The sequence below is a fragment of the Anopheles coluzzii genome, chromosome 3 (genome assembly GCF_943734685.1).
Source record: "Anopheles coluzzii chromosome 3, AcolN3, whole genome shotgun sequence".
Taxonomy (NCBI): Eukaryota; Metazoa; Arthropoda; class Insecta; order Diptera; family Culicidae; genus Anopheles; species Anopheles coluzzii.
Genome location: NC_064671.1, coordinates 57,728,894 through 57,800,982, shown reverse-complemented (window position 1 = coordinate 57,800,982; position 72,089 = coordinate 57,728,894). Strand labels below are relative to the sequence as shown.

Genomic DNA, 72,089 nt, shown 5'->3' with positions numbered 1-72,089 from the left:
TGCGGGAGGGGAGACATTCTCAAAATTGGACCTTTCGCAAGCTTACTTTCAACTCGAAGTTCGACCCGAGGATAGAGACTTATTTACATTGAGCACTCATAGAGGGTTGTTTTGTCCCACTCGACTCATGTATGGAGTTGCTTACGCACCTGCAATGTTTCAACGTCTAATGGAGGAAATTTTGCAGGGTATACCTGGCGTTACTGTCTTCATAGATGACATTCGCGTTATTGGTCCTGATACAATAATGAATTTACTTAGACTTGAGGAAGTACTTAACAGATTAGATAAATATGGATTACGTGTCAATAGAGAAAAGTGTGACTTTTTCTCTGATCGAATTGAGTACTGCGGGTACATGGTGGACAAGCAAGGAACAACAAACACAAACTTCGCGAAAAGATTGACGCAATACAAAACATCCCTTTTCCTAAAAATAAGGATCAAGTACGGTCTTTCGTTGGACTCATTAACTACTATGGTAGATTTTTCCCTAACCTCAGTACTATTTTGTACCCACTGAATAACTTACTTAAAGATGACGTTCCATTTGTGTGGAGTGCTGATTGTGATAAATCGTTTACATTGGTAAAAAGGGAGATGCAATCCGATAGGTTTTTAGTACATTGTGACCTGTCACTTCCGGTAATTTTAGCTACTGACGCGTCCCCATACGGGGTTGGGGCAGTTCTTAGTCATCAGTATCCTAACGGAACGGCGCATCTCAGACCCTTACTCGAACGCAACAAAAATATTCTCAGATCGATAAGGAAGCCTACTCGATCATTTTTGATGTTCACAAGTTTCATCAATACCTTTACGGTCACAAATTTGTTCTGGTAACAGACAATAAACCTACCAGCCAGATCTTTTCGGAATCTAAAAGACTTCCTACTATGTCCGTATTGCGCATGCAGCATTACGCGGCATTCCTACAGGCGTTCGATTATAAGATTCGACTTCGCCGTTCGTCGGAACATTTCAATACCAATGCTATGTCTCGCCTACCGGTTTCAACTACTGACCCTGAATCGGAAATTGAAGAACCGGAGGTAGTCGAGGTAAATGCAATACAAACACTCCCACTGACTGTAGATGAATTAAGTGCAGCTACGCTAGCGGATGTGAATGTTCGCGAATTGCTACGTGCTACGTGAGAACTGGAAACTCAGTTGAAGGGAAACATAGATTTGGTGTGAATCAGGAAGAATTCAACTTACATAAAGATTGCTTGATGCGTGGTAGCCGAGTATACATACCACCTGCATTGCGAAGAAAGGTGCTTGAAGAACTCCATTCAACACATTTCGGTATAACACGAATCAAATCACTTGCTCGGAGTTATTGTTGGTGGGAAGGCATAGACAGAGACATCGAAAACCTGGTCAACGATTGTGCTTCCTGTCAGTTTTGGTAGTCCTGCAGGTTGCATATCTGCAGGCGGATATTTGTTACAAATCCAAGCCCGATTCATACTTCACAAGGCCCGAATAGAAATGACAGTGCCCAAAGAAACTCTAAGCGATTACCTGATGCATTTGGAGAAGCTCGCCCAAACATGCAATTTTGAAGTACTTAACAGATTAGATAAATATGGATTACGTGTCAATAGAGAAAAGTGTGACTTTTTCTCTGATCGAATTGAGTACTGCGGGTACATGGTGGACAAGCAAGGAACAACAAACACAAACTTCGCGAAAAGATTGACGCAATACAAAACATCCCTTTTCCTAAAAATAAGGATCAAGTACGGTCTTTCGTTGGACTCATTACCTACTATGGTAGATTTTTCCCTAACCTCAGTACTATTTTGTACCCACTGAATAACTTACTTAAAGATGACGTTCCATTTGTGTGGAGTGCTGATTGTGATAAATCGTTTACATTGGTAAAAAGGGAGATGCAATCCGATAGGTTTTTAGTACATTGTGACCTGTCACTTCCGGTAATTTTAGCTACTGACGCGTCCCCATACGGGGTTGGGGCAGTTCTTAGTCATCAGTATCCTAACGGAACGGCGCATCTCAGACCCTTACTCGAACGCAACAAAAATATTCTCAGATCGATAAGGAAGCCTACTCGATCATTTTTGATGTTCGCAAGTTTCATCAATACCTTTACGGTCACAAATTTGTTCTGGTAACAGACAATAAACCTACCAGCCAGATCTTTTCGGAATCTAAAAGACTTCCTACTATGTCCGCATTGCGCATGCAGCATTACGCGGCATTCCTACAGGCATTCGATTATAAGATTCGACTTCGCCGTTCGTCGGAACATTTCAATACCAATGCTATGTCTCGCCTACCGGTTTCAACTACTGACCCTGAATCGGAAATTGAAGAACCGGAGGTAGTCGAGGTAAATGCAATACAAACACTCCCACTGACTGTAGATGAATTAAGTGCAGCTACGCTAGCGGATGTGAATGTTCGCGAATTGCTACGTGCTACGTGAGAACTGGAAACTCAGTTGAAGGGAAACATAGATTTGGTGTGAATCAGGAAGAATTCAACTTACATAAAGATTGCTTGATGCGTGGTAGCCGAGTATACATACCACCTGCATTGCGAAGAAAGGTGCTTGAAGGACTCCATTCAACACATTTCGGTATAACACGAATCAAATCACTTGCTCGGAGTTATTGTTGGTGGGAAGGCATAGACAGAGACATCGAAAACCTGGTCAACGATTGTGCTTCCTGTTAGTTTATTGTAGCTAAAAAATCAGTCGCTTGGTTTGGGGATCGGTGAAAGAATGGGTAAAGATCGTAACCTTTGCCACGTTCGGGAATTTTCGTGCTATCGGGCCTGCTCGGCCCGATCGTTATCAGCACGACTCCACTTTGATAGTGTCCTCTATCGGGATTGACGGAAAACACCACTGTACCATCGAATTGACCGTTAATATTTATTTTAATATTTAACAGTGGTAATCTGCCATGATGTTGATTTTCGCATCGATTGGTAGTCCTGCAGGTTGCATATCTGCAGGCGGATATTTGTTACAAATCCAAGCCCGATTCATACTTCACAAGGCCCGAATAGAAATGACAGTGCCCAAAGAAACTCTAAGCGATTACCTGATGCATTTGGAGAAGCTCGCCCAAACATGCAATTTTGGGGACTACATGGACAAGGCCCTCCGGAACCAGTTCGTTTTTGGCATCCAGAACCGTGTGATACAGTCTCGATTGCTGGAAGTGCGCGACTTAACCTTGACAAAAGCAAAGGAGATCGCATTCGGAATGGAAATGTCTCATCGTGGAACCGATGAAATGCACAACTCACGTCAAAAAAGTGAAGTTCAGTACATCGAGCATGGAGCAAACAAAACTAAAAAAAGTTTCCAGTCATCGAGCCAAGCCAGTTCCAGTCAAAGTTCCGGTCGCCTGTCGAACAAGCAGAATGGTGGAAATTAACGATGTCATCGTTGCGGGGATCCTGACCACTACGCAGACAAATGCAAACATAAAGCTACGATCTGCAAATACTGCAAAAAAGCGGGGCACCTTGAGAGGATGTTTCTCACCAAGACCAACGAGAAGGGGACGGATGACGCACATTACCTGGAGGAGCAGCCGTGTGTTATGAAGGATGTGTTACACCTGAACGCGATCCAAGGTATTGCTGGTAAGTTTTTGTTGAGTCTAAGGATAAATCAAAAACAGCTAACGTTTGAGGTCGACACTGGTTCACCCGTATCCTTAATCAACCTACAAGACAAACGAAAATACTTTAACAATTTTGACATTTCCCCTACTAACATTCGACTCGTGAGTTACTGCGATAATGACATTGGTGTGCTTGGGAAAATAACGGTAAAAGTAGTTGCAAATGGTGAGGAATTCACATTGCCTCTACATGTCGCAGAATCTAGTAGACATCCGTTGCTAGGGCGTGATTGGCTACTTGCTTTGAATTTAGATTTCAATCGTGTATTCCAACCAGGTACACATTCAGTTTCCTACTGTAGTGGCAAAAATCAGTCTACCACTAATGCATTGAATAACTTACTTACAAAATTTTCGCGTGCCTGTGATGAACGTGCAGGTAAAATTGAAGGAATACAAGCTACACTTACTGTTAGGAAAAATACAAAACCGGTATACATAAAAGCTAGGCCAGTGGCATTTGCATTGCGCAGCACGGTTGATAAGGAAATTGATCATTTCGTGAAAGAAGGCATATGGGAAAAAGTGGACCACTTAGAGTGGGCTACACCTGTTGTTGCTGTTAGGAAAGCTGAAAAGGCAAAGTGCGGTTGTGCGGCGATTACAAAATTACTCTTAACCCAAACTTACTGGTGGATGAACATCCTCTTCCGACGGTCGAAGAACTTTTTACTACTGTTGCGGGAGGGGAGACATTCTCAAAATTGGACCTTTCGCAAGCTTACTTTCAACTCGAAGTTCGACCCGAGGATAGAGACTTATTTACATTGAGCACTCATAGAGGGTTGTTTTGTCCCACTCGACTCATGTATGGAGTTGCTTACGCACCTGCAATGTTTCAACGTCTAATGGAGGAAATTTTGCAGGGTATACCTGGCGTTACTGTCTTCATAGATGACATTCGCGTTATTGGTCCTGATACAATAATGAATTTACTTAGACTTGAGGAAGTACTTAACAGATTAGATAAATATGGATTACGTGTCAATAGAGAAAAGTGTGACTTTTTCTCTGATCGAATTGAGTACTGCGGGTACATGGTGGACAAGCAAGGAACAACAAACACAAACTTCGCGAAAAGATTGACGCAATACAAAACATCCCTTTTCCTAAAAATAAGGATCAAGTACGGTCTTTCGTTGGACTCATTAACTACTATGGTAGATTTTTCCCTAACCTCAGTACTATTTTGTACCCACTGAATAACTTACTTAAAGATGACGTTCCATTTGTGTGGAGTGCTGATTGTGATAAATCGTTTACATTGGTAAAAAGGGAGATGCAATCCGATAGGTTTTTAGTACATTGTGACCTGTCACTTCCGGTAATTTTAGCTACTGACGCGTCCCCATACGGGGTTGGGGCAGTTCTTAGTCATCAGTATCCTAACGGAACGGCGCATCTCAGACCCTTACTCGAACGCAACAAAAATATTCTCAGATCGATAAGGAAGCCTACTCGATCATTTTTGATGTTCGCAAGTTTCATCAATACCTTTACGGTCACAAATTTGTTCTGGTAACAGACAATAAACCTACCAGCCAGATCTTTTCGGAATCTAAAAGACTTCCTACTATGTCCGCATTGCGCATGCAGCATTACGCGGCATTCCTACAGGCGTTCGATTATAAGATTCGACTTCGCCGTTCGTCGGAACATTTCAATACCAATGCTATGTCTCGCCTACCGGTTTCAACTACTGACCCTGAATCGGAAATTGAAGAACCGGAGGTAGTCGAGGTAAATGCAATACAAACACTCCCACTGACTGTAGATGAATTAAGTGCAGCTACGCTAGCGGATGTGAATGTTCGCGAATTGCTACGTGCTACGTGAGAACTGGAAACTCAGTTGAAGGGAAACATAGATTTGGTGTGAATCAGGAAGAATTCAACTTACATAAAGATTGCTTGATGCGTGGTAGCCGAGTATACATACCACCTGCATTGCGAAGAAAGGTGCTTGAAGAACTCCATTCAACACATTTCGGTATAACACGAATCAAATCACTTGCTCGGAGTTATTGTTGGTGGGAAGGCATAGACAGAGACATCGAAAACCTGGTCAACGATTGTGCTTCCTGTTAGTTTATTGTAGCTAAAAAATCAGTCGCTTGGTTTGGGGATCGGTGAAAGAATGGGTAAAGATCGTAACCTTTGCCACGTTCGGGAATTTTCGTGCTATCGGGCCTGCTCGGCCCGATCGTTATCAGCACGACTCCACTTTGATAGTGTCCTCTATCGGGATTGACGGAAAACACCACTGTACCATCGAATTGACCGTTAATATTTATTTTAATATTTAACAGTGGTAATCTGCCATGATGTTGATTTTCGCATCGATTGGTAGTCCTGCAGGTTGCATATCTGCAGGCGGATATTTGTTACAAATCCAAGCCCGATTCATACTTCACAAGGCCCGAATAGAAATGACAGTGCCCAAAGAAACTCTAAGCGATTACCTGATGCATTTGGAGAAGCTCGCCCAAACATGCAATTTTGGGGACTACATGGACAAGGCCCTCCGGAACCAGTTCGTTTTTGGCATCCAGAACCGTGTGATACAGTCTCGATTGCTGGAAGTGCGCGACTTAACCTTGACAAAAGCAAAGGAGATCGCATTCGGAATGGAAATGTCTCATCGTGGAACCGATGAAATGCACAACTCACGTCAAAAAAGTGAAGTTCAGTACATCGAGCATGGAGCAAACAAAACTAAAAAAAGTTTCCAGTCATCGAGCCAAGCCAGTTCCAGTCAAAGTTCCGGTCGCCTGTCGAACAAGCAGAATGGTGGAAATTAACGATGTCATCGTTGCGGGGATCCTGACCACTACGCAGACAAATGCAAACATAAAGCTACGATCTGCAAATACTGCAAAAAAGCGGGGCACCTTGAGAGGATGTTTCTCACCAAGACCAACGAGAAGGGGACGGATGACGCACATTACCTGGAGGAGCAGCCGTGTGTTATGAAGGATGTGTTACACCTGAACGCGATCCAAGGTATTGCTGGTAAGTTTTTGTTGAGTCTAAGGATAAATCAAAAACAGCTAACGTTTGAGGTCGACACTGGTTCACCCGTATCCTTAATCAACCTACAAGACAAACGAAAATACTTTAACAATTTTGACATTTCCCCTACTAACATTCGACTCGTGAGTTACTGCGATAATGACATTGGTGTGCTTGGGAAAATAACGGTAAAAGTAGTTGCAAATGGTGAGGAATTCACATTGCCTCTACATGTCGCAGAATCTAGTAGACATCCGTTGCTAGGGCGTGATTGGCTACTTGCTTTGAATTTAGATTTCAATCGTGTATTCCAACCAGGTACACATTCAGTTTCCTACAGTAGTGGCAAAAATCAGTCTACCACTAATGCATTGAATAACTTACTTACAAAATTTTCGCGTGCCTGTGATGAACGTGCAGGTAAAATTGAAGGAATACAAGCTACACTTACTGTTAGGAAAAATACAAAACCGGTATACATAAAAGCTAGGCCAGTGGCATTTGCATTGCGCAGCACGGTTGATAAGGAAATTGATCATTTCGTGAAAGAAGGCATATGGGAAAAAGTGGACCACTTAGAGTGGGCTACACCTGTTGTTGCTGTTAGGAAAGCTGAAAAGGCAAAGTGCGGTTGTGCGGCGATTACAAAATTACTCTTAACCCAAACTTACTGGTGGATGAACATCCTCTTCCGACGGTCGAAGAACTTTTTACTACTGTTGCGGGAGGGGAGACTTTCTCAAAATTGGACCTTTCGCAAGCTTACTTTCAACTCGAAGTTCGACCCGAGGATAGAGACTTATTTACATTGAGCACTCATAGAGGGTTGTTTTGTCCCACTCGACTCATGTATGGAGTTGCTTACGCACCTGCAATGTTTCAACGTCTAATGGAGGAAATTTTGCAGGGTATACCTGGCGTTACTGTCTTCATAGATGACATTCGCGTTATTGGTCCTGATACAATAATGAATTTACTTAGACTTGAGGAAGTACTTAACAGATTAGATAAATATGGATTACGTGTCAATAGAGAAAAGTGTGACTTTTTCTCTGATCGAATTGAGTACTGCGGGTACATGGTGGACAAGCAAGGAACAACAAACACAAACTTCGCGAAAAGATTGACGCAATACAAAACATCCCTTTTCCTAAAAATAAGGATCAAGTACGGTCTTTCGTTGGACTCATTAACTACTATGGTAGATTTTTCCCTAACCTCAGTACTATTTTGTACCCACTGAATAACTTACTTAAAGATGACGTTCCATTTGTGTGGAGTGCTGATTGTGATAAATCGTTTACATTGGTAAAAAGGGAGATGCAATCCGATAGGTTTTTAGTACATTGTGACCTGTCACTTCCGGTAATTTTAGCTACTGACGCGTCCCCATACGGGGTTGGGGCAGTTCTTAGTCATCAGTATCCTAACGGAACGGCGCATCTCAGACCCTTACTCGAACGCAACAAAAATATTCTCAGATCGATAAGGAAGCCTACTCGATCATTTTTGATGTTCGCAAGTTTCATCAATACCTTTACGGTCACAAATTTGTTCTGGTAACAGACAATAAACCTACCAGCCAGATCTTTTCGGAATCTAAAAGGCTTCCTACTATGTCCGCATTGCGCATGCAGCATTACGCGGCATTCCTACAGGCGTTCGATTATAAGATTCGACTTCGCCGTTCGTCGGAACATTTCAATACCAATGCTATGTCTCGCCTACCGGTTTCAACTACTGACCCTGAATCGGAAATTGAAGAACCGGAGGTAGTCGAGGTAAATGCAATACAAACACTCCCACTGACTGTAGATGAATTAAGTGCAGCTACGCTAGCGGATGTGAATGTTCGCGAATTGCTACGTGCTACGTGAGAACTGGAAACTCAGTTGAAGGGAAACATAGATTTGGTGTGAATCAGGAAGAATTCAACTTACATAAAGATTGCTTGATGCGTGGTAGCCGAGTATACATACCACCTGCATTGCGAAGAAAGGTGCTTGAAGAACTCCATTCAACACATTTCGGTATAACACGAATCAAATCACTTGCTCGGAGTTATTGTTGGTGGGAAGGCATAGACAGAGACATCGAAAACCTGGTCAACGATTGTGCTTCCTGTCAGGCTGCAAAGGCTAATCCTCCCAAAGTCACTTTTCATTGTTGGGAAACACCTACGGAACCGTTTCAGCGTGTTCATGCTGGCCCATTCATGGGACTTTACTACCTCATATTGATTGACGCATACTCGAAGTGGCCTATGGTCTACGTTGTGAAAAACATGACTACGGAAACGACAATTCGTTTGTGCCGGGAGTTTTTCAGTACTTATGGATTACCTTCTGTTTTTGTGAGTGACAACGGTCCTCAATTTACCTCTACTGAATTTTCAAGGTTTCTTAAACTAAACGGAATTACTCATAAACTTAGTGCTCCGTACCACCCAGCCACTAATGGACAGGCTGAAAGATTTATACAAACAATGAAATCTAAACTAAAGTCGCTACAATGTGATCGAGGGGAAGTTCACAGTGAAATTTGCAATATACTGCTCTCATACCGTAAAATGATTCACCCAGCCACCGGATTTTCACCTTCAAAATTAGTGTTCGGTCGTCAGATCCGTTCAAGGCTGGATCTCATGATACCATCAAACGATCCAAACTCAAATGAAGTTCAGTCTAAAATACATGCATTGACTACTGGATCAAAAGTTGCAGCTCGAGAATACGTTCACGGAAACAAGTGGGAGTTTGGGACAATTAAGAAACGTCTAAGTAAACTTCACTATTTAGTGAAACTTAATGACGGGCGGACCTGGAAAAGGCATATCGATCAAGTACGTAGTGTTGGTGCAGGGCTATCGGAATCTACTAAGGAAGACATTTCTTTGCACCGTGAAGAGATTGGTGGTGAAAATTTCTACGACAACACTATCGCAGTCACTCCAGACATTACTACAAATACATACAACTACAATATCACTTATACATCCACTGACATGTCCCTCCCTGATATCTCGACTACTCCTAATCCTGAAACGGGTATCCAACTACCGATTTCTAACGAAACAGCTGCAATTGATCAACAAACAGGGTCAGCGGACTTGCCGGTGGACCAAAGGTTGCGTCGTTCTCTGCGGACCATCAAGCCTCCGCAAAGGCTCAACCTGTAACAACGAATTCTATTTTGCGCGAAAGAGCTGTTATATCTGAGCTACACTTCTGGCAGCACTGAAGCTGTCATACGCTATTGGTATCTCAACAGTATGAACAACTATCTTCTAAACACACCGTGGTATGAATAGCTAGATTCTATATACACTGCGATCGCTTCCGCTACCGGACTACGACACTTCCCAAGTGACATTTGCTCGAAATTGTTTTCCCATATCTGCTCGATTAGTACTCGATACGCCTGAAATTGTGGATTTGTGTGTGATCAAGTGTGTTGAAAGCGCGAAGATTTGGTGTGATCGTAAATTAGACGTTCCTCTATCGATGGACGATGCCGTTGAGCTCATTTTTCATTCATGACTATGGTTTTTTGATGAAAAACAAAAGCTAATTTTATGTGACGTTATTCTATAAAAATGGGTATTGTTTAAGTATAAAATGGGTGCATGACCAACTATAACGATAGGAAACATCGTTTCCGAGCGAATTTAGAAGTAAGTAACGAAAAAGCCGCATCACATTTGATTTTAAAGGACTTTTTCTAAATTCCCTTAAACTGGTGCAATTTAAGGGAAGTTTAAGGCTCCAGTTTAAGGGAATTTGCTCGAATTCCCGATTATTCGTGCTATAAAATGTCAGTTGGGTTGAAGAAGAGAAGCCGAACTACAAGCACTACAGGACTACAAATATATTTAGATAGAGATAAAACAGTTCCGTTGTACAATTTACTTAATTACGGTTCCGCCCCATCTACAACACCCAGCACCAGTTTGGTTCATGGAATGCTCCGGTGATTTGGTATAAGTATCCCATCGATCGTTTATTGTCCATTACAACTGAAATTAAAAAAGTGTTTGTTTCAGCCGTATGTACCACCACACCACTGTTGTTGTCCCATGAAACCGCCGCCGGAAAAGTATAACACCAAGAACCATCACGAAAGGGATAATCCCTTTGGATTGCGTGGGAACACGTCGAACGTGGGACACAGTTCGATCCTCCGCCCGAAGTTGTCTCCTCTTTCAAACGTCGCTTCCATAATCGCAGCTACTCATGACGCGATTTCAAGCTTAGCCGTTGTATGACTTTATCGAGCGAGATTGCTATGCAGGGTTCAGAGTGGACACCTGACTCCGATGGTTCTTCAGCTTCAGGTTTCACGATCAGATTTTGCGTTTCAATAGCGATCCCAACGCCAATTGGAACATCTTTCAAACCATCAGGACGCAGCCAGAGTCGGTGATGAGCTTCGATAAACGTATCCTCCAAAGCAGTGTTCGTGTGCGTTATCGCGTTGTTGGTGTAAGTGAACGATTCAGATTTGTGTATGTTGTGTATTGTCGCGCTATAATGACGTTTCTCGGAGATTGTGTGTGTAGTTGTGATGTCATCGCTGTGCTTCCATTTTGCGTCATCATCGCGGTCGAGGTCAATACACGGTGGGATTGCGGGTTGCCCCAAGAAGTGTCTCCGGGCCTTGCATCATCATATCTCTCAACGAACTGCGAACTGTGCATATGCTCGTATTCCGGTTGATTAAAACTTGGTGCGCCCGAACGATCTGTTGCCCTGCACAGTTCTTCATCCTTTTGGAGCTCAAGCCTCTCACAATCGTTGAGATAACACCATTCACGCTCTAGTTCTTTGATTCGTTGTCGTCTTTTTTGTTGCATTTCGCGGATCTTGCGCTTTTTCTCAGCTTCTTGCAAACGCAGCGTTTCCGCTTGCGAAAATTGAAGCATAAATTCCCGATAGTAGCAATTTAGTATGTCTCGTTGCCAAAAGGTCTCACCTTCGTTGCCAGTAGTTACTATTGCAGCCCTGGATCTGTAGTTCGAATCAGTCGCGAAATGGTCCTGCACCTGCATTATTGGTGTTGCATCACGGCCTGTGATCCACCTGCTCGTGCCCGCCATAAGCGAAGATCCCTCTACAACTCCACGCGTTATAAACGAGCCGTAAACGAGCCGTAACTCCTGTTCAAATCCGTGGAAATGCTGCACCAAATTCATAATCTGCTTCACTACACAACCTCGTGATTCCTTTTCTTCTTAGCAACTTTCCTCTATTTAACACTATCGGTAGTTAATGATTCACGGTATATTTACGATTCGCGATTTTGTCGTGATTAGCGTCGATATGTTCAAACTAATTTTTTGGAATGTTAGAAACTGGCGCTCTAACCAAAAAATAAGAGAACAAACTGAATTTGTTAGGTAAGCACTGAGGATGCACCAAAAAATTAGTTTTTTTCTTTATTCTTTGTTATCTTTGCTCATGGGTGTTATTGCAATTACTCGTTTCCGCGGTTTTTCTGCCTTTTTAACTGCTTGCGCACACACAACCCGCTGCGCAAATTCGAGCAGTTTCCAGCGCAGGAAATGTACCAAATTCTGCGCTGGCCAGCGCAGATTTTGGCCCGTTCCCCGCGCTGCCCAACTGACATTTTATAGCACGAATAATCGGGAATTCGAGCAAATTCCCTTAAACTGGAGCCTTAAACTTCCCTTAAACTGCACCAGTTTAAGGGAATTTAGAAAAAGTCCTTTAAAATCAAATGTAATGCGGCTTTTTCGTTACTTTCTTCTAGATTCGCCCGGAAACGATGTTTGCTATCGTTATAGTTGGTCATGTAGCCATTTTATACTTAAATAATACCCATTTTTATAGAATAACGTCACATAAAATTAGCTTTTGTTTTTCAACAAAAAACCATAGTCATGAATGAAAAATGAGCTCGACGGCATCGTCCATCGATAGAGGAACGTGTAATTTACGATCACACCAAATCTTGGCGCTTTCAACACACTTGATCACACACAAATCCACAATTTCAGGCGTATCGAGTACTAATCGAGCAGATATGGGAAAACAATTTCGAGCAAATGTCACTTGGGTGGACTTCAGCGATTCCTGCGCTGGGTCGAGCAAGTTTAGCGCCATCTGTTGGCGAAATGGACGAACTATTTATGGCGGCGGAGCAAAAAAACGGTAAAAAATTTAAAAATACTGGTGCCCATTTTTTCGTCCGCTTCTTCTCCCTCCCTCACCCTGCCCTGCCTTACTTGCGCTTCTGCCCGTGCCTTCAGCCGCCAGCTGATTGGCTGTTGCGGTGTATGCGTTGATTCATATATGTGCATTGCGGTTGTGTATTGTTATTGGTGGGTGTTAGCATTTATTAATTTGTGTGTGACCTTGAGACGCTGTGGGAGAAGCTGGATTGGGATTCAAAGTGTTATCGGCGTTTTGATGGTTTATTTTATTTCGTGCCGCTGCTGATGAGACCATTCGATGCCCCTGCCAATCGAGGGTGAAGAAGCCTATTTAAAACAAGCGTAGGAGAACGTCTATTACTAACCTAATATTTTTTTGATTTGAACATGTTTGATGCTTCAACAACCTTGTAAGCATCATGTAGCACAATGTATAGTGGCTATAAAATTTTTTTTTTTAATGTGCCGAAATCTGTCTCGAATTTTCTGGTCTCGTCACACACACACACAGCGCGGGGTAAGTGGCCGTTCACTCTATCATGTCGCGATTCCCCACCCCGCCCGGCGCTAGGGATGAGGATGCTACAAGAAAGCTGAACCAACCGTTCTGCCGGAAAGGTAGCCGTAATCGATCATGCGTGGTGGGGGGGGGGTGGTCTAGTGGGGGGGGGGAGTGCGTGCTTGCGCGACTTCGGGGGTGCGTGCTTTTGCGACTTCGGGGCTCGCGAGCACGCTTTCGTGGGTGCGTGCTGGCGTGCTGGCGTGCGCGCTTTCATGCTCGCGCGCGCGTACGTGCGTGTGTGTGTGCGTGCGTGCGTGCTGGCGTGCGCGCGTTCATGCATGTGTGTGTGCGCACGCGCGCGCTTGTATCTGTGTGTGTGTGTGTGTGTGTGAGTTTGCGCGCGTGTTTGTATGTGTGCGTGCGTTTGGAAACCCCAAAACTATTTTATTCTGATGCGTACATTTTCATCCGCTGCGGCTACAAAGTCCATGCATTTTCGATCTCGCTACCTGACAGACAACACGACCATTGGCATTGGCATCTTTGCGATCGGCTCTGCTGCACATTTATTTCTAATTCAGCTAGCGGGCGCAAGTGGAAACAACATTTTGAAGTGAATCCATACAAAAGAGGATTCTGGATTTGTTTATTACGGTGCGCGTATGGTGCTGCACCAGTCCGTCCAGACTCAGGTGGCTTGTTGGTTTGGAGTAGTTATTATGGCGCCGATTGACCGGCAATGCCTTGGAGTGGATTCGGATCGGTAGGTTTATGTTGTGGTCGAGTACATTCCGTGCATTTGTCGCGCCACAGCGGTAGCCCAGCAGCAACAAAGTCTAGACAAACTCTTACCCGGGTGTGGACTGCTATGCTAAGTTCTTTGTATTCTTATTATTATTATTATTATTATTATTATTGGCGTAATAGCCAACGCGGTCATGCCGGCCTTTTCAGAACTTGAGTACCACGTAGCCGGATAGTCAATTCTTGCTACGGCGGAGATGTGCGGAATGATGGCGGTGTCGCGGACCCGCTCCTATCCAGCGTACAACTTGCATACTGCCACACTGTCTCCTGCTCGATGCATACGCCGTAGGCAGGGGGAAGGATGCACCTCCACAATAAAAAAAAACACCGTCATGAACCAGCGGCGGATCTAACGGTAGACGGACTAGGCGGTCGCCGAAGATCGTTAGTCTGTAGTATGCCGTATGTCTACAAGTGAACAGAGTTTTAGCGACAAGGGCCCCCGGAAAGATGGTCTTTAGGGCTCCGTGGCTGGAGAACCATTTGCCCTCCCCCCCCCCCCCCCCCCCCCCCTCTTATACCCCCAACAGAAGCTTAGGGTAACAAATTTATGCTTAATGCTTAACATGTTTAGTTCGATGGCAGGCCCCAGGGACTGCCAGTGAACTTTCCAGGATGCCGCTATCATAATCAGCTTGCGTTCTTGATGCCGGCGAAAAGAAAAGTTGATGAAAATCAGCGCCGGGATGAACGTGTTAGAGTGAATTAGGATTCTGCGCGTTGCACAGCAAACCCTCCAGCGTTAGCTAGCGATTCCTTAGTGATTTTTACATTGCAGCAATTGAATTCATTGCGATTTTTTGGTTTGATTTGTTAAAATGCAACTTCATCGCCGCAATGTTTGTTAACGGCAGTTTTACCCGGCGCTCTAGCACCAATCGAACACGACATCGAACATGAAAAATGTATGGGATTTGACATGTTTGTCTTGTTTGTTGGTTTGTGTCTGACAGTGCACCTCCATATGATTATATGGGTTTGTTCGTGTCGGATGTCGTGTTCGATTGCTGCTAGAGCGCCGCCTTAGGCGCCACAACAGCTCGCGAGCATTGACCACACGCGAGAAAGAGATGGCGCTATGGAGGGAAAAAGCACGGACGACGGCTGACAGCGATTGGCCGTCTGACCGTATTAATACACGATGCGCAATCTCAGATTGCGCATATATTCGTTTTATCAAAACATAAGTCATTTCGCGTAGCCAACCCTGAGCTATAAACGTCATTTCCATACATTTTCAGATTGCGCCAAGATTGCGCATAAATTTTCAAGATTATATGTCCGAGATATATAAATTTTTTTTGACAGATAAATATATCAAACCGACCCGTTTGACAGATAAATATATGCGCAATCTGAGATTGCGCATCGTCTATTGCTACGGTGACGCACCAACACATCCAAACCAAGGTGTCTTTATTAAGGAGGTGAATTGTTAGCGCGTTTTCCGGGCGCCATCATTGAGTATTGTTATGTCAAATCGCATACAATTTTCTATACCCCCCTACAGCCCTCCCCGATTTTAATACCGGAGCCCCCAGTATTGTTGTGTCAAGTCGTGAAATGTCAATTTGCTCTGAAGCACTTCACCTCCTATTATCCATACACCTTGATCCAACCCTTCGACCAAGGTGTGTTTATTAAGAAGGTGAATTATTAGCGCGTTTTCCGGGCGCCATCATTGAGTATTGTTATGTCAAATCGCATACAATTTTCTATACCCCCCTCCAGCCCTCCCCAATTTTAATACCGGAGCCCCCAGTATTGTTATGTCAAGTCGTGAAATGTCAATTTGCTCTGAAGCACTTCACCTCCTAATATCCATACACCTTGCTAGAGTCCATCACCTGATATTTATAAATCCACCTTGATGTTGAGTGCAACAAGATTAGACCGGTGCCTAAGGCGGCGCTCTGGGACCAATCGAACGAGACAAACAAACACGACTCTGTTCGATAGGTGCTCTGTCAGCTGTTCGATGTCTTATAGACCTGTCATGATGCACTGCAATACGCCTTTCTTTTCGTCTCGAAAATGAAGCATTTTCATAGTTTAAATGAATATTCACCTACAGGGGGAAGATTAAACTCATAATTTACTAGTTATTCACATCTATAATAACATAGAAATCATTCAAATTTAATGTTGAAAAATGTAAACAAACGTCCATGCCAAAACACATACAGTGCATACACATGGATTATGTACACACTGTCGTAATCGTCACACATTTTAATTATTTATTCGGCTTTTTTATTCAATTTCTTTTTTTTTTATTGTATCACGCTCAACCGATCTCTTTACGATCAACCACAAGACTGACCCGAGGCTCCTTTATTTCTCCCTGTCGCCTGACTTGTCTTCTCTCCCTGATCTCACGATCTGTCCCTCTCTCACACTCTCTCTCTCGATTCACTCTCGGAGTTCACTCTCTCTTGATCCCAGCTACCGCTAGCTACCGGTAGACGTCCGTCTCCTTTTCCGCGCGCCTTCTCCATCTCTATCTCTGCTTTCGTCCAATCTCTTCTCTCTCAACCTCATTTTTGCATGTTTGAATTTTTCGCTCTCTCTGATTTCACTAAACTTCTCTCTCTCTCTCTCTCACTCTTGATCCCTACACACACAATAGATTAATACGTTTCAATCCTTTTTATTTGATGTTATAATTGATTGAAAAGTTTAACAATGTAGAAATTAGAAATTCGAATTTGTATATACCTCACACATACACCTTGACATCCTTACACATACACCTTTTCTATATGTACATCTTGTTTGTGCGATCACACCTAGGTTTAAGTATCTCAGGCAATACTGTCAAATAGAGATGTCATTCGTGATTGAGCGCTAAAACAGAAAACACGCAATTCTTCAGCCTTCAGTTAATTCTTCCGAAATTAAGAAAGATTACAATTCAGAAGTGGGATACACCGTTTGTGCCGAAAAATGCTTACAAAAGAGGAACTTCTTTGTGCTTTGGAAGTTGCTAACATCGAAGTGCCTCCGAAAGCAACTTTACCACAACTACGCATGTTGTACGAGCAAAGTGTACCGAAAAACAAAATGGAGGAACAATCAACCCAGAATTTCATTCCTCAAAGAGTGTGTGCAGATGAAGACGAAGTGACGAACAATGGAAACCACGTTGCAGCAGCCGCCATCTTGATGAAAGACAAAGCTGCTCCGACATCTTCGACGCAAGGTGCTTCATTCGACGCAACTTCTCATCAATTGGAATTAATGGCGCTACGAGCAAAAATTATGGAAATGGAACAGCGGCAGACGTTTACGGATGGTCGATTGGTTCATCCCGAGGAGTTGAAACATTTGATACCGGAATTTTCTGACGGCCTCGGTATCAATAAGTGGATCAATACGATTCGCTACAATAGCGAATTATATGGATGGCAGGATCGCACGATGCTTTTATATGCAGGCAGTCGGTTGACTGGAGCAGCAAGCGAATGGTACAATGGCTTCCGTAACACTTTGAAGACATTCGACGAATTCGCTGACACAATTAAAAAGGCTTTTCCTGATCGCTGTAACGAAGCCGTTATTCATAGCCAATTAGCATCGGTCTACAAGAAAATTTCTGAGTCGTACACAAGCTATGTATACCGAGTAAATGCGCTGGGAATGTCAGGCCACGTGAGTGAGGAGGCTATCATAACTTATGTCATCAGAGGACTTTCTCGTGACCCTCTCTATGATAGCCTTGTGACCAAGGATTACCGCGATATTTACGACCTGATTGACAACATTAAGCGATATGAATCCCATCTTCTGTTGCGCAAAAACCCAGAACGCCGCAGCCCATCTCACATCAACACCATTTCCCCGAGACCGATTCCACCAAGACAAACGACGACAGAACCTCTTCGATGTTATAACTGCTCGAATCATGGACATCATTCATCGCAATGCACACAACCTCGCCGAGCTCCGGGTTCCTGTTTCCGATGTGGTAGCACATCACATGTCATTCGCAACTGTCCTGTCCCAGATAGACGTCAACTAACGGTTGCTGCGGTACAGGGCAACGACAATGAAACAGCGCATCTAGATTCTGGGGAAAATGGAAACTTCGTTCAACTTGAGGCCTATCAGGAGGTAAGTGTAGCTTTTAAGAGAAACAATGTTTGGAGCCCAGGGTTAATTATAACATCTCTTTTTGATTCCGGTAGCTCTAAAAGCTTCATAAATGAAGCCATTGTTCCGGTTACAAAACTAAGCGCTCCCCAACCAAGTGGATTTCGAGGAATAGGAAATGTGAATTTACAAACTCTTGGAACAGTACAGCTAAAACTTAGTTTTCGTAATCAAACATTCATTCACAATTTCTATATTTTACCAAAAAGCTACATGTCCCTATCCATGATAGTAGGGAGAGATTTGTTATCAGAATTTAACATCACACTCGCTCAATTCCGTAAACATTACAGCAAACTTATGCTGATGAATTTAAATAAAGATAAAATTCTGAACTTAAAAAAACCGGGTTTTTACCATAAGCTCCAAACGTTGGGTCTTTTACGTAGTTCGATCCAGGCTCCCTTACCAGAGGTATGCAAAGATTCGAAATTGTCCGATCCCAATATTTCTTCAAAATTCATTTCGATATCAGACAAATCTGAACATAAACAACAATATGACACAACTTTTTCTGAAATGTGTTCTATAAATATTAGCGATGAGGCTAGCACTATAAATGTTGGAGAACATCTTTCTAAAGAACAAGGCATTGCTTTAAGATCAATAGTGTCCAATAATTACATTAATTTTCCGGATAAACATATAATACCATCTGCTCATAAAATGCGAATTAGCTTAACTCATGATACTCCTATTTTCACAAAGCCTAGACGACTTTCTTTCGATGAAAGGAATAAAGTAAAAGTCATTGTGAAGGATTTATTAGAGAAAAATATAATAAGACCCAGTAACTCTCCTTATGCTTCCGCACTGGTACTCGTTAGGAAGAAAAATGGCGAAATTCGTAAGTGTGTCGACTACCGACCTCTTAATAAAGTAACAATCCGCGACAACTACCCGCTTCCACTCATAGAGACGTGCCTAGAACACTTGGGCAATAAAAAATTCTTTACGTTACTAGACCTAAAGAGTGGTTTTCATCAAGTGGCAATGGACGAGGATTCAATTAAATTCACAGCGTTTGTTACTCCAGACGGCCAGTACGAGTACACGCGTATGCCCTTCGGATTAAAAAACGCGCCAGCTGAATTTCAGCGTTTCATTAATACAATTTTGCGGAAATTCATCGAGAATGAAAAGCTGGTTGTATACATTGACGACATTCTCATAGCTTCTCAAGACTTTAAAGAACATCTTGAAATAGTTAGTGAAGTTTTGCATACTCTACGAAATAATGGGTTGGAGCTACGGCTTGATAAATGTAAGTTTGCTTACGATGAATTGGATTACTTAGGATACAAGGCCAATCATTCAGGTATATGTCCTAGCGATAATCATGTAAAAATTATCAAAAACTATCCTGTTCCTCAGAACACAAAACAGGTACAACAATGTTTAGGTCTTTTTTCGTTTTTCCGGAGGTTTGTTCCACATTTCTCTAGTATTGCAAAACCACTTACTAATCTTTTGAAAAACAATGTTCCATTTATTTTTGATGATGAGTGTAAAAAAGCATTTGAAACACTCCGAGATAAATTGATAGTAGCTCCGGTGCTTGCCATATACGACCCTAAACGCGAAACTGAACTTCACTGTGACGCAAGTTCGATAGCTTTTGGTTCTGTGCTTTTGCAAAAACAGGATGATGGTAGATATCACCCTATTTCGTATTTTTCCAAAACCACTTCGGCTGATGAAGCTAAATTGCACAGCTACGAGCTTGAAACATTGGCCGTTATATATGCGCTCAAACGTTTCAATACCTATGTACACGGCATTCCAATAAAGATAGTGACTGATTGTAATTCTCTGGTAGAAACGCTTAAAAATAGAAATTCGTCCGCAAAGATAGCACGTTGGTCACTGTTCCTGGAGAATTATAATTACATTATTCAACATCGCCCTGGACTAGCAATGAGTCATGTAGACGCATTAAGCCGACTGGAACATTTGGCTGCCTTCGATGATGTTGATATTGACTTCCAAATACGTGTAGCTCAGGCTAGGGATCCGCTTATCCAAACTCTGAAAAAAGAGTTAGAGACGACGGATGTCGAAGGTTACCAATTACAAGACGGTATTGTATTCAAACGATCACCTTCTAATAGGCTAAAATTATACGTGCCAACAGAAATGGTTAATAATCTGATACGATCAATACACGAACAAATAGGTCATTTGGGAGCCGAAAAATGTTGCAACCAAATAGATCAGAATTATTGGTTTCCTAACAGAAAAACACGGATAATAAACTTTATAAATAACTGCTTGAAGTGCATTATTCACTCTGCTCCATCTAGAGTAAATAATCGGAACCTTCATAGCATCCAAAAAGAACCTTACCCATTTGATACCTTGCACATTGACCATTTTGGACCGCTACCTACATCATCTTTAAAGAAAAAATACTTATTGGTAGTAATAGACGCATTTACGAAATTCGTTAAATTGTATCCAACAACTTCCACTAGTACAAAAGAGGTGTGCAATGCTCTAAAACAATATTTCTCTTACTACAGTCGACCTAAAAGAATAATTAGCGATCGAGGTACATGCTTTACTTCAGCCGCATTTTCCAATTTCCTTTCTTCTCGCGGAATTAGCCATGTGTTGAATGCCACAGGATCACCACAAGCTAATGGTCAAGTGGAAAGGGTCAATCGCATTATTCGTCCCATATTGAGCAAATTATCAAATCAGACCGACCATGTAGATTGGGTGACCCATTTGCTATCTACAGAATACGCTCTTAATAATACCATTCATTCGTCCACTCGTTTTTCCCCTTCTATGCTATTGTTTGGTGTTAACCAACGAGGCCCTTCAGTAGATATATTGACCGAATATTTAGAAGACAAAAACAAAGCATTTTCAGATTTAGAAACTATACGTGCAGAAGCATCATTCAATATTTTAAAATCACAACAAAATAATGAGAAACAACATGCTAAACACCATCGCCCTGCTCCCGTATTCAATGAAGGAGAGTTTGTTGTAATTAAAAATGTAGATAACACACCAAATTCAAACAAAAAACTCATTGCCAGATATAAAGGTCCATACGTTATCCACAAACGTTTACCTAATGACAGATATGTTATACGTGATATCGATGGAATACAAATGACGCAAATACCATATGATGGAGTGTTGGAGTCGGACAAGTTGAGAAGATGGATAGTGCCTCTGGGGGGAGCTTGATCGGAATATGTTCATAAAGCTACACTTAAGATTAAGGGTAGGGCTATACATATGCAGGAAAAATTGAGGTCAATTTCTCGTCAGGATGGCCGAGCTGTAGAAATTAGAAATTCGAATTTGTATATACCTCACACATACACCTTGACATCCTTACACATACACCTTTTCTATATGTACATCTTGTTTGTGCGATCACACCTAGGTTTAAGTATCTCAGGCAATACTGTCAAATAGAGATGTCATTCGTGATTGAGCGCTAAAACAGAAAACACGCAATTCTTCAGCCTTCAGTTAATTCTTCCGAAATTAAGAAAGATTACAACAATAATTATTGATAGCTATTTTAAATATTTTGCACGCAATTTTAAGAAGAAAAAGAGACAAACTACGTAAACAAACTTAAAAATGTCCCGAATTGAATTCTATCTACTGTAGCTGTGAAGCGTTTGACAGCCAAGGTACTCACAGCACAGGTGGGTATCGAACATCACAGACAGAATCAACTGACATGTTCGACTCGACGTTTGTCTTGTTTGTTTGTTTGTGTCTGACAGTGCACCTCCATATGATTATATGGGTTTGTTCGTGTCGGATGTCGTGTTCGATTGCTGCTAGAGCGCCGCCTAAGGCAGCGGTCTAATCTTGTTGCGCGCAACATTGTTGCTCGGCAACATATCGCTGAGGTGGTCTATGAATGTTGCTGGCAACATTTCGCTTTGACATTGTTTAGCGTAAAAAAATTGCCAATCAACAGCTCAGAGTTTATTTTTTATCATTCACTTTGCAATCTTTCTTAATTTCGGAAGAATTAACTGAAGGCTGAAGAATTGCGTGTTTTCTGTTTTAGCGCTCAATCACGAATGACATCTCTATTTGACAGTATTGCCTGAGATACTTAAACCTAGGTGTGATCGCACAAACAAGATGTACATATAGAAAAGGTGTATGTGTAAGGATGTCAAGGTGTATGTGTGAGGTATATACAAATTCGAATTTCTAATTTCTACAACTTATTGAATGAAGTGTTGAAAAAACAAAATATACACCTAAAAATGTATTATAAATGCTTAAAATCCAAATTTAGCGGATGTCAACAAAACGCACACTGCTGTTGTGTCATTTCATACACCCGATTACCAGGGCCAAGGTAAATAGAAAATGTTGCCATACAAAAATCAAATTGGTTTGATTTTGGCCGGCAACAAAGTTGCGCTAGCTGTCAAAATCCATACATTTTGCCAGCAACAATGTTGCGCGCAACAACCCAAGCGAAATTTTTCGGGGATAATGAACATAAACTCATGCCATCTCTTTCTATTCATCAGCTCTACTCTCTCACACGCATCGATGAACTTTTACACATCTCTTTGTTCATTGTGCTATATTTGAAGGGTTTAAAACTAATAGATAACGATTCATGTTCATGAACTAGTAGTGGTCAAATGGTAATGGTGTAATGTTTGCACCATGGTCGACATGAGTTCAATTCCATTTTTATTGTTTTCATCGATGATTTAAAGTTTTGATTTCTTTTTAAAACATGCAGCTCCAGTAACTTCAGACCCCTTTACTCATTGTTAGAAATGTATAGGGTTATGTGTGTCAACTACTATCTACTTCGGATGTACGGAATGATTTCTACTCACGTCTGGTTCGCTTAGCGGTCAAAATGAAAGAGAGCGTTTATATTTTATTTCCGATGCACGGTAGTGCAGTTATCCGGTTCGGTACGATTACCGAATTAAGCCGATTGCTTGCATGCGGTGTAACGCAAGTGTGGTGTAACGCAGGTGTGGTGTATTAGCGCAACTATAGTGTGGTGCAGCTTGCGTGCGAGGTACGCCACATCACTTCCCCCTTTATTTAAAATTTATCTGGAAGATAAATTTTCCTACCATATCTCGTCTGATGGACGGCAGTTCGAGTCGCAAGTGGGTCGGTCGTTTTGGCGAGCAGATTGTTTTCCTCATCAACGGGGGTGGTGCTTTGGATCGGAGACTCATCATTCATCATGAATGCGGCCTTCAAACGATCGATGGAAATTTCACTTTTCCTGCCTCTGATATCTAAAACGAAAGATTTCTTGTTACGTTTTAATATTTCAAATGGACCATCATAAGGAGGGGTTAAAGCGGGTTTCACGGCGTCGATGCGGACAAAAACATGGGAACAGGAATTTAGTTGTTTTTGTACATATACTTTTTCTTTCGTGTTGTGGTTCGATGTGGGGGACGGCTTCAACGATGACATTATATTTTTTAGATTTGCTATGTAGTCAGGCGTGATGTTAGGTGAATTCGATGGTTCGTCAAAAAATTCACCAGGTAATCGAAGTGTTGTACCTTAGATTAGTTCTGCACTAGTTGCACCGATGTCTTCTTTTATGGTGGAGCGCATACCAAGCAACACTATTGGGAGTGCTTCCGTCCAACGAGCGTTTTTGTGGCAAAGGATAGCGGTTTTTAGCTGTCGATGCATCCTTTCGATCTGGCCGTTTGATTGGGGGTGGTAAGGTGTTGTTCGAAGGTGGTCGATTCCGAGTGTTGCGGACAATGAACGAAACATTTCCGATTCAAACTGCCTTCCGAGATCGGTGGTTATTTTAGAGGGAACACCATATCTCGAAATCCATCCTGTAATAAAGGAACGTGCAACAGTTTCGGCGGTGATGTTGGGGATCGGTATTACTTCAGGCCATCGCGTAAATTTGTCGATCATCGTCAAGCAGTACGCGTTTCCTTCTGATGGTGGTAGTGGTCCGATTAAATCTATGTGTACGTGTGTGAAGCGTGCGTTCGGTGTGGCTATAGCGGCTGTAGGTGTCTTGTTATGCCGTATTATTTTGTTTTTTTGGCACTCGATACACGTCTCTACGAACGCTTTGCATTCCTTTCTAACTGATGGCCATACAAAGCGTTGCGATACCAGGTGTGTTGTTCCTCTAATACCAGGATGCGATAAGCTGTGCAGTTTGGAGATGATCAGTTTTCTGTGCGCTTTAGAAACGAAAGGTCGGATGTATCGAGTGGAAATATCGCAGAAAATAGATTTGGTAGAGTTCGGTATAGCCAGTGATTTTAATATCAGTGATGATGTTTTCGGTGGGTTGTTTAAAAAATGCTGTAGTTCGCTATCGGTTTGTTGTGCATCTGCTAATTGGTTATAATCGATGAGCGTGTTTATGCTATCTATACGACTTAACATATCTGCTACTAGGTTGTGTTTGCCGGCCACGTGTCGTATATCGGTGGTGTACTCGCTGATGAAAAGCAGCCTTCTTTGTTGCGTGGGATTGGCTCTTTCGAGTTTTTGATCAAATGCAGTGGTTAACGGTTTGTGATCCGTGTACACGATAAATTCACGTGCTTCCAAAAGGTCTTTAAAATGCTTTATCGATTCGTATATAGCATAAAGTTCGCGATCATAAGTGCTGGCCTTCTTAAGTGCAGATGACAATTTCTTAGAAAAGAAAGCGAGAGGTTCGATACCCTTGTCAGTCAACTGATTTAATGCAGCTCCTATAGCATGACTTGAAGCGTCAACATCTAAGGCGAGCTTTGCATTTGGTGAAGGGTGAGCTAATAAAGCTGCGTTTGCCAGATCGTGTTTGCATTGTTCAAATGCTTGCGTGCTGTTTTCATCCCAGGTAAGTATAGTGGAGTCATTTTTTATGTTGCCATTCATCATACCGTGCAAAATTTGTTGGCGCTCTGCTGCATGCGGTATAAAACGCCGGTAAAAATTAATCGTGCCAAGGAAGCGTTTCATTTGTCTGGCTATGGTTGGTTTTGGAAAGTCAAAAATAGCTTGAACCTTGCTGGGTTTTGGTTTAATACCATCTGCGGTTACAAGATGACCGAGAAATTCTACTTTTGTTTGCGCGATTTGACTCTTTGTTGGATTAATTGTTAGTCCGTTCTGCCTCAAACGTTCGAACAATATGCGCAAATGTTGGTGGTGTTGTTCTTCGTTCTGGGAGGCGACGCATAAATCGTCAACATACGGAAAAACAAAATCTAAATCGCCAAGGATGGAATGCAAGTGCCGTTGTATCGTTTGTCCTGCGTTTCGAAGGCCAAATGTCATGAAATTAAATTCGAATAACCCGAATGGTGTTGAAATTGCTGTTTTGGGTATGTCTTCAGGAGCCACAGGTATTTGATGATATGCACGTTGCAAGTCGATGCATGAAAATATTTTTTTATTATATAAAATATTTGAAAAATCTTGAATGTGGGGGACGGGATACCGGTCAGGAACGGTAATAGCATTCAAGCTCCTATAATCCCCACAGGGTCGCCATTTTCCATCTGGTTTCTTTACGAGGTGTAAAGGGCTTGCCCAACAGCTTTTCGATGGTTTACAAATGCCGTTTTTTATGAGAAAGTCAAATTCAGCTTTTGCTTCACGTAACCTTTCTGGGTCCAAACGGCGTGGACGGCAAAAGACGGGTGGACCGGTGGTAATGATTTGATGTGTTACGTTTGTATTGACTGCTTTGCGTGTGTTATCGAGTATCGTGATATCTTTGTATTCGTTTAAGAGATGTGAGAAGCTATCGTTTGAACTACATGCGAATACTTGTGCTGGTAGTGTATTAGTGATGTGTGTTTTGTTTTTAATTAGCTTGTTGCGTTTGATATCTACGAGTAGATCGAAGTGTTTTAAAAAATCAGCTCCGATAATATGCGAATCTACATCAGCTATTGTAAATGGCCATGTGAATGATTGGTTAAGACCGATGTCTAGGGTTAGGTTTTTTGTGCCGTACGTACCGATTGAGCTGCCGTTTGCAGCGAAGAGTTTTCTGGCTGGCATCGGGTTCATTCTGTCCTTGGCGGATGGTGGTATGACGGAAATCTCGGCGCCGGTGTCGATCAGGAATCTGTTGTTGGTTCTGCTGTCGTTCACATAGATGCGCTCGATTACTTCGGCCTTACCGGGGTTCAGCTTGATGCTGGTGCTGGTGGTATTTAGCGTGGGGCTTGCTTGTAGTGGTAAGCTGTTGCTGCTGCGCTGCTGCGATGAGGATGCGTTGTAGCTGGTGCTCACGGTCTCGGCTGGGTTGATGAGAGTGTCTCGGTCAGGATAAGTGTGAGAGTGTAGAGAGAAACGCACTACTTTTTTCGGGAGTAAACTGGCAGATGCTCGTCGAAAAAAATACACTTAGTGTTTGTATCGTTAGAGTGCTCCTTCTCACACTTCTCTGCCTTGTTTCCATGGCGATAGTGGAACCAACAGATCCAGCGGCGCGGTGCGCGTGATGGTGTGCGTGATCGCATGGCGCTAGAAGTTCGTTGCCCCCATGGCTGGCTAGACGGATGACGCTGTCTGGATCGAGAATTTCTGTGTGTGTTGCTATCTGCATACGAATATCGATCAGCTGTTAGGACTTCATCTAGGCGGCGAGAGAGTGCATCGATGCGGGCTTCTAAACTGCAGGCTGCGGCAGGAGTATCGATCTCATTCACGGTGCAAATGGCATTGCTAGGCGCTTCGAGGATTTTATCCGCTACGCTGGCTTGATCATCAAGTGATGCGGATGGCATTGCAGCAATAATGGAGCGAACTGTGGTTGGCAAGGCGCGTAACCAAATGTTAGATAGGATGCTATCGGAACATCCTTCTCCTCCCATTCTGCGCATCTCGGAAAGCAGCATACTCGGTTTCCGGTCGCCTAGCGAAACGCCCGAGAGTAAGCTTGTAAGCCTTTGGTTTTCCGACGGCAGAAAAAAATCGATGACCGATTTTTTTATGGTAGAGTATCTATCAGCCAAGGTCGACTTGTTGCATTTTGCAATGGCGGCGTGAAAGAACTTTGCGCGGGTACCGAGTGCAACGATCACTGCGTTAAACTTGTGCTTATCGGAAGCAACGTTGTTAACATAAAATGCCGCTTCTAAGCAAACGAACCATGTTTCCACATCTTCGGAGTCGAATTCGGGAAAGCGTATTTTGGCGTATGAGCTCGCGATCTCTGCCTCTTCTAGTTTCGGCTGTCGGATAATAGGCGCTGGCTGTAGCGGTGCAGGCGAATGCTGGGCTGCCATCGCTGGCGCAACCATCACCGGTGCTGGTGCGGGGTCGGTCATTGTCCTTACACTCGCGATTCTTATATAGCGAAACACTGAACTTGTTAACGCGACGCGCGGAATATTTTCGATCCGTATAAAATCGATGGCACTTCGCGGAAGTAGAGTACGCGGTCGAACACTCGCGGCGATAAATTACACGATTGTAATTTTTGCGATCAAAACTAAACTTTTTCGGTTTTCGCGTTCGGGGTCACCAGTTATAGGGTTATGTGTGTCAACTACTATCTACTTCGGATGTACGGAATGATTTCTACTCACGTCTGGTTCGCTTAGCGGTCAAAATGAAAGAGAGCGTTTATATTTTATTTCCGATGCACGGTAGTGCAGTTATCCGGTTCGGTACGATTACCGAATTAAGCCGATTGCTTGCATGCGGTGTAACGCAAGTGTGGTGTAACGCAGGTGTGGTGTATTAGCGCAACTATAGTGTGGTGCAGCTTGCGTGCGAGGTACGCCACAAATGCGTGTTTAATGGTCAATCTATTATTTTTATTGTTTTATTTATTTCTTTTAATTCATTTAGTATCAGTACCCCTTCATACAACAAAACAAGCAAATAGCACGATCATGAAGAATAATATGGTGGCGCAACTGGCAAAGTGATTCGAAGTAGAATTAGCGATGTTGTTGGTAACATCAAGGATGAAGCATGAGCATGAATTGGAATATGGGGGAAGGGAATGAATCCGAATGTTCATTTCTATTTTTAGCTCTTTTTTGCATGGGTTCATCCTTCACGTGTGTTCACTATCCCCGAAAATGATCTGAATTTCGCTGATCTTTTCGGGGAAAGTTCGTTAACGAATTATCCCCGAAAAGACCAGCGAAAACCAGCGTGGTCGGGAGCTTAGGAAGATTAGACCAGTGCCTAACCGTTCAAATAGACATAGAGCGACAACGTCGCGCGCGTCGAAAAATAGCTCAAAATTTCACTCGGTGTAGATCAAAGTAGCTCATTTGACTCAGTCAACCAAATTGTTTTTTATTTGAAAACACACAAAAATAGGTTAAAATGTGTTCAAATCTATTTTTTTGCGTTTGGCATTGTTGTGTCTCTAGCGGTGGACTGTAACTTGAGGGGTTGGGGTAGTAGTTTTCTTTCACCATAAATCTGGAGCCCTCACGGACAAGACGATCTTTCTTCGTTGATGTCGCATGCAAGACTAAAGTTCATTTATTATCACTTCAATGTGTGCGTGTCGCATTCCGAATTCTACTGTCACAAAAAAATGCAAACCCAAGCAACAAACCCAATCCCTGTGACATATGTCAGTTTTCCCAAGCAGCAAACGCAATGCGCAACTCGCACAACAGGCATTAATCTGGCTTGTAAACAACGTAGATAATTCGATTGCAGTAGAACGTCGATTATCCGGGGGCGGATTAACCGGCGGGCGGCTTAACCGTGCGCATAAATGTGACAGCTGTTTAAACGTACAGCGAACATTTACAGCGATAGTCAAGTGGGCAACCCGATTTTTGTGCAGCTCTGCAGTGTCTAGTGGTGTTTTAGAAATAAATTTTTGCTCATGAACAGGTGTTAAACCTATAGTTATTGATTAAAATAATATTCAACTAACGATTTATCGATTGATTCAAGGTGAATTAATCATAAAACTAATCAAAAACTAGTAATATAATAATTTTTACATGAAAATGACATTTCTTGGACCATTATCCGTGCAAATCGATTAACCGGCAACCGTCCGGTCCCGAGCTACCCGGATAATCGACGTTCTACTGTATTTCGGATGAAGCAAAACTGTCGCGCGAGACTAAAGGAACCCTGTTCTTTTAAATACCTTGGAAGTTCTTTAATTAACAATTTTCTCTTTTATGCGACCGTTCTCGTCAATGGTTGATTGGCGACTAACTAAATGAATCGATCGTTCCTACATATACAGGTTTCCCCCGAAATACGACTGTATTTGGGTCCGAAAAAATGTCGCAAAGCAAGGCGTAAGTCGAAAAAGTCGTATGTCGAATATCTATGAATATAAAGTTTATAATCGAAGTTGAAGAGTTGGAATCTATGATATCGTGTATTTTATTTAAAATAATGTTCGATAATGAAATAATTATATATGAAAAGACGTACACAATATAGATATTCAAGATAGAGTAGTTGTGGAATCTTTGGAAATGTGTGTATAACGGTTATCAGCCTAGAAATTCAAAAAAAAAACATCAATTTCTTGTCAATGACAACTTTTAACTGTCAAAATCAAAATCGTCGTATCTGCGAATTGTCGTAACTCGAGGGGGTCGTAACTCGGGGGACGCCTGTATTAAAGTCTACTTCGATTACACGGCTACTTCGTTTACACCCCCTCTCGATCGTTCACTCCAAGTTTCTTCCTGAGGACTTCGAATCGACCAGCTTCTAAAGCTTTAGTAAAAATATCTGCTAGTTGATTCAAAGTTGAAATAGGTTCAACGATTATGTTTTCTTTTGCAATATGATCCCGCACAAAATGGTATTTGATATCTATGTGCTTGACCCGTTTACATTCTAAATTTTTCGACGTACCGATACATCCTCTGTTATCTTCAAATATTGGGACAGGTTTTGTAAATCTTAGTCCAAGATCCTCCAAAAGTCCCTTCAACCATATAGCTTCAGCCGTAGCTGCACTTAAAGCGACGTATTCAGCTTCACTGGATAATATGGCTACAGTTGATTGTTTTTTGCTTGACCATGAAACTGTATTTCCATAAACCTTGAACATGTACCCAAGCTCCCGACCACGCTGGTTTTCGCTGGTCTTTTCGGGGATAATTCGTTAACGATCAGATCATTTTCGGGGATAGTGAACACACGTGAAGGATGAACCCATGCAAAAAAGAGCTAAAAATAGAAATGAACATTCGGATTCATTCCCTTCCCCCATATTCCAATTCATGCTCATGCTACATCCCTGATGCTACCAACCACATCGCTAATTCTACTTCGAATCACTTTGCCAGTTGCGCCACCATATTATTATTCATGATCGTGCCATTTGCTTGTTTTGCTGTATGAAGGGGTACTGATACTAAATGAATTAAAAGAAATAAATAAAACAATAAAAATAATAGATTGACTATTAAACACGCATTTTTAACAATGAGTAAAGGGGTCTGAAGTTACTGGAGCTGCATGTTTTAAAAAGAAATCAAAACTTTAAATCATCGATGAAAACAATAAAAATGGAATTGAACTCATGTCGACCATGGTGCAAACATTACACCATTACCATTTGACCACTACTAGTTCATGAACATGAATCGTTATCTATTAGTTTTAAACCCTTCAAATATAGCACAATGAACAAAGAGATGTGTAAAAGTTCATCGATGCGTGTGAGAGAGTAGAGCTGATGAATAGAAAGAGATGGCATGAGTTTATGTTCATTATCTCCGAAAAATTTCGCTTTGGTAGCCACTAACTGATTTTCGATCAACAGTATCGGCTGCCCCGTCTGCATCTGCAAATCCAACGAGTTGTTCGATTTGTTCGTTCCTTTTCAAAGTCAGTACCAAATTCTTTGTTCCTTGGAGATACCGTACAATTCGCTTCAGCGCGATCCAGTGTTGGTGTCCAGAATTCTGTTGAAGACGACCCATATATCCAACAGGATAACAGATATCTGGGTAAAAGTAAGGCTCAGCCCTCCACGTTACATTGGAGAAGCATTACATCCCTTAAAATATTCCCAAGCCGCATTTTTACTACAGTTTTGTCATCCAGGCGACCGACCAGTGTACATTATTTGAATTAAGAATATTTTAAATTGAGATGAAAAAAAAGTTAATTACTGTAAGATGAACCGATTTCAAGGAGATTTAATTTTTAAATAACAATTAAATAACAGGTTTAATATTTTTCATTGTTACATTATGTTTAATGAAAAAAAGTCTGAAAGAAGGAAGCTCATGAACACCTCAAAAGCTTTCAATTGGAGTAACATTTTCTATGATTAGAAAATATAAAATATTAAAATATTTTTAATTAAATTAATATTTAATTATATATGAATTATAACCACCGACAAACCGACGTGACACTTCGAACAAAATGAGCTTCAAAAGTTGTCGCCTTATTTCAAATGAAAATACGTTAAACACTAGCGCCATCTCTATAATGATTCGCTTACTTCACTGACACAGAGAAGAAACTGCTAAATCCCCTTTTTGTTTTTCTTCGCAAATTCCAACGCGTATTGTTTTATGTACTTCTCACATCTTTTGCATTGATTTGGAAACTTATAAAATGATTTTCCTGGGTGTTTTGTCCAATAATTCTCACAAAATCTTGCCTCACACTTCCTTCGCAATTTGTATTTAGAAAAGTTGTTTACATCGAAGCAGCAGTGAACAGAGCTTACTTTGACAGAAGTGATCGCCTCACTGGTAAATGACAGTACTTTCGTGTGGGACACTTTTGTAACGCCAGTTTCACGTCGGTTTGTCGGTGATATAACTATTACCTTTTCAATCTATGTTTCTGGCCATTTTGAATAAAAATTACTTTAGATGCAAGGGCTCTTTTTAAAATGAGGTTAATGAAGTTAATAAATACAGGCGGTCCCCGAGATACACGGTTAATGGGGACTGAAAACAGCCGAAAAATACCGCGTATCTCGAATTTCCGCGTAAGTCGAATCTTCTTTGACATATCGTTTATACGTCAGAGTTCAGGAGTTTGACAGATAAATGTAAACAAAATAATGTTGACATGGCGCAAAAGACTTTGATAACAAGTGTGTTTTCTTGTTTTCTAATTCTCATTAACTTTATGTACCTTTGTGGACAATTTTGTTTCAATGTTGCAGGGTATAGTTCTATTGTTGCAATTAATCAATTTTTGCAGTGATATTGTTGTTGTGTGCTTATTATAGAGTGCTTTCCGTGTTGATATTATTGCTATTGCGGTTGGAGAAGTGGTTTCATATGCGATCTTATTGTTCTTTGTGATTAGGTCTGGACGGGAATACAAACAAACAAAAAAACATATTTGTGTCTTCCAAATTGATACACTAGATATGTGAATCCAGTGCGATATGATTCAACATGAGCCCGGACATCGCCCAATAGGAAATATAGAGAAAAGAACTCGGACATACTATGCTATCGAGATAGAAAATGTTGTTATAGAAAACGTAGAAACTTAAAATGGACGGACAGCTAAAAAGAGGCGAAGGCACTTCCGCAATCGTACAAAAACATTCTTATTGCTAGCAAAGCCACAACTAGAAGGGGGTATAACATTGATATCCTTACCGCCATATTAAGCATTGTGCCGTGTAACTAATTTGTTTTATTTCATATTTTTAGGTTATCTGTAACGAATGGTTCTGTAGGCAGTTGCTGGCCGATCTGAGGTTTATGCCCCACAACTTTCGGATCTTCCGAAAGCGCATCATTTACCTTGTCAGGTGTCTTACGTTATTTTATCTGAAGCGTTATGCCCTTAAATGTATTTGACTGTTTCTAAGTAACTGACATCTATTAATCAAAAGTGTTCACACAGTTCGTTACATGACCTGTTTTGTTTTATTTTGGTACCTTTTGCAGAACCATAGAAGAGTTAGGTTTGTGGATGGTTAATTTGTGGAGTTTCTCGAACCACCTCGAACCAAATTGTATTGCTGTGCGGGTTACTAAAGGAAGCGATCGAATGTCATACAAAAATGACCATGGGATGTTGCAAAGCAATACACATGAGCCATTAGTTACACATTGGTTAATGACATTGTGATTTTTTTCATTCTTTCCTCCTCACATTTTTTTACCGTTTTCAGTTGCATACAATAAAAGTCTTGCCGGATGTGTAACTGCGGATTGGAGTTGTGCACTATAGTCGCACGATTATAAGATCGCTATGCTAATGGAAGTTGCTGGCCACTTTTTTCAATGTCTTTGACAGCGAATGTAACTCTGTTGCTTGTCAAATAGAAAATCGTATAAAATCGATCTTATTGGTTAGAAAATTTGTAACATTTTTTCATATCGTTTTAAAGTAATTACAATATGATCATATGTTTGGTGATAGTGCATACGTACCTGTTTATCGGTGTAGAAGTCTTCCTTACACGGTACGATAAGGAGATTATCAAGAAGTAGCTTTTGAAAGATTCACCCTGTGATGAATTCGTGCTGATGGACAGCTTCTTCCTTATGTAGTTTACAACGGTTGCAATCAAAAATCGATGGATTAAAGAAATGTTTAAGTGAGTTTTACTAATTAGGGACCCAGGGATTTTAAACAGTAATATTTTTAAAAGACTCTTAAGACACAGATAGCAGCTATGCTGTTCAAATTTAATTCAATGTATTTATTTTTTTTTTCAAATTTCAATAATTCATTGGTTGTACCATACTTATTTTGTTTTACTTAATGAATATTTTTCTTAATGAAACTGTCCATAGTAAGTTGTTTTGTCGAGCTTATTTTGTCTTTATAAATTTGTTTATAAACAGCCATCTCATTGCGTATATTACGACTTACTTTTGAGAACCTCTCTTCGTTTTCGTCCATTTTTTCGATTTCAGCTAGGGCTTTCTCCATATAGCTGAAAGCTTCTGCCAGCTTATTAGTCTTAAAGGATTTTTTATCTGTCTCCTCATCACTACTTTCTTCGTCATTCTCTAAATACTCTTCTAGAACTTCTAAAGTTTCTAATTTAATTAGCTCATCGTTTGACAACGGCTCAGCCGCTTCTATGATAAGCTGCTTCATTTCATCTAAATTAACTTCTATTTCTAATTGGTTGGCCAACTCAACACATTCCTCGACCATATCATTACTTTGTGTTTCGAATGTGTCATCAAAATAAACAGGGATAATTTTTTTCCAGCAAGAACTCATTGTCTCTGTTTTTACTTCCTGCCACGCCTCTGCTATATGCTCTACAGCATTTAATATGTTAAATTGTTTCCAAAATTCAATTAAAGACAAGTTTGTCTGATCTTCCATGCTTTGTATTGCATGCTTAAACACGAGACGCAGGTAATATGATTTGAACGTATAAATGATTCCTTGGTCCATTGGTTGTATTAAGGCTGTTGTTCTTGGTGGTAGAAAAATTACCTCTACGTTTGGGTCCATGTCATCTAGTTCAACTGGATGCCCAGGGGCGTTATCCAGTAATAGCACCACTTTGAATGGAATGTCTTTTTCTGTACAATATGCTTTTACTTCCGGTATAAAATATTCACTAAACCATTCGGTAAAAATTGAACGCGTCACCCATGCTTTGGAATTCCACTTCCAAACTACTGGAAGGCTATCCAAATTTATGTTTTTGAATGCTCGTGGTTTGCGACAACGATAGACTACGAGAGGCTTTAATTTCATGTCTCCAGCTAAATTTCCTCCTAACATAATAGTAAGTCTATCTTTGGCCACTTTGAATCCCGGCATTACTTCCGTCTGCTTACTAATGTAGCTGCGCACTGGCATTTTCTTCCAAAACAATGAAGTTTCATCTACATTAAATATTTGTTCCGGCAGATACCCTTTTTGAGATATAAGATTTGTAAAATTATCTGGGAAGCGGTATGCGGCTTCTTCATCTGCACTCGAAACTTCACCATAAATTTTAACATTGTGTAAATTTGCACGCTTCTTAAACCTTGCAAACCAGCCTTTACTAGCCTTAAATTCCTCGCGATCATTTGATTCTTCTCCTTTTATATCATTATACAAAGATAATGCTTTTTCTTGAATGTTTTTAAGGCTTAAGGGTATGCGTTTTTGTGATAAATCATTTATCCATATCAACAATAGATTCTCAACTTCAACTATGCTATCCTCCCGAGCTCTTGTCATTATAGTAGATTCTAATGTTGCATTTTTAATTGTATCTTGCAACCGATCCTTTGATCTAATTATCGTTCTAATGGTTGATTCCGGTCGATTGGTGTCTCTGGCGATGTGGGCGTAACATTTTCCCCCTTCGTGCATTTTGATAATTTTAAGTTTTTCACTGAAGCTGATGGAACTTTTCTTGCGTTTGAATGCTTGTGACTTGTCTTGATTTTTAGATGCCATTTTGAAGAGAAAACTAAAAAAGTGAATAATGTTATTGAACAGACGACCATCATCAATACATTAATTTAAAACAATATTACCTAAAACACAGACTTAATAAAGCAAAGGTATTCAGATCAAAATTTATCACACCGTGTGTTGTTTTTGCCGCGTATGTTTGTTTAGCGCGTTTTTTTATTTTGACAGATAATGGCAGCAGAAATAAACTGTGCACCATAAACGCACCATGCTGTCAAATTTCGTAAAACCGCGTATCTGCGAATCCGCGTATAAGAGGTACCGTGTATCTCGGGGACCGCCTGTACTTGTAAGTATTTCATTATACTACTTTATCAATAACTGGGTAAATAAAAAAATAATCTTTTTTTTTATTATTATTTACATCTTTTATTTATAAGATTGTTAAAATTATAATTCTTGAAGTTGTGACAAATTTTCTAATTATCAACAAAGCTTTTCTAATTATCATATAAAAGTAAACAATAATAAGACATGATTATCTATTAATTTGCTCATCCACGGCGTTTAAAACAAACGTTCAAAAATGTTGCTTGGGTTTGTGATTAACAGGCGTTACGCGTAACGCTAGCGTAACGTAGAGGGCTGAGCCTTACTTTTACCGATTTCTGGACGGGTGGACATCATAACGTACATGAGACTTCCCAAAAGCTCACGGTAAGGTTCTGTTATACCGGCATCTTCTGTTCCAAGTTTCAGACCTTTCTCCATAGGTGTTCTTGAAGAATTACAATCTGCTATTCCAAATTTTTGAAGAAGTCGATCGATATTGGCATCTTGTGACAACTGCATAATTCCTGCATTTTTATCGTAGTCGATCTTGATTCCCAAAAAAATATTTTAAAGTTCCACAATCCTTCATCTCGAATATTTCCAATAGTTTCAATTTCAGCTCCATGATGGTATTTTTGTTTGTGCCTGCTATTATCAAATCATCGACATATAGTACAATATATATGAAATCGTTACCTTCTTTGTTGAGCCAAGTGTAAAGGCAGTACCCAAGCGCCACAGAAATTGAATGTCCATACAAAAAAAATGCAAGCTTCAGAGCTTCCATGTTTATTTCACTAGATGGCGTATTTGCTCAATCCAAGCGAAAAAATGTTCATATAAAAAAAATGAAATTCTATAGCTTCATTAGTTGATGCACTAGATGGCGTTATTTCACTTTTTCCATGACAACATTTTCATATTAAAAAAATTCAAGTTTCAGAGCTTTAGTTGTTTGATCACTAGATGGCGTTTTTTTCGCTTACGTAAAGCTCAAAGATCGTGATCATTTATGATAAGCTGCATATGCATATATATACAAGTGACAGACACGTATGGACATTTATTAGTGGATGTATTCTTGATAAAATCAGACTTGTGTTTCTTTTTGTGAAGTGAATTCATCATTTGTTTATTATCATATTGAACATTATTAACATTTTTTTAAATATAATACAATGGAGTTTACTAAACGGATTAGAAAAAGTGGTATGCTATACAGGCAAAGGGATAAATTACAAAAAAACAAATGGAAACTTGGCGAATGTTGTGGTTAGTTCATCGACATCATCTAATGACTGCCTTGGCGAATTTGTAAGTGCTTATGTTTGCATGCTTAAATTTTATAAAAATGTTCATAAATTGGAACATGTTTTGTGTTTTAGGTACCCGAAAATACACATTCGGAAGATGATGCTGCAGCGCTTTCAGATGGTGGGGGATTCCTCAATGAAAGTCACGATTGCTCTAGCGTTTGCTTCAGTGACGAGTGCGATATTATCAATGCTGCTGATACTGAAGATTGTAATGAAGAAAATAGTAGTTCAATATTTCAACAGATGGCATTCGTTGAATGTGTTAAATATTGGGCTTTAGCTACAAATCACACACACCATTCTGTAGAAATGATGCTTGAAATTCTTAGGGAAAAGACTGCGCAAAAATTTCCCAAGGACCCAAGGACGCTCTTGAAAACACCAAGAACAGCAACAAATATTCTTCTTCTTCTTGGCCTGCTCAATGAGCACGTCTCGTAGACATGGCCAGGTCGCCAATTCGTTTCCAGGAAACTCGGTCCTGGGCTGCAGTCCTCCAACCACGGTTGCATCCGATCTCCGACAGGTGCGACTCCACCTGATCCAGCCAGCAAGCTCGCTGTGCTCCTCTACGCCTCGTGCCGAACGGGTCGCTGACGAGCACCTTCCTGGTGGGGCATGAGTCCGGCATCCTCATCACGTGCCCCAACCAGCGTATCCTTCCGGCTTTGATGACTGTAAGGATGTCTGCACCGCCAAACAGCTCAGCTAGCTCGTGGTTCATCCTCCTTCTCCACACGCCGTGCTCGCACACACCGCCAAAGATAGTCCTTAACACCCGTCGTTCGAAAATGGCGAGTGCATTGGCGTCCTCCGTCAGTAAAGTCCAGGACTCGTACCCGTAGAGGACCACCGGGCGTATCAGTGTCCGATATATCGCGCATTTCGTGTGTTGTTGGAGTCTTCTGGATCGCAGGAGTTTGTGGAGCCCGTAGTAGGCACGATTTCCCTGTACAATGCGCCTTCGGATTTCGCTGCTTACGTTGTTGTCCGAAGTTACGATCGTGCCAAGGTAGCAGAACTCCTCTACCACTTCGAGATCGTCGCCGTCAACTGATACTCTGCTTCCGAGTCGGCCTAGACGTTTGACGTTTAACGTAAAAGTCGCATTCGCATTTCGCTCCGTATATTTTCTTGAAAATCGCGCTGTTTATCACACTATTTTCCGGTTTCTGTATAATCACAGTATTTTAGAACACCGTTCCATTATCGTTCAATAATGCGTTTATCTCTGCTGACCAAAAAATTCGCGTAAATTTCGTTTTTCGGATCGCATCTGAGTTCGCGCGTCCTAACCGCCATCGCTCTTGTTGCTGCAACGAAAACCTGCACCGCTCCCGTATAATGGCCCGTATTTGCAACGCCTGCATGGAAATTGTGGAGGCATCTATCAGCTGCTGCCTGTGCGACTCTCCATTTCACCAGCGCTGCACTTCGGTTCCTGCTGATCTGTTCCTGCGCATTGCGGAATATAAACAATTACACTGGTGCTGTATTGGCTGCAACAACGTATTTATGAATCCGCGCACCAAGTTCGTAAAAGACGCAGTCATGCAATCTGGTTTCCAGGCGGCAATTACAACAGTAGCCGAAAGCATCAAGACCGTTATGGAGCCATTGACTAATGATATCAAAACTGGGTTTGCACGGATGAGCCAACTTGATCTAAAAAATCCACGTAGCAGTCACCCTCCCGCAAAAATTCGTCGCATAAATCGGTCAAAACGTTTGTTCTCGGAAGTCGCTACTGACAACCATACTTTGTTTACATTTGGCGCCAGACCCATCAACACCCAAAACAATAACAACCAGAACCAAAATAATAAGCCGATCGATGATATGTATCGCAAAAATCGAGCTCCACCCATGATCACAGGCACAAACAAAGATACAACTACATTTCCGATCAAAATAGTCCCCGCTCAGTCTACGGTGCAGAAGTGCGCATAGTATATTTCCCGGCTCGCTCCAGATGTAGCATATCTGCTATACAGAACATATTGTAATACACACTATCAGCTATAAACACATTGTAACACACTTTGGAAAGCCTGTTATGTTCCTGCTGCTAATGCGCTTCGCACTGCCCGTTCCACTGCCTCTGTTTACTATCAAAACGTGCGGGGACTGCGCACGAAGGTCGATGAGTTTCGCCTGTCGGTGTTGGAATCCAATTTCGATGTAATAGTGCTTACGGAAACCTGGCTCGATCCTAGTCTACCTTCGGCTTTGCTGTTTGACGATAGCTTCCGAGTCTACCGATGCGATCGTAGTGTTGACAACAGTACATGTTCCCGCGGTGGAGGTGTGTTGATTGCGTGCTCTCAGTCTCTGACGTCACGGGAGCACACAACGGTGCATCCATCGCTTGAGCTAGTGTGCGTTATAATACAACTAGGCAATTCCCGACTATTCATCATTGCTGCATACCTCCCGCCTAGACTTGCCGCAAATGCTGCCACGCTCCGTGAAATCGAAAATTGCATTCGCTCATTATGCTCAACTATGCATCCCGGAGACGGTTTACTCCTGTTAGGAGACTTCAACCAACCTCTCGTCTCCTGGTCAGCCGCTCAGCATGATCCGGATTTGCCATTTCTGCATTATGAGCCACGTACGCGATCGGCTCTCTCCGCTCTGTTTATGGACGAGATGCATCATAGCGGACTCTTCCAGATCAATGGTCATCTTAACACCAGCGGACGCGTCTTAGACCTGGTGTTTGCAAATAATGCTGTTGCTTCTGTTTGCCTTCCGCTTGAACTTTGCCTCACCCCGCTGTTAGCAATTGACACCTATCACCCGGCGCTTGAGTTGGCCATCCCGCTACCACGAGAGGAATCAGCCGTTCCTGCGCTAACATCACGCCTTGACTACGCGCGGACGGACTTTAACAGGCTCCTGCCGATGATCGCCTCGTTCGCGAATGTCTTCGATTGTTCCCATTACGCCACTCTTGACCTCGCTGTGAAAGATTTTGAGCGGTTCATGTTGCAAGCCCTGAATGAATGCACGCCGGTGAAACGACCTAAACGAGGCCCCCCTTGGGGTGACAGAACGCTGCGCAGGCTCAAAACGGCTAAAGCTGCCGCGTATCGCGATTATTTGTTGCGTAGGTGTCCCGCTGCATTGCGCAACTATAACACTGCGCACTCTCTCTATCGGCGCTATAACAGGTTCCGCTACCTGGGGCACGTACGGCGTACGGTTTTGCGCTGCCGCGGCAATTCACGTGTACTGTGGAACTTCGCAAACAATCGTCGGAAATCCTCTGGTTTTCCTAGCTCCGTCAGTTACAACGGGCGCAACGGCAACAATCCGTCTGCTGTATGTGATATTTTTGCCTCGCGCTTTGCCGCCACCTTCCTTCCAGCTGTAACTGATGAGAGGCAGATAGCCGACGCATTATCAAACGTACCGGTGGATGCTATGGCCCCAAACTTGCCGATCATCGATGAGTATTCAGTCTCGAAAGCGATTGACAGGCTGAAATCTTCGTTTGCTCCAGGGCCTGACGGGATCCCGGCTTCCACGCTTAAGCGTTGTGGCACCACCATCGCGCCTATCCTGGCCTCGATTTTTCGCGACTCGCTGCGTTCGGGCATCTATCCTGCCTGCTGGAAAACTTCGTGGCTTGTTCCAGTGCACAAAAAGGGGGACAAATCAAATGCATGTAATTACCGTGGCATTACATCGCTTTGTGCCTGCGCTAAGGTCTTCGAGCTCCTGGTGTACGAACCTCTCCTCGCAGCTGCCTCGAACTACATTAGCACAGCTCAACATGGATTTGTCCCTCAGCGTTCAACCACCACCAACCTGGTTGAGTTCGTTAGCCTCTGCCACAGGACCATCGATGCCGGCTCGCAGATCGACGCAGTCTACACGGACATCAAGGCTGCCTTCGATAGCGTTCCGCACGCCTTGCTGCTCGCAAAGCTCGAAACGCTTGGTCTGCCTGTGCAGCTGCTGGCCTGGATGCGCTCCTATCTTACTGGTCGCACATACTGCGTGAAGATGGGACCCCATACGTCGCGCCGTATCGATGCTTCTTCTGGGGTGCCGCAGGGGAGTAATCTTGGACCGCTGCTGTTTGTCATTTTCCTGAATGACGTAACACGGTTGCTCCCTCCTGACGGCCACCTACTGTATGCAGACGACGCGAAGCTGTTCCTGCCTATCCGCGACCGGTCAGACCAACTCCGCCTTCAAGCCACTCTAAGTGCCTTCCAGTCATGGTGCTCTTTGAATGGTCTTGAATTGTGCGTCGAGAAGTGTGTTGTCGTTACGTTTGCGAGAAAGCGGTGCCCCTTAGTGTATGACTATGCGTTAAATGGATCTACCATTGGTCGCAAAAGCTGTGTCACGGATCTAGGAGTGCTCCTTGACGAAAAGTTGAGCTTCCACGACCAGCTAGAGCACGTTGTCACTAAGGGTAACCAATTGATCGGCTTACTAAAACAAATAGCACGAGACATCACTGACCCGATTTGCATCAAGACGCTATACTGTGCTCTGGTGCGACCAGTGTTAGAATACGCTTCTGTAGTATGGTGGCCTACAGCTGCTCGTCCCCTAGCTCGTTTAGAGTCGATCCAGCGCAAATTCACGCGGTTCGCTTTGCGCTCCTGGAGTGTCCAACTTGACTATGAGGGACGCTGTGCGTTGCTTGGCATCGAGACGCTGAAGCAGCGGAACTGCAACGCTCAGAGGCTGTTTGTCGCGGGACTTCTTGACAATCGGATCGACTCGCCCGCGCTTCTTTCGAGGCTCAACATGTATGTCCCGCCGAGATCGCTCCGAGTTAGATCGCTACTTGACGTGGAGGAACGCCGCACTCGCTTTGGCTCCTCTGATCCGTTTATTCGTATGTGCCGTGAGTTTAATGTCATTTGTGATCGTCATCAACCTGACATGTCGCGCACCGCATTGTTGAATAGTATTCGTGTCGTGCGACCTTTTACATGTTAATTATGTTACTTAAGACTAAGCGTGACAAATGAATGACCGTAATGTGACTATGTTATAATGAATTAATGTAAATGAATTCGCTTCAAGTGGGCCACTTGCGGTCCGTTGAATTTTAATAAATAAATAACAAATAACAAATAACAAACCACACCATTGTAACACATTCATTATAACACATTCAGTAAATCAGATCATACCATAGCACCGCAACCGGAAGAGTTCAGGCCGTCCATTCAAACAAATAACAGATGTGACACACTTATCAAAAACAACCGAAACGCACAACATAAGCAGGAACAGCATGTAACCCAAAGCAGGAACAGTATATGCGTTAAACCCAAAACAGGAACTTAGTGACAAGAACCATCGTTCTTGTCAACAAAAGACAAACGTAACTAGCTGAGTGAAAACAATAACTTTCCAACATACAACCCGGAACCAAATGTGAGAAACCCTTAACTTCTTTTGAGTATAAATAAAACCAACTCCGATCATGGCAAGTCAGATTCGGTCGGACTGTCAGGATAGGACTATGCCCATCCTACATCTATCGAGTTCTCATTTAAAGAGTTTAGTTATGTCCCCCTACCCAAGGTAAGGCCTCTAAACTCCAACGTTTCCAGTAAGGGAAACCTCCTAAAGGTTTCTATGATCGCCTGGACGATCAAGTGTCGAACGTCCGCTTCGAAACAGTATCCACCTCAGTTCTACTTAATTCGGCAAACGATGACGAAGGCCACCCTGACCAACGCGAGTTCAAACTTACTACATGGCAACCGTCCCAAAATCGAACATACCGTGACTATCTCAGAACATACCACATGGCGACCGTAACAGCCATCGAACATATTACATGGCGACCGTGACCTTAATCTGCAATCGACAGGCAGAAGTGTAAGCAAAATTATTTCAAGTAAAATATGATACGTACAACGGTAACGTAAAGCTTAAGTGTCGTGTGACGAACCAAAAGTATTGTGACCATAACCGGCATTCGGCGGAAAGTGAAAAAAAAGTGTCAAATGTGCAATTTTTTTTACGGAACATTCATCAACGCAGCTGGTGCAAGTAACCCATATGTAAACAAAAGCAATAACGATGAAAGAACAGCTACAAGCAAGTTCCGTACAGTGCAGAATGAAAAGAAAAAACATTTAGTGCAGTGTAAGTGCAAATTGAATGTTTAATTGATGAACAAACATTAACCGTACACAGTGTTGTGAGAACCTACCTAAATGTGTAAAAACGTATCAACGCTCATGCGATCGGTTTACCTAGTAGAGTAACCTTGAAATGGGAAACTATAGAAAAAAAGCTAACTTTTAACAACAACCTAAGTTCAGCACAGTACAGTATAGCAATCTATACGATTCTTGGAGCAAGTGATATGGAATGATAAAGTGCAGTGCAAAACAAGCTGTGGTCAGTGTGATTGAATGGAACAACCGTTCCCACCGTGGAAGACGAAAAGAAAAACCGAGCCCACCGCCCAATATGGATTGGCAGACGAGAATGGACAAGAGTCTCATCCTCGACAAGACATCGAGTGACGACTGATGACATCGCAGAACTTCACATCTAACATCGAGTATGTACCTAGCACCGATTTAACACCTTGCACCGGTCAAAATGCAGCGTAGCATCATCATCAGCAGAAGCAAAATTAATTACATGTTATGAATTTAAACAAGGTACCGTAAATTCAAAATGTTACTGATGAGGCTGCATGAATTTGCAAAAGCAGCAGAAAAAAAATAGTTTAGAATATATTCCCCTTGCATGACAGATACAAATAAGATATCAAATTAATCCACATCAAACATAAGACGCAAAAATGACAAAATCAAATTTTAACGTAAATACAAATTTAAGCCAAGCATTAGAGCTTGCGATGCATAAGATATGCCTAATAGCAAAGAAACACAAAAGAATCAAACTAACAATATCAATGATAACATATTTAAATGTCATTACTTGCTGACAATTCAAGAAGTATCAAACCAATCTATTTTCAATACCGATTTTATCTTACATAAGAAGAACTACTAGACCACTAGATTGAGAAGAAGGTTTAATAACCCTTACAAAAAACTATATTTGGCGTATAAACCCAGTACAAAAAGCAATAACATATGAATGAAAAAAAAATAATTTAAGACCATGTTAGAAATCAACAGCAAAAAAAAATATCTTAAAGTAAAATATCGATCAATTTAAGATTTTAAATCATTTAAATAAACTAAAACTAACAAAAATAACAAAAATGGCAAAATTTGATCTTGAAACAGCCATAGGTCTTGTACCAATGTACGATGGTTCTTCTGATACTTTTGACACATTTGAAGACGCATCTAAGTTTTTGTTTGAACTAAATCCAAACCATGAAGCGATGCTTATAAAATTCCTACGAACCAGACTGATTGGTAAAGCAAGAATAGGGCTACCTAGCAATATTACATCTTTTACAGAGCTTATAAACGACATCAAAAAAAGATGTAAAGAAAAGCTAACACCCAACAGGATTATAGTGGAATTGAAATCCATTACATCAAAGGATACACAAACAATTTGCAAGAAAGTTGAAATGCTTACAGAAAAACTCAATTTAATTTACCTAGAATTAGAATTCCCAGAAAAAATTGCAAGCGATATGGCAATCAAACAAGGGATAGAAACTCTAAAACAAAAGATTTCAAATGAAGAAACCAAAATGATCTTGAAGATTGGTACTTTCTCAACGATAACAGATGCAACTCAAAAAGTATTGGAAAATGAATGCGAGGAAATCAATAAAAATAGTTATCAATTTAACACACATGGCTATAGTCTAAACCATGAATACCCGCAAAGAAACAACCAGCTTAATTACCAATTTTTTCCAAATTTGAATCAATCATTAACTACTCAAACAACACCCAACAACTATAGTTATAGAAATAATAACAACTTCAGTTTCTACAAACGCCACCAACAGTTAAAGAATTGTAGTAGTCAGAGTCAAGTTAATCAAGGATATAATAATCGCGAATACAATTATAGCAATAGTATTCAGAACAGATCCAATAATATGCAATGTTATTACATCAGAACAGAACAGAACAGAAATTATGAACAGTTCAATAATAATAATCAATTACATAAGAATCATATTTACCACCAAAATGATGAAGATTATAGAAATACTAATCAAATAAATGACCAAGTTAAAAAATATTATAGAAATATTAACAGCAAAGCAAACTATAATGACAGAAAATATGAAGATAAATCAAAAAGAAGACATACATTAAAAAATGAAACAAATAATGATACGAAAAAGTCAAGAGACGACTCAAAAAGAATAATGAAAGAGAACGATAAATTCACAAAAGAATATGAAAATGATACTAACAATCATTATAAACATAAAAAAATGCAACATATACAAATGATTACAATAAGCAATGACAATGAGAAAAATATGGTTGAAAAACAAGTAACAGATAGTTTAATACTGCTAGACAACATGGAAATGAGTGATGAAATTAATTGCAACGACAATCATGCAACTGAGCCAAAACATTTAAAGAAAAGAAAACGTAACATCAAATCAAAGAAAAAGTTTATAAATGAATTAAACAATGAATTATATTGCCACGATAATAAGGCTAGAAAAATGAATTATTTCACATTATGTGAAGAAAATGTAAAAGAACCAAGAAATAATGTTACTTACGACAAGATTCTAAAAGAGCTCAAAGAAAAATTTCATAATGTTATCTCCATGCAAAAAGTCATAAGATCTATAAAAGCAGAAAACTCTAGAAACGAACCCAACAAAGGAATCATAGGAAAATCAACATATTTTAGGAGAAAATTAAATATTCACAATTCTTTATCTCTAGATAATAGATCTATTTACATAAAATATTACCCACCTTAAGAGATAAGTAATGATTTAATTAGTAAACCAAAAAAAGCATAACAAATACTCAGTTTAATTTAATGAAAAGAATAACTTCAAACAATTTCATTATTTTCGTTATTCTCCTAAAGGGAGGAGGTGTAGCATATCTGCTATACAGAACATATTGTAATACACACTATCAGCTATAAACACATTGTAACACACTTTGGAAAGCCAAACCACACCATTGTAACACATTCATTATAACACATTCAGTAAATCAGATCATACCATAGCACCGCAACCGGAAGAGTTCAGGCCGTCCATTCAAACAAATAACAGATGTGACACACTTATCAAAAACAACCGAAACGCACAACATAAGCAGGAACAGCATGTAACCCAAAGCAGGAACAGTATATGCGTTAAACCCAAAACAGGAACTTAGTGACAAGAACCATCGTTCTTGTCAACAAAAGACAAACGTAACTAGCTGAGTGAAAACAATAACTTTCCAACATACAACCCGGAACCAAATGTGAGAAACCCTTAACTTCTTTTGAGTATAAATAAAACCAACTCCGATCATGGCAAGTCAGATTCGGTCGGACTGTCAGGATAGGACTATGCCCATCCTACATCTATCGAGTTCTCATTTAAAGAGTTTAGTTATGTCCCCCTACCCAAGGTAAGGCCTCTAAACTCCAACGTTTCCAGTAAGGGAAACCTCCTAAAGGTTTCTATGATCGCCTGGACGATCAAGTGTCGAACGTCCGCTTCGAAACAGTATCCACCTCAGTTCTACTTAATTCGGCAAACGATGACGAAGGCCACCCTGACCAACGCGAGTTCAAACTTACTACATGGCAACCGTCCCAAAATCGAACATACCGTGACTATCTCAGAACATACCACATGGCGACCGTAACAGCCATCGAACATATTACACAGATACATCCATTGACCAAATAGTGCGAATGGTCAAACATGCTTTGTCTATTGAGGATGTCACTGCATATTGCCTTATATGACAAGGCACAAACACAGCAACACTCTCATTTCTATCATTTAAGGTGTTAGTGCCTCTTACTCAACGTGAAAGGGCTCTTTCCCCCGATACTTGGCCGCTTGGTCTATCGGTGCGTGAATTTGTCGACTACCGAGCTCAACAACCAGGTGCAAATTTTCGTCTACCGCCAATGAGACTTTCAACACCCACAACCCTATCTACAGCGCAGGATATTCGATCACCACAACTGTTGGATCACACAATACTTTCAGCACACACTCCACGCACTTCACCCACACCGCAAACCCACTAATTATCAACACCGATAAACAATTCACACACATCACGCACACTCGCACGCTCGCTAATCAGCTGTACACCGCATATGAGCCAAATAACGCCGAAACAACTTTTGTTGATAATTTACGCACTCACCTGATGATTGTTCCTCCAACAACAAACAACTTTACCACCACTGAAGCAGTCTGTAGTAACAGCATCTCGTGCAGGCTACTTAACGATCGTGAACCCAACACTACGCAACATCAGCAGCACTATTGCTACAGTACAGCCTACACTTACACAAACGCACGACGGTCATGTCATTCCTGCAGGGGTTGCCTCCTTAAATAATACTGATGATTTGTTATTTTTATATCAAAATGTAAGAGGACTAAAAACAAAATGTCATGAGGTATTCGATTATGTTTCTACTACTCATTACGACGTCATTATCCTGACTGAAACATGGTTGGACTCCTCTATTAACTCGTCACAGTTGTTTCCGGACCATTATATCGTCTTCGAAAGGACCGTAATGACAGAAATAGTAGGAAAACCAAAGGTGGTGGGGTTCTCATAGCTGTCGCCTCACATTTGCTAGTACTCTTATGTTCTACATCAGACACTGTCGAGCAACTTTGGTTAAAGATTTACAGCATTAAGAAAACGTATGTTATCGGCGCAATGTATGTTCCTCCTGACATGGCAAATAACACGTCGGTTATTCACACAATCTGTTCAACTATTGACGACGTAGCGTGTAAAGCTAATGAAATGTGTTTGTTATTCGGGGACTTCAATTTGTCAAACCTGAATTGGATACCCGATGAAACAAATCCACTTATGCTCCAAGTTGACTACGAATGCTCGAGGATCACGGACAACTGTCGCCTTCTTCTTGATTGTATGAATAGCAACGGACTATACCAGATTAACAAAATCCATAATGCGTCGAATAACTACCTCGATTTGATCTTTGTATGCGACGATATCCTGCAACAATGCTCTCCACCGGCAATAACACCCTTCCCCATAGTTGCTATTGATTGCTATCATCCGCCTATAGAGCTATGCCTGCCGAACGGTTTAGCCAAAGCAGAACATCACACAACATCACATCAAGAATCAGGCATGCTCGACTACAGACGCACAAACTTTTTGATTCTAAATGATCTACTGCAATCCTCTGACTGGTCATTCCTTGATGGAAACCCGGACGTAAACCATGCACTCGATATGTTCAATCGGAAATTTACGGAACATTTATCTGCCTGCTGCCCTATAAAACGTCCACAACAGGGTCCACCGTGGGGTAATGCTCAATTACGCCGTTTAAAACGAAAGAAATCTTCCTGCTATCGGTTTTACCAAAACAGTGGAACACAACAATCGAGATTGCGGTTCATCGCTGCACACAATGTATATAGAAGCTATAATAGACAACTACACTCTCGTTTTTTGATTCGTATACAGTTCAGCTTAAGAAGAAAACCGAAAAAATTTTGGAGGTATGTCGACACAAAACGGAAAAACAGCTCCCTGCCAGCTATAGTTTCCTTTAATGGAACAACTTCGTGTACCAAAGAGGAAACCTGCAATTTATTTGCCGATCGTTTCATGAGTTCGTTTGCCACTGAAGCTCCTGGCTTCTCTTTGGATGCTGCTCTCAACAACGTGCCCTCCGACGCTGTCGATGTTAATGTGCTTGACATAAACATCTCCAGAGATTCTGTGCTAAAGGCGCTCAAGCAGGTCAAACCATCCTACAACCCTGGACCTGATGGTATTCCAACCGCAGTTCTTGCCAAATGCAGCGAAGTTTTGGCTGGACCTCTGGCTCGTATCTTCACACTCTCTCTCAATCAGCGTATGTTTCCAGCAGCATGGAAATCGTCCTACATGTTTCCTGTGCATAAAAAGGGGGATAAGAGCTTAGTGGAAAACTACCGTGGCATTACTACTTTGCCTGCAGGTGCTAAGGTTTTTGAAGTCGTCGTCCAGAACTCGCTCTTGAACTGTTGCCGTTTGCTGATATTAACACGCCAACACGGGTTCTTCCCCCGCCGCAGTGTGACCACCAATTTGGTGGAGTTTGTATCTCACTGCCATGCTGCATTCGCTTCGGGAGCCCAGATGGATGTCATCTATACCGACCTTAAGGCTTGACCTTAAGGCTTTGATCGGGTGAATCATCGCTTGCTGTTGGCGAAGCTTGCTCGTCTTGGATTCTCTACCCCTTTAGTGGAGTGGTTCGAATCTTACCTCACCAATCGTCGATATCGCGTGAAAGTTGAATGTATGACATCTAGGGAATTCGTGAGTTGTTCAGGCGTGCCACAGGGTAGTAACCTTGGACCTTTGCTGTTTTCTCTATTTTTCAATGACGTTACTACTGTAGTAAGGGAATCTGAATGTTTATTGTATGCGGACGATCTTAGACTTTTTTTTTCCTGTGAGGTGTTTTGGTGATTGTCTTGTCCTGCAAGCATCGATCGACTCTTTTTCCGACTGGTGTCTGAACAACGACCTACAAATTTCTGTTGATAAATGTTTGTCCATGTCGTTTCACCGTTCTAATTGTCCAATAGTGTTTAACTACTGTATCACCGGTACACAATTACAACGACACAGTGCAGTAAAAGACTTAGGAGTTACCCTTGACCGTAAACTTGACTTTCATGTGCACCATAACGAAATTATTGATAGAGCGAACAGAATGCTAGGATTTATACGCAGGCAGTCGAGAGAATTCTCCGACCCACATTGTCTTGTCGCACTGTACAAATCACTAGTCAGATCCATCTTAGAATACTCCTCAGTAGTTTGGTGCCCATCGTCGTCGTAATGGTCGAATAAGATTGAGTCAGCGCAAAAATTCACCCGTTTGGTCTTACGGTTCACACCCTGGTGTAACGTAGCAGCGAGACCTAGTTATCATGCCCGGTGTTTAATTTTTGGACTCGAGTCTCTCGCTACTCGTCGCGAAACGGCGCAAATCTTGTTTATGAAAAAAAATCATCCTAGGAGAGATAGATTCACCGGACTTTTTAGCTAGAGTTAATTTCCACGTACCTGCTCGTATTTTAAGAAACTTAAGGCTACTAAGAGTTGACCAAACTAGACGTGCATATAGCGATAATGAACCTTTGACTGCGATGGCTATTAGATTTAATGTACATTATGACTCTTTTGACTGGAATTCCCTAAGTTAACATGTTTTTTTTTTGCTGTGATACTCTCTGTTATTTATTTTGTGCTGATGTTACATTGTACCGTGATGCTTTATGTTATTATAAGTTTAGTTTATAAGATCAGTGATAAGGCCAATGATGGCCAATCACTTAACATTTACAAATAAACAAATAAACAAATCACGGTCAGAGCCCCCGGCAAGCAGGTACTTTGTCTTCGTTGCATTGATCCTCAATCCAATCCTAGCGGCTTCGCGTTTCAGTCAGGTGTACGCCTCGCACTCCGCCGCAGATGTTCGCCCGATGATGTCGATGTCATCCGCGAAGCCAAGGAATTGGAGAGTTCGGGTGAAAATCGTGCCCCAGATGTCGAAGCCCGCGCTTCGCATGACACCTTCCAGAGCGATGTTGAACAGCAAACAGGAGAGTCCATCCCCTTGCCTCAGACCGCGGTGAGATTCGAACGCTTCTGACAGCATGTTCGTCACTCTCACCTTGCACTGCACCCCGTCCATAGTGGCCCGCAACAGTCGTACCAGCTTCCCAGGGAATCCGTGCTGCTGCATGGTGTTCCACAGTTCGGTCCGATCTATGGTATCGTAGGCCGCCTTGAAGTCGATGAACAGGTGGTGCGTAGGGATCTGGTGCTCTCGGCATTTCTGGAGGATCTGCCGTAGAGTAAAGATTTGGTCGGTACTTGATTTGCCTCCAACAAATCCAGCTTGATAGCTGCCGACGAAATCTGTAGCAAGAGGCGAAAGTCTGCAGAAGAGTATTCGGGACAGGATCTTGTAGGCAGCATTCAGGACTGTGATGGCCCGGAAGTTAGCACAGTCCAGCCTGTCGCCCTTTTTGTACACTGGGTGTATGACACCCAGTTTCCACTCGTCCGGTAGTTCTTCCTGATCCCAAATCCCAACAATCAGCCAATGCATGATGACGGCAAGCCTCTCCGGACCCATCTTGAACAGTTCGGCCACCAGACCATCGCTGCCAGCTGACTTGTTACATTTCAGCTGTTTGATGGCGCTGATGACTTCGTCCAAAGATGGCGGGGGCACTTCGTCATTGTCATGCTGGCTGTCGTAGGGTTGCTCTCCTCTGCTTCCTGCGTCTGCTCTGGTATCTGCTCCGTTCAGGTGTCTGTCGAAGTAGCACTTCCATCTGTCGATCACCTCTCGCTCGTCCGACAGGATATCTCCCTCCTCACTGCGGCATATAGCGGTCATGGGAGTAAAACCGCTCCGTGTCGCATTCAGCATCCTGTAGAACTTACGAGTTTCCCCCGACTGGGATAGCTGCTGCATGAGTTGCTCGTCCGACTCTTCGAAGCCGCGCCTCTTGTCCTGGAAGAGTAGGGTCTGCTGCCTTCTCAGTCGTCTGTAGTCTTCCACGTTCTGCCGGGTCTCGCGCTGGAGTATGCGGGTCCGCGCGGCGTTCTTCTCGGAGAGTGCTCGCCTGCACTCATCATCAAACTATTCCTTCCTCTGGTTATGGGTCACGCGGCCAATTGTTCGCTCGGCCGTGCTGCTGATGGCTTGCGAAGTCCCTCGCCACAACAGCTTGTTTCAGCCGGTCTGTGTTGAGCCTTGGGGTGGGCTGATAGCGCAGTTTGTTGGCCACGCACAGTTTCTGGCGTAACTTAACCATAACCAGGAAATGGTCTGAGTCGACGTTTGCTCCTCTATAGGTCCTTAGGTCGATTGTTTCCGAGAAGTGCCTTCCATCGATGAGAACGTAGTCGATCTAGGAAAGTGTTTGCTGCGGTGATCTCCAGGTGTAACTGAAGCGAGGTGCGTGCTGGAAGAAGGTGCTGCGAATGTTCATGTGCTTGGAGGAGGCGAAGTTTACGAGCCGAAGCCCGTTGTCGTTGGTCAGCCGGTGGGCACTGAAACTTCCTATCGTCGGTTTAAATGCCTCCTCCCGTCCGACCTGAGCATTAAAATCCCCGATGACAATTTTAACGTCGTGTGGGCAGCGGTCGTACTCCCTCTCCAACTGCGTATAATAATTGTCTTTATCGTCATCGGTGCTTCCAAGGTGCGGACTATGCACATTTATGATGCTCAGGTTGAAGAACCTGCTACGAATCCTCAACCTGCACATCCGTTCATTGATCGGCCACCACCCGATCACTCGCTTTCGCATCTCACCTATGACCAGGAACGCCGTACCGAGTTCATGCTTTTCACAACCGCTTTGGTAGATCATGCAATCCCTACGATAGGGGCGCTCCGTCACTCCTTTCCAGCGCGTATCCTGAAGTGCTACTATTCCGAAGCCACGGGCCCTCACCTCGTCCGAAAGAATGCGGGTACTTCCGGGTGCTGTGAGAGATCTGTAGTTCCATGTTCCGAGTTTCCAATCGTTAGCCTTGTTCGGTTGCGTGGGTCGGTATCGGTTGGTCCGGTTCAAAATCCTTTGGTTTCCTTTCGTTGCGTTTATGTTTTTCCAGGGGTGGCTTGCAAGGCCTCTCCCCCAACCTCCAGTCTCGTCGTAGGGCCTACGCATCCTAGCTGATTAAAGTCCCGTAGGATGCCAGCAACAAATATTACAAATATTGAAGGAGGACAATATAGGTACAACGGGTTGCAGCAGTGTATCATCAATAATTTAAAAATGTCTTGATGGTGTTTTCAACTCATTGAATTTTCAGTTTCAGGGACGACGAAATTGATGTGGAAACTATTTCTATTAATATTTCTATCGATGGCTTACCCTTACATAAGAGTTCGTCCACGCAATTTTGGCCAATACTCGCAAATATAAATGAACTTCCTGACTTTCCTGTCATGACTGTAGCGATTTTCTGTGGCCCCAAAAAGCCAGGAAATCTGGATGAATTTTTAGGACCCTTAATCACTGAACTAAATTCATTAATGGCCAATGGAGTTTTTGTAAAGACCAGAAAGATAGGAGTAAAAATACGAGCAATAATGGCAGACTCACCAGCCAGAGCATTTATAAAAGGTAAAATTGTAAATTGTTTTAATTGTGTAAAAAGTTACTAATTAACTATTCACGTCTTTAGGTGTTGCTTATTTCAACGCGAAGAATGGGTGTTTGAAGTGTAAATGTGTTGGAGTATTTAACCACGATTCGAATACAGTTGTGTTTAGAGGCATTAACGCTTCTCTCCGAACTGACAAGGAATTTAGAGAAGCATCCCAGACCGCACATCATAAAATCTTGACACCTCTACTGCTACTGGATAATTTCGACATGATACAGAATGTTATTATCGCAGACGTACTGCATTTGATATACTTGGGTATTATGCGAAGATTACTGTTTGGGTGGAGAGATGGTACCTTAGGTAAATACACAAAGTGGGCTTCCTGTACGATTGAACAAATTTCTATGTGGTTAAAAAATGTTAAATTACCTTATGAAATTCATCGTAAAACACGAGATTTGTATTGTTTGCGACATTGGAAAGGCACAGAATATAGTAGTTTTTTTTCATTATTTAAGCTTTGTTATCCTAAAGCACTATTTACCAGAAGACGCATTCAAACATTTTATGCTTCTATTTTGTTCAATTACATTATTGTCGTCAAACATTTACAAATCAAATTGGAAACTTGCTGCCGAAATGCTTGAGCAATATGTTCTAGACTTCGAGAAGATTTTTGGTGTAAAGTATATGACCAGCAATGTTCACAATTTACAACATATTTACAAGGACGTAGATAAATTTGGAAAATTGCCTACCCTTTCAACCTTTAAATTTGAAAACGACTTACACTTTATGAAAAATATGCTCAGATCAGGATACAAAAATTTGCAACAGATAGCTAATAGAAAAATTGAATTAATGTATTTTAAACCTATAAATATGACTAGAGTACAATTACCTTTCCTTAGAATTAGAAAAAAATGGTAGCATGCAGTTACATTTACGAAGTGGTTGTCTACTGAGAAATTATTTTCCTGATTCTTGGTTTTTGACAACTGATAATTGTATTGTGAAGTACCATTCTGCTACTAAAGAACACGGATCAATTGTTATTCAGGGTTTCAAATTACTTGATTGTTATGATGCATTTGATATTCCATTTTCTTCACAAATATTGCATGCGTTTGAAGGTGATATAAAGAAAATTATTCGTTCAGCGTCCGAATACAGATTTGAAGATGTAAAATGTAAGCTGGTAGCAATTAATAGTGTCGAACCTGATGGATCCAATTTTTTTTTTTCATTCCGCTACTACACACTTTTATAGAATAGAAATTAGTTATGTAGTTAACAACTAAACAAACATGTCAAATTGAATCAAATTTAACTAATATATAGAGCGTATAGTAAGCCTTAGTTAAATGGTTTTACGAGAATTCATTTTTTATGGCAATTCACGTTTCTGTTATTTTTAAACACATTCTGTAGAAACATAATGCGACCTAGTTTTTAATCTTTTTATTATTAATTAATAAATGTATTCAAAAACTTCTTAACATCAACATCTTTTGTTGTGAGAAATAGGTTTTCGTAACCCTTGAATCATACATCTTTCCTGGCCATGCTTTAATTTTTTTATGAAAAAATCTTTCAAGCATTGATCTGTTACCAAAGTCTCTAAAAACTTCTAAGAAATTAGGAAACATTTTTATCGGTATTTTCGAGTTTTCTTTGCCTTGTCCTGACCAACTAATTTGCGTACAAAATGAACGATTCAGTAACATATCCAAAGTATCCAACATTCTATTATTACTGTTTGTTTCACATATGTTATGGGTAAGCCAATCAATAACAGATGTTTTAAAATCGTCTTCCTCAAGACTTTTGTCAAAATCCTTTAAATCTTTATGGTTATCGATCGGATCCATTGAAAATGATGGTTTTTTTCTTTTTCTGTTTTCTTGCTCCACACTGTTAATGAACAGATCCATTTGTACCGTATTTAAATAAACTTTTTTTTTTAACTCTTTGAATTCCTCTACAAGACCACCTAACGTTGGTACGATCTGCTGCTTTAGTACTTTTGTTAAATTATCAATTTTATCTAATCCTATCAGTTTGTTGGAATTTATGTCGCTGATTTGTTGAATTAAACCACCTACAACAGCGATCAAACTTGTGATTGCATTTTCCATCTGATTTGTAGGAGAAAAGCTATTATTCTGCTCTAATTGAGAAGGAACTGAAGGAAAATCATTTCTAGTGGTTTCTGGTGCAACACTCGGCTGTGCTGATTCCATGAATTCATTCGTAGTGTCTGTTTCTAACTGTGAACAACCTTTGGGTGAAGTATTTGTATCTAATTGTGCACAACCATACGGTATAATGTCTCTCTCTAACTGTGAACCACCTTTAGCTAAAGTGTCTGTCTTGAATTGTGAGCAACCTGTAGCTAAAGTGCCTGTTTCTTACTGTATACAATTTTCAGACAAGGCGTTAACTTTGTTAGCATTTTCTACTGCTCTCTGGCCAAATCGCTGCCTATACATAGTTTTTACGGATTGTATGATACAAGAATCATCACTCGATTCTCCTGACATATCGCTAAGTATAGCTATACCTTGTTGTAAAGATAAAATATTTGATTTTTGAACTACACACGCTTGTCTCGTCCATCCAGATGAAGGAGTACTTGTTTCAACTTTGATCAGCTTAGCTATGTCTCCTTTGGGCCAATACACATAACTTTTCCCAGCACTGGTACTCTGGATCCAACCATCTGGCACTAGTGTAAGTTCAGAAAAGCCTTTTGGGCCATGCGTCGTTATAATCGATAAAGGCATAATATCTGCAAGAACAGAAAAAAGTTTAATTTCATTTGGTTTCTTTGAATTTGATGATAAAAATACCTTCCAATGATTCAGGTAACCCCTTACAAAACACTATGCTGACAAAGCTAGATCATCAAAATATAAAAAGCTATATTGCACGCTGTTGAAGCACGCAATGTTGAAGTCTGAAAATACAAAAAAAAAAAAAATAAAAATAAAAAAAAACTTAGTTATCAATTTTACGACGTTTCTATTGAAAACAAAACAGGTGAAAATATATTTTGAAATGGTCAATACGGAAATAATATAATTTTTACACGTTAGGTTGGTTCATTCACACCGATATAATGATAAAGTTTACATGTCCATCACATGAAGATAATTAATCACAACACAAAGCAAAGCCAATATAAATACAGCAATAGCATTGAGCTTTTAAATGCAGTTAGATGTAATCACTTTTAAACGATTATAAAAAAACAAGCCGGTCTCGTGGTACGTCGTCAATTCGTACGACTTAACAACATTCCCGTCATGGGTTCAATCCCCAAATAGACCGCGCCGCCATACGTAGGACTGATTATCCTGCTATGGGGGGGAATCAATTAGTCACTGAAAGCCAAGCCCACAAGTGGGTACAGGCAGGCCTTGACCGACATCGGTTGTTGAGCCAAAAGAAGAAGAAGAAGAAAAAAACAAATTGTGACTGCCTATTTCCCGACACAACAAAATGATCTTTGTGCACCGTTTTTTTTTTGTTTTTTTTTCGGAAGGAATGGCTTTGGTCTTATTGTTGTTTGTGCACCGTTGTAGTTGGAGAGGTGAAAAAGTTTTCTAAATTTTTAACACGAAAATAACATATGTTTCACACGTTAAGTTGGTTCTTTCTCACCGATATAATGGTAAAAACACAACACAAAGCAAAGCCAATATAAATACAACTAACATTGTTTCTGAATAAACACACATACATGTAACAACTTTTGCATGATTATGAAAAGAACACGGGCATTGAATCAAGATCTGAAACATGCATCTATTTCTTTTACGCACAATATTAAATGTATGGAAACACTTAAACGGTTTGTATCGCACTATTTTGTGTACTCATAGCATACCGGGTGCTGCAAACTATTGCAACAGCACTCTTTCTTTCGCCCGTAGTAGTATTAAGTATTAAATAACAAGCGTTTTCTTAAGCAGTCTTATATTATTTTATTATTGCGACGCTAAAAATCAATCGCTTGACTCGGGCTACCGCGAAAGAGTGGCCTTCGGTCATTGCCTTAGCCAAGCTGTTCGGGAGCCTTCGAGCGATCGGGAATATTCGGCTCGATCGGTATTGGATGCTTCCCACACTACGCGTTTGTACCGCGCTCTGTCGGGAATCACGGTAGATAACACCGACAGATCGAATCTAACGTTAATAATTATTAACACCGGGTTTCAATCAGGTTGTTAAGTAGGTGAAAAGTAGGTTGTTAAGGTGCAGGTTGGTGAACAGTATCACTTGGATCAAAACCACAAAATAACTATAAGATTTGTTATCACTCAACAATTTCTCTTCCATCCACTTTCAGATTCAACAGCAAACTACGTAGCTTTTCAACGCGCACATCACCGGCAAGCTTCAGCCGAGAAACACTAGTGCCTGGTGACGGGTAGGGGGTGGGGGGAGAACAGTTGTAGCGGATAGCATATGTAGCAGCCCACTGTGCAGTTCGTGTGGCTCGTACGCAGAGTACGAGCTGTCATCAAGAGAGCTGTCAGAATTCCTTGACGTAAACGACCATTCTGTTTGGCGCCCATTTTGAGAGCAGACCGATTTGGGAAAAGTAAAAATAAAGAAAATTGAACTAAACGCTAAAGTGGTGACCCCGACGTGATCCGTCAATATTTTTCACAGTTACGAACGAATATAAACAATGGAGAACGAGAACGCAGCTGTACCGTGTGCTCAGCATGTTTATGCTGGTGAAGGTGTAGCATCATCATCATCATCATCCGCGGCTGTTGCAGCAATTGCTACCCCGCGTCTTAACCCACCAGTTATGGCCGACACCAACATTGACGCATATTTTATGTCCCTCGAGTTTTGGTTTGCTGCATCTGGAATCACCGCCCAACATGCCTCTCAACGGTACAATATCGTCATGGCTCAGGTTCCCCCGCAGAAACTTGGTGAACTTCGCACAATTGTCGAGAATACTCCAACTAGTGGAAAATACGCATATATCAAATCAAAGCTGACGGAACATTTCGCTGACAGCCAGCAGCGGCGTTTGCATCGTGTGTTGTCTGAAATGCCCCTTGGAGATTTAAAGCCTAGCCATCTTTTTAATGAGATGAAGCGAGTTGCCGGCGATTCTCTAGGGGATACCTTGGTGCTAGACTTATGGGCAGCTCGACTTCCTGCTCACGCCCAAGCAGCAGTAATCGCTTCGCGTGGTGATGCCGCTGACAAGACGACTATAGCTGATGCTATTGTCGAATCTATGAGCCTGCGAAATATTAGCTCTATCGGTCAGGAAACAACTACAACTGCTCTCAATGTAACATCGAGTGACCAACAGATTCAGGATCTTAAATTGGCAATCGACGCATTATCGAAACGACTCGATAAGATCCATCCTAATAACCCCCAAGGTCGATCCCGTTCTCGCGCACGTAGTACGGATGCTGATCGCGCTAGAGACACATCAAATGGGCCATGCTGGTATCATCGTACTTACGGAAGTAATGCTAGAGTATGTCGCGCACCTTGCTCTGTAGGTAATTGGCCATCTTCCTCCCAGCAATGACGCTACTCTGCTGATGCTGTGGAGGAAAATGGCGAACTTTCCTCGGCAGCCACAATCTGTCGACTGAAAATTGCAGATTGTTCTACTAATATGCAATTTCTTATCGATACTGGATAGATTTACTCGATGGCCAGAGGCTTTACCTATTCCGGACATGACTGCTTCTACAATAGCTGATGCTCTAGTTTCGGGATGGATTGCGCGTTTTGGCGTACCCAAATATATTACTTCTGATCAAGGTAGACAATTTGAGTCATCACTCTTCTTGGAATTAAACCGCCTGTTAGGTTCAACTCACCTGCGTACAACTGCATACCATCCCCAAAGCAATGGAATCATCGAAAGATTCCATAGAACATTTAAAGCAGCTCTTCTCTGCCACGAAAATGAACACTGGTGTGAAAATCTCGCAGTGATACTACTTGGCTTAAGAACAACATACAAAGAAGATATTAAAGCATCACCAGCTGAGATGGTTTATGGTACCACTATTCGTATCCCCTCTGAATTTTTCAACGATATTGGTGAAACAACAAATGAAGCTGACTTTGTAGCTAATTTACGAAATGCCATGCGATCATTACGCCCCAGACAAACCTCATGGCATGGTTCTCGAAACATTTTTATTCCCACCGAACTAAAATCATGTAAATTCATCTTTATTCGCAATGATTCCATACGACCAACACTTTCACCACCGTACGAAGGGCCTTATGAGGTTATGGATCGAACAGAAAAAATCTTCAAGGTCAACGTGAAAGGTCGTACAGTATCTATATCAATAGACCGCCTCAAACCAGCCCACATCCTACAAGAATCTTCTGCAAGTGTTCCTGCTCCACCTACCAGTTCTTCTGAGTTACCACCGACTAGGACCACTCGTTCAGGCCGAAGAGTGGTGTTTCCTACCCATCTTCAACAGTACGTATCCTAGTCTCGAAGGGGAGTACTGTAGCAGCCCACTGTGCAGTTCGCGTGGCTCGTACGCAGAGTACGAGCTGTCATCAAGAGAGCTGTCAGAATTCCTTGACGTAAACGACCATTCTGTTTGGCGCCCATTTTGAGAGCAGACCGATTTGGGAAAAGTAAAAATAAAGAAAATTGAACTAAACGCTAAACATACCTGGCTTGGTGGGATAAACAAAAGCGCTTATCGCCGCCTTGATTCCTGCGAAAGAGCAATCAATGGATTGCCTACAGCGAGTGGACAAGTGACTAGAAGGAAGCAAACGGGACAGTAGCACATACACTTGAATATCAGAGCAGCAAAGTACGATCTCTCACCAACACATGTTTTTTATGTTCAAGCAGCAATTCGTACAACCACTGATACTGGAATAAGAGAAAAGAAAAGCGAATATGTGGTAGTGAAAACTTTAACAGTTTAATGTTTCAAACCTTGTAAGCTTTAAGCTTCCAAAGCTTTGAACGTTGAAAACTTTAATCGCTTGAAGCTTTGAACTTTGTAAGTTTCTTGTAATATCGCAGGTTCCCAACAGGTGGCCACCACCAATTTTTTTGAGTCGTTTGCCGTCTGCTAAACGATGTCTTTTTATATTCCGTTTAGGCTGAGAGCTTGAGTCGTGTAGAAGCCGTTTGGTGGTCGTTTATAGGATTTGTGGCACTTGGGTAGTCATGCTTGGAACGAACAAATTCTAGCTGCAACAGTGCGTCATTGAATTTTTCATTCCAGCAACGGGGAGATTGTTTTAGCCCATACAACGATTTTTTCAAACGGCACACCATATCCGGAGCAGTTTCTACGCCATGTGGAACTTCCATATAAATTTCTTCTTGAAGCTCGCCGTGAAGGAATGCTGTTTTGACATCCATTTGATGAAAATAACATCCCTTTTGGATACCAACGGCCAGTACTGTTCGAATTGTTGTTAGTTTTGCCTCCGGCGCGTATGTTTCGTGATAATCCATTCCAGGCTTCTGCAGAAAACTCTTCACTACTAGTCGGGCTTTATACTTCACTGGATTACCATTCTCATCCTCCTTTACACGAAATACCCACTTGGATTTCAATGGTCTACACGATGTCGGTCGCTTCACTAATGCCCAAACATCGTTTGTTTTCATCGACAACAATTCATCCTCAATAGCTTCCATCCATAATGTACAATCTTCCCGATCCACGATTTCGCTGTACGTACATGGTGGTTCAGTTGACAACTGTCTATTTCTACCAGCTGTTGCACTAAAGCCAGTGAAATCATCACGAAATTTTCTCGGGAGCCTTCGTTCTCGTTCACTATGTCGTGTTGCTATTGATTGTTCGCTTTCGCCAGTTGCGCGAGATTCATCATCACATATTGCATCGCGATATTCCTCGTTATTTTCATAAAAATCATCATGCGGTGTGGTTTCGTTTTGATCATTATGTGCGACATCTTGAAGTGCTTGCGTGATATTGGCGGCATCATCGTGTTCGTCTATGTTGGTGTTGATTTCTTCTACGTTAACAGCATCATTATTATTCTCCTCCGTTTCCCCCTCTTGCTGAAAACGGATAGAAATAATTTGTTTATCGTGATTTTCAACATCCTTCATTTCACAAAACGGGAAGCACTTTTCATCGAACTTAACGTCTCGCGCGATGATAATCTTCTCAGATCTTCGATCCCAAATACGATAACCGTTCGGAGCATAGCCGACCATTATTCCCTCAACACACTTATTGTCCAGTTTCTTTCTTTTCTGGTCCGGGATCCATGTAAAAACCTTACATCCAAAAATTCGTAGCTTTCTAAAATCTGGTTTTACCTTCAGCCAACATTCAGCAGGTGTCATATAGCCCTCTAACGCGCTTGTTGGGCTGCGGTTTATCAAATATGTAGCCGTCAACACCGCTTCTGACCACATTCGCTTTGGCATGTTGGAATCAATAAGCATGGTTCTGACCTTCTCAACCAACGTTCTGTTAAATCGTTCTGCAACACCATTCTGTTGTGGAGAGTAGGCTACCGTACACTGCAATTGAATTCCTTTTTGCTTGTATTATGTTAGCTGCTCACTGGAACAATATTCTCGGCCCTGATCTACGGTTATTTTGCTTATTTTTCTCTCGAAGTGAGCTGTTGCCATTGCTTCATACTCTTTGAATCACTCAAATACCTCAGACATTCTTTTAATTGGATATACTACCGCAAAGTGCGTGAAATCATCTATGAAGCTAACAAAATATTTGGATCCGTTCCATGCAACAGGATCAATAGGACCACACACATCTGAATGTATCCTCTCTAGTGGGCGCGTGGCTCGTACTCGGTTGCCATCAAACGGTTCTCTACAAAGTTTCCCGAGAACGCACGTGTCTCAAAAACCAACCTGCTTAGGCTTTGGATCTAAACCAACTGCCATATTATGCCGCACTAAAGTGTCCATAGAGTGTTGACTTGCATGTCCAAGACGACGGTGCCATAGTGTACTCACCTCAGATGTACACATACTTGCAGATGATCCAGTCGTCTCCAGCTCTAGTTGCAACTCGTAAAGGTTTCGCCGCATATGAGCCACAGCAATCACATCCTTCTTGTGTTTCATTATAGCCTTCTCACAGCCATTTTCGCGAGTGAAGAGAACATCAATTCCAGCTTCTGACATTTTCTTGACAGAAAGTAGGTTGCTTCTCAACTCCGGTAGGTTAATTACGTTCTTGATTTCCACCGTAACGCCTTCTTTGGTTTTTCCTGTAACGCTACCTTCGTATTCGCCTACCAGTGTTACACCGTCTTTGGCAACGTCCATGACGAACGGTTCGTTAAGTTTCCTTATATTTTTCAAATATTTTCTGTTGTTGATCAAGTGGTCACTGCATCCAGAATCAACGATGAAAGAGTCTACTGCGAGCTCTTTTTCTCCGATTTGAAGCTGCGATTTCACCATAAAACTCACAGTTTTCTCTGCCACGACAGAGTTGGCGTTTCTGTCTTGCATTTGGGATCGACAATCCTTTTGCATGTGGCCTACTTTTCCGCAAACGATGGCATTTCTCTTTGAACTTTTTCTTGTGAAAACTTCCACCGACAAAAGCTGATGATTTTTCTTCGCCACAGTAGTCTGCTCGATCTGTTCTCTTCGATTCTTCACCTAACAACCGATGTTTCACAATTTCTAGGGAGAGATCTTTATCGTCCATGTTTTCTAGAGCGTCACTAATGGATCGTAACTGCTCGGCAACGTTATGAAGAGTTGAGAGACCAAATCGCTTGTTTCCATTTTTGCACCTGCAGTTTTCAACTGACGCACCAGGTCGTCGAATTCGGCAAGATGGTTTCGCATTGACGATCCTTCCTTCATACGTAACGTGGCCAACCGTTTGTGCAAGATCGTCTGGCTTACCCCTGACTTCTTCGCAAAAGTGTCTTTAAGGGCTTTTCACATTTCCTTGGCTGTGTGGTCAGATACGTGGGTATCAACACCAACGACCATTACTCAAATCTCACTTGCTTCAGCGCTGGTGGTTTCTGTTGGAGTTTAGTATTTAAACAATCGTATCGCCGTTCTAGTTCTAGCGATGCATAGGAAATGTGCATAGGACATACAACATTGCATAGGAAATGAGAAAGCTCTCCTCCAAGCGATGAAGCTCAACTGGTTGGGGTAATCCCATCAACAGAGAGCGCCACCAGCTTTTTTGCTATTTTTAGAATGCATGAGTCGTTTGCCGTCTGCTAAACGAAGTCTTTCTATATTCCGTTTAGGTAGAGAACTTGAGTCGTTTAGAAGCCGTTTAGTGGTCGTTTAGTGGATTTGTGGCACTTCCACAACGCTTGTCAACGTGTCAAGTGATACTTTTTAACTTCATTTTTGATAAAAAGACTATTTTCAATCTATTGTTATTGATTCGAAAACCATTCTACTAGTGATTAATCGATTATTTTCATGTGAATTTCTAGTAAAACCAGTGAATATTATAATTTTTATATGAATTTGACATTGGTTCTACCATTATCCGTGGAAATCAATTAACCGGCATCCGTCCGGTTCAAGGTGGATTAAAAATATCAGGTGGTTGATTAGGGCCTTTGGGGGGTCGCCATAGTAGAGGGACTTTACGTCATTTTAGAACCGTTAACCATTGGTTTCCGCACACAAAGCTAAGCAAATAGAACAGATTTCTTTGTTATTATGTGCATTTTTGTATATATATATATATATATATATATATATATATATATATATATATATATATATATATATATATATATATATATATATATATATATATATATATATATATATATATATATATATATATATATATATATATATATATTTTTTTTTTTTTTGTTATTCAGGAGTAACGGTCCAAAAAGGCCGTATTGCTTAAAAAAATAGACTGAAAAAATGAGATGTATTAAAAAAAGATTTAATGATTTGTTTATGCACGAAATTTAAAATCATGTGAGTAAGAGTTCTAATCTCACGTAAATTGTTCATGCGGCTCGTAGATAATGAGGAATTAATGTGAAAATTGAAAAAAATAATGCTCACTTAATTTGTATAATCAAAAATTTCTAATATAATAATTATATTTCTAAATATAATCAAGAATTATTGAATAAATTCACGGAATAACACAAAAGAACACACGAGTTAAATAAGAACACGCGAAGTCCACAATATATTTTTAAAGAATGTTTGATCGAAAAAATGGGATAGATAAATTATATGAACAAATTTAATAAATGTAAACAAAGTTTGAAGTTCTGGGGACCTTACATCACCGTATTAATAAACGATGCGCAATCTCAGATTGCGCATATATTCGTTTTATCAAAACATAAGTCATTTCGCGTAGCCAACCCTGAGCTATAAACGTCATTTCCATACATTTTCAGATTGCGCCAAGATTGCGCATAAATTTTCAAGATTATATGTCCGAGATATATATATTTTTTTTGACAGATAAATATATCAAACCGACCCGTTTGACAGATAAATATATGCGCAATCTGAGATTGCGCATCGTCTATTGCTACGGTCAAGTGACAAATTGTCAAAATGCACAAGAGTCCACCACCTGATATTTTTAACCCACCTTGGTCCGGTTCCGAGCTGCCCGCATAATCGACTTTCTATTGTACTTGGGATCGAACAGGTGACAGCGCGCTTTTCGAACAAAGTCGTGTCTGTATGCCTTGTTCGATTGGTGCCAGAGCACCGCTTAAACTAGATTGCAGCACGATGAAACGCACGTAAAAAACCCGCCATGTTTTCAATTCGCGACAACTGAACTGTGATGAGGACATTTGCTTTTGTCCTCGTGAAAACAATAAATTCTCCGTCTTGTGGAACGTTAGTGATTTAGATAACCGATCGATTTTGTTTGTGCGACTGTGTATCATGTTTAGTTTGTTGAAAAAGTGTATTTCTCAGAACTATTTTGATTGGATCATTCTTCCCATCAAGTTTCTATAGTGTTTGTTGCAATAATTTTGTTAGAACTTCGGTGTAAAATGTTAGTGAAGATTATCCTTAGTGTACTGTACTATTTATTCCCAAATAGGGTAAATGTACCAGTAATGGGCAGGTTAGTGCAGCAGTTTCACTAAAACTGCTGGTACACTTACAATTTTATTATTTTTCATGAAAGAGACATTATTTTGAACGATAAACTAATGTATTACGTTATGCTAATTTTTATTTGCCGATTTAAATGTATCTTTAGAGATATGCGTGAAACTGCAAATACTGTTTTTGTTCCTTTTTTCGGAAGTTTGCTCCTATTTTCGGCAACGCGAATACGGGTCGGTAAATGTTTTGATTAATGCCAATAGGTAAACATATCTATATAGGGTAAGTGTACCAATTATGGACATAGTTTGTCATTAATACGCACTTTTCGCGGCTGTATTAATTCGTCTTTTACCCAATCTCACGTTCCTCAATGCATTTTGGATGTCTGAAATGTGTAAAACCTGCACATATTTTTTAATTTGATTGATTTTAATCATTAATTGCTGAAAAATTCAAATTACTTCTGCTTCTTAATGTACCAATTATGGCACTAGTGTTCCTAATATGGCTATAAGAGGGGTCCTATTATGGCCATATATATTAAACCATATATTTTACATTAAAAAAATCGCTTCATGTTATGAAACTATAACATATGAAAGAAAACTACGTGTAAACCAAAATCCGTAATAAAAATTAGCATTTATATTAGTTTCATATAATGAGAAAGGCTCATTTGATAGTATAAATAATGTCGCTTAAACGCGGTGTCATTGCTCTAGTTTTTGGTGATATTGTGATACATTTTACACCAGTTATTTGTTTCATTCAGTTCATGTATTGCATTTCATTCACTTATAAATTAGTTCATAATATGATTCATAACTTTTACATTTTAATATAAGGAACTATTGATGATTTTGGTAGCTTATAAATGAGTTGGATCAAATTGTTTAGCCCTACAAGCCATTTTAATTGCGCATTCTGGCGTTTTTGTCCCCTAATTTAGCCTTTGGTGTAGATGTCTTTGATTTTCCTTTAATTTTTTTACGCTCTTCCATCCTAGCACGTTTTTCATTTTCCCGTTTTTCTTTGGCCTCTTGGCGTTGTAGGGCTCTTATTTTCTTTTGTTGCAGTTCTTTTTCTTTTTGCTTTTTTACTTTAAGAAGTGCATCTCTTCGTTCCTTAGCTGTTAAGACAGGTTGAAATGATTTTTTATAATTTCTATGTCTACCACAACGGTGAGGTGTAGCGGGTAGATTCAACACCTCTGAAAGTCGGCGTGTACTAATAACCAATGATGCGTCTTTTCCATCTTCGCATTGAGTCTCAATGTCCTTTTCTTGGAGATCATGATTGTTTACGATTCTTGCATCAACTACAGACAAAGAAACAGTGAGAATTATAATTCGTTCATTTAATAATTTCAGACTAAACTTCATAAAATACAGCGATGTTTTAATGATTACTTACCATAATCCATCATTTCGGGTAGTTCTGAATCCGTACAAGTAGTTTGTGGTTCAGTGGAAGATGTCAAAGGCAATATATGACATAATATATTAGAGCCTCCAGCTTCAACTTTTTCGTAATCTGTCATATCTATTGATATATAAGTATCCAAAGGAGATACGATATCCATCTTTTTTGATGAAGAAGCCGATGTAAAATCGTCGTTAACGACGTCGTCGTTGTCGTAATTCCCTTCGAATCCGTCTAAGCAGTTCAATCCATTGACTTCTACTGTAGATTTTAAGGCATGAAATCCAATATGCGGACGAACAAATTCACGATAAAAATAACGAATCACACGTTCTTCACGGGACAGCTTGTTGACGTCTCCTTCAATTTTAGCTATAGTTTCAGCTCCGATTATATCGTATGCTTCAACTATTCTATCCATACTAATGGTAACGCTTTGATCTACACTACCGTGTTGTGTGGTATCTGATTCCTTCTGGATTGATTCTTCAAAAGCTTCAGGTGTGACAAAAACATCGGTTGTTTCGTTCGTAATCAAGGAACCAGTTGCTGAAGTTGCGATGCACTTAGAATAGTCGATTGCATTCGAATCGAACGGATGCAGACCACATGCTCGAAACCCATTTTTGATCGTCGAACTTTTGATACCATTCTCGATAGCCATACTTAATACTGATGCAAAGTGCAAAGTGTTCAGAATACTACCGGGATTATTGAATTTCCAGCTTTCTACCGACTTTCTCCATTCAGTTTTTAAAGGTTTGAAAACCGCCACATCTGCTGGCTGTGTGATGTGCGTTGTATTTGGATACAAACAGATCAGTATAATACCAAGTGATTGGCATAGATCTGCCACATTCAATCCAATATGCGATGCATGTCCATCAACGAACAAAATTACTGGAAATGTTGCGTTTTTCCTCACCAGAAAGGGATGAAATATTTTCTCAATATATCCCAAAAAGTTTGGAGTATCCATCCAACCACGCTCACTTTGACCGATACCCCATTCTTCCGGAAAGCTTTGCACCAAATCCTGCCGAAGACGTTTACCAGGGAGGATAACGTGTGGATTCACTATACTACCATTTGCCCCAAATGCAAACATTACAGTTATATTTTGCTTAGCAGCCGCTTGCTCTGCTTCATACACATTGCGAGATCCAATTCGGGCAATAACCTCCTTTGATTTGGGGTGTAGAAAGAAAGAGGTTTCGTCAGCGTTAAATACTCTAGAAGGATCGTCTAATATTTCGTGCAGTCCGTTTTTTGTTAGCCAGCTTGTTATCATTTGAAACCATCCACGGATATCATTTTCACTCACTCGGCTACTAGCCGAAGATAATATTTCTGGCGTACGAAAAGAAAATCCTGGATTACGTTTCATATAGTTGCGCAGCCATTTGCGTCCTAAAATAAGTAAAGACTAAAAATTATTAAAGATTTAAAGCACATACTAAATGGTACTTTCCTGGTTGATTGTTTCGGAATGGAGTTGATCGATCCGGATTTGCTTCAAAAAATTCTTTCATCTTCAACAACAAAGCTCTACGCGTAACAGGAAAGCCGCGATCTTGCATATTGCTTAACCAATCTGCAAGTTTCTGTTCTTCTTGAGAAGATAGCACAGATTCTGGACCCGGCTTTGCCTTTTTTTTCCATTGACGACTTATCCTATAGCGGATAGTAGATATTGGAATTCCAAATCGTTTGGAGGCTGCGTATACAGTTGAACCTGCATCAATAAATTCAATGCATTGGGCGATTGCCTCGTTCGAATATTGTTTCCGCTCACTCGCGGGTCCCATTCTGGAAATGCTTATTTGTTATCGAATTAAAGACGTATTTTGCAATGTATTTGAAAGATAGCACGCACTTTATCTTCACTAGTGAATGTAGGAGACATTTATTGACAACAAATAGCATGACACATTGTTTATACTGAAAATGACAGAACATTGCGTACATGACAGTGCGAACATTTTTGACAGTTGAGTTGAACATTGTTTATACATTTTAAAATCGATTCATTAAGTTTGTAGTGATAATTGGCAAAAGTTAAATATTCAAGTTGAAATTTGGATTAATAGTTTTAAAAGTCACTAAAAATCAACCGCAATGGTCTTCGAAAAAAGCTAACGAGTGTTGGCTCTTCTGAGGACTGATTTTAAACCCGGAATAATTAATAAATGATAGTGTCCTAATATAGTGAGCCGGTCTCCTAGTACAGTCGTCAACTCGTACGACTTAACAACATGCCCGTCATGGGTTCAATCCCCAAATAGACCGCGCCGCCATACGTGTAGGACTGACTATCCTGCTATGGGGGGAATCAATTAGTCACTGAAAGCCAAGCCCACAAGTGGGTACAGGCAGGCCTTGACCGACATCGGTTGTTGAGCCAAAGAAGAAGAAGTGTCCTATACGTTGCTAATGAAAACCATGATCAGAATACGGTTTATAATTTATATTAAAATGCTTTCGAACGTTTTAAAAGGAAATAGATTGGTTTATACAACAGGAAGTATTCCTTATGGCCATAATTGGTACTATGGCCATAATTGGTACATTTGCCCTAGTGCGATAATTGGTACATCGTTGTTAAGTTGTACCAATTATGGACATATGGCAAAAAGGCACATTTTCGGTGCAAAATTGATAAATTATGATGTGAAGCTGTTAAATAACAAGCGTTTTACATCATAATGGTGTTTTTTCATATAAAAATATGTTTAGATGCTTGTAAATCACTAATATCCTACAGTGGTGCTCTTAGCAAAATGGTAAGAGATGGCCAAAATCTTAGCGGAACATTTTAGAAGAGTGATATTTTATAAATGGATGTTTCTGACACGTAACTAATGAAGCATGAATATTTTAAAAGGTTCATATTTGATGCAAAAAATCCATCCGTGGGTGCATAATGTAAATTTACTCTTTTAGAGCAAAAATAGTGGTCGTTATGGCCATAATTGGTACTATGGCCATAATAGGTACACTTACCCTATATAGAAGATCTCGTGTCACGGTGTTTGTTGCTGTGTTGTTTTCAACGAAACTTTGCACACACCTTATGGTGGTATGGGAATAGGTTTTAAGACTTAAAAATCGTTCAGATGTTACACTAAAGTTAATTTAATAATGATTTTCTAACTCCCAGAGCGTTTCTACATACACCGAGAATGCAGCTGAGAAAATAACTGACAGCATGCTTTGACAGCGACTGACAGCATTTTCGGTGAGAGAATTCTCCTCGGCATGCAAAGAACGATGGAGCTGAGAAAAAATTGAATTGGCAGTTTATAGCGATCGATCAATTATAGTTTGCATTTTTGCCGTCCAATAATCGTAGATATATTATTAAAAAGTAAAAGAAACTTTTTTGACTTCGATTTAGCGATTAAAATGGTTTTTTTCAACATCATTTTAAAAGTCTCATCTCGGCGCTTTTCACAGCTTCTACACACACCAGCGTGAGAAACCGGTTGTCAATTCTCTCACAGCCATCTCTCAGCTGCATTCTCGGTGTATGTAGAAACGCTCCCATACAAAGAGCTGGATTGTTGTTGTTACAGCACTTTGACACTTGGTGTATGGTGCCTGGCGGTTTACACTCGATGATCGGATGCTGAGGGGATACGGGCACAATATAACTATCCAAAGTAAAAAAGCAATAATGGAATATTTTAGTTTTTTTCGTAATAACTCAGTTTATCGGGCCAGCTAGTTTGTTTATAATATTTTTACATTTTCACTTTTCTAACGGCCGGGCTACATTGATCGTACTCGCAAGTGTAATTTTAATATTCACTAGCGCATCTGGCGGCGGCTGGTGGAAGTTTTTTTTGTCTTCAAGGGAATGGTCGTGCCGGATCTCAAATTTAAGTTGTTTTTTCACCGTTTGATGCGAAAACGGCTGAACTACTTGCACAACATATTCAACTAACAATTACAAAGCTTTTACAGTCCAGTTAAGGTAAAAAACATGGAAAAATAACATATTTTCTGAAGCGGCTCGAAATTGTTTGGAAAAATGCTTCGGCCAGCCGCCGCCAGATGCGCTACTGAAAATCAAAATTACACCAGAGAGTACGATCAATGTAGCCCGGCCTTAAGATTGGTGTTGAAGAGTACTTAAATTATTAATTTTATGTTGCCCATTTAGGGCATTTTGCTGGCAATTTTTACAGTTATTTTGATTTGAGTTGAAAACAAAGTAGGCATTGGAGAAAGGGGACTGCTTTACGGCTATAGAGTACGGCTCCGACTGGCTCACAAATTATTATTATTCTCTCAAGTTATTGGACTATTTATATTGTAATTGGTGATATTTGATACAAGGAATATCGTTTTATGTGTCGACCAAAGTGAGTTGATATATCAGGTGGGCTTATCCAGTGTAATTTGACGTCTAAAAACGAATAGGATGAACACCTGGTTTGACAGTTAGATCCAAAGTATATGAAGATCAGGTGGTCTCATAGCCTGTTTTTATAGCAAAAGTTGAACGTCACTTTTTGACAGCATGGGTGAAAACATTTCCCCAAACAAGCTTTCTGCGGACTTGCCAAATACACAAAAAATCTTGGAATCTTCGTTATTTGCACTGAAATATCTTAAAAAGCACACAAAATATTTCTTATTGTAAGCTAAACCAAATCTGAACTAATTAAAATCCATTTTTGGATCAAAATAATGCCGTCGATGAGGACACCAATGTGTACTACGTATGTGTTGCTAAGAACAAAGCGAACCGTTCCTATGGAAATTCATTTCACCCATTCTGTCAAAAGGAGCTTTTTTTGTTTCCGAAATTAGTTGTCAATTTGTATGGGACGAGACCACCTGGTCTTCATACACTTTGGTTAGATCCATAACGAACTGGGTGCTTTGATGATTGTTCTATACACTTTTTTGTAAGTATATCTCAATTTTTTACAATTTTACACGATATTTGAGAACAATCGGTGGTCTGTTGAATGAAAAAATGGATATATGCACAGGAGCTCTTATG

The 72,089-nt window shown here is 41.0% G+C and overlaps 1 protein-coding gene and 1 long non-coding RNA gene across 2 annotated transcripts; both read left to right on the top strand.

The window, feature by feature from the left end:
- The first annotated feature begins 17,112 nt into the window (after positions 1-17,112).
- On the top strand, positions 17,113-20,071 carry LOC120953157 (uncharacterized). Its single transcript, XM_040372876.2, has 2 exons — positions 17,113-18,278; positions 18,353-20,071. Exons 1-2 carry the CDS (start codon positions 17,196-17,198, stop codon positions 18,356-18,358), a joined length of 1,089 nt encoding a protein of 362 aa, XP_040228810.2. The 5' UTR covers positions 17,113-17,195; the 3' UTR covers positions 18,359-20,071.
- A 33,144-nt stretch (positions 20,072-53,215) lies between these two features.
- Positions 53,216-55,055, top strand: LOC120959998 (uncharacterized). The gene is made up of 2 exons (XR_007452577.1): positions 53,216-53,564; positions 53,626-55,055. It is a non-coding gene; the product is annotated as an uncharacterized LOC120959998 (long non-coding RNA).
- The last annotated feature ends 17,034 nt before the right edge of the window (positions 55,056-72,089 follow it).

What these genes read in the sequence shown, in the direction of transcription:
- LOC120953157 (XM_040372876.2), top strand. Translation starts at nt 17,196, where the DNA reads ATGTTGTACGAGCAAAGTGTACCGAAAAACAAAATGGAGGAACAATCA.